We start from the raw sequence: 72,089 nt of genomic DNA, 5'->3' as shown, positions 1-72,089 counted from the left end.
ATCTTTACACCCAAACGAGGAAGAACAAGAGCCAAGTACCAAGAAAAGTGGTCTTGACCGAGCAAGTAAGCTCCATTTTGTAACACAACACTCTTTCAAAGTTTAAGGACCCCGGTTTACCTACTACATCTTGCATCATTGGTGACCATGTCATTAATCGGGCTCTCTTAGACTTAGGAGCAAGTGTTAACCTTCTTCTATATTCAGTGTATGTCAAATTGGGCTTAGGAGACTTGAAACCGACGTCGGTGGTTTTACAACTTGCCGACCAATCCATCAAAAAGCCCCGAGATATCATTGAGGATGTTTTGATTAAGATTGATAAGTTCTTCTTCCCCGTTAATTTCATTGTCATTGATACGAAACCGGTTCCAAATCCCAAAAGCCAAATTCCCGTTATCCTTGGCCGTCATTTCTTGGCAACCGCAAATGCCAACGTCAATTGTAGGACGGGGATAATGAAAATCTCATTTGGCCACATGAAGGTAAAGTTGAACATCTTTAATTCAACCCCAAATTCAATGGACAAACATGAAGAGGTATATGTTGTAGAAAAGTGCATTGACAATGAACTTGAAAAACATGAGTTTTTGCTTGAGAATAGAATTTCTAAAAGTTCACCTTCCAATTTGATTTCCAAGAAAGTGGTTTTCAAACCAAGTGTTCCAAGGGCATGGAAGCCCAAGAGTTGTATAGACCAAGGACTATCAATGTCATTTGAATCAAATCCAACAAGTTCTCTAAAGAACTATTTGTTGAGTGGGATTCAAAAATCCATTCACCCCATCAAGGAGGGGATGCACAATAAGATATTTGATCCGGGCTAAAAGAGCCCAACATTTTGCTAGAGACGTTAAAGACTAGCGATGCTTCGTACGGTTTACAACCCTATTCCTCCCTTATTTCTATATTACCTTTCATTTCTTGCGTTGTCTAGATAAATTCTGGGTTTGTACACATGGCTAGGAACTGTGATTGAGAATGCATGCACTTTCATTCTGAAAATAGGCATTTTACACTTCTTCAATCGATCTTAAAAGAGGTTCGGCTGATCGAACATTCATCCTTGCAGCCAATTATCTCTCAGTCCCATCGATCGAGAATTTCCTGCATATTTCAGCTCTTTGTGTATCCAGCGAACTTCAGTTCAGATCGATCTGAGTGCTCCAAGATCGATCGAGATTTTCCTCAAATCGATCTTCATTCCATACTTAGAAATTTTTTTGAAACCAATGAAAATCACCTCTCTGTGTATCGATCGAACTTGTCTGTAGATTTTCACCTATTTGATCGATCGAAGTACCTTCCAAATCGATCTTGGAATGATCGATCTGGGTCCCTTAGTTAACTTTGACTTTGACTTTAACTGCTCTTTTTGAATTTTGAATTTATTTTAAATATATATATATAACAAAAACAAAAATATTTTCAATTTTCATTTTATTTTATCCTCAAAAGTACAAAAATATTTTTCTTTTATTTTATTTTATTTTTATTTTTATTAAAAAATGTACATTTTTTCAAAAACTCTTAAAAGATTTTTATTTGATTTTCATTTTTATCTTTATTTTTATTTTACTTTATTTCTCTAAAAAACAAATCCAAAAACATTTTATTTTTATTTTTATTTTTATTTTCAAAAATCCAAAAAAATATATTTTTTAAAATTCAAAAATTTTCAAAAACATAAATAATAATAATACTGTGTCGTTCTGAAGCTTAGATCGATCTACATTTCATTAAGATCGATCTATGTTCGATCGATCTAAGATTTTTCCAGATCGATCGAACATGTCGAAAATAGTTTTTAAAAATAGAAGCCAAGGTCATTTTGATCGATTTACACATCGATCTCAACCCTAACTCCCTTTCACCGCAGCACACTTCTTCTCAACCTCCGGCGAACCTCCTACGAGATTTCTAAGCTTCGACACTTCATCTCTCATCTCATATCTCATCTCTCTCCTTCGTCTTGACTTCTCTCACCCGATTTGGTAAGTTTTGCATTTTATTGTTGAATCCGAAGCTTCATTTCTATATTCGAGACTTGCCATGATAGATCTGAGATTCTATGTTAGATTTCTTGCTATTTTTGATGTTTTTGAGCATGTATATATATATATGTATATATTTGTATATAGTTTTGTATATATTTTCATTCTGAATCTGATTTTGGGGGTCACGTGCCTATTCAAGTGACCATTTTTGTGTTGTTGAGGTGCAGAAGGACCCACAAGCTTACTTGGGTGCCCCCCGTGTCATTCACGTCACGGATCTGTGACTTTTCAAATTTCTCGCAGCAGTTCAATCAATCAAAGTTTTCTCTGATCGATCAGAGAAGAATTGATTGAACTTAGTCCTGATCAATCTGAGAAAGATCCATCTCCTAATTTCCTGATTGATCGAACACACTTCACACACCATCCATAGTGTTCATGCTAGTTTCTTGATGCCCAATACCTGTGTTTTCCACATTGGATGCATTCCATACTTACACTATATAGCATGCTTCACTTAGTCACTGTTTACTTGTCTGCATCATCACTTACATAGATTCATGTCAATTACACTGAGTTGTCTATCTTACGTGACATACAAGTTTCTATATACTGTGCTTCAATTCTCTATTATCTGTTACTGACTTTTATTGCAAGTGTTTATTTTCGGTTTTACAGACCATGGCACGGGTTAAAATAGTCGCCCATCGACAGTATGAGAGGAGAGTCCGACAGAGAGTATAGGAGCCTACAGAGCCTCTTATACCCAAGATCCAAAGCAAGCTGAGCAGCATGAGCAATTACAGGAGTATAAGGAGCCAGCTCCGGCTCAGTCTGACCGCTCTGCCTCTACTGCTTCTGCATCTTCATCCCATTCTGATGAGGATGAGCATATAACTTCTCCTTCTCCACCACCAGCACAGCCTGGCCAGGTCTGTAATACCCCTAATTTTAAAGGGTAGTCTCGGTAGTTTATTTTGGAGGTTCTATTGTAATTTTGCATTCTTATGTGGTTATTTGGCTATTTGTTTGGGTGTTTTATTTGTTTTTAATTAATTATTTAAACGCAGTGTTTTGTGTTATTTAATTAATTGGATTACTTGTTTAATTGTTTTAATTATTAGTATTTTGTTTTATTTAATTAATTGGCTTACTTGTTTATTTGTTTTAATTTATTTCACTATTGTAATTTAATTCACTATTTTAATAGGATTCCTGTAAGGTTAAAATTAAGGTAGTATATTTAAGTACAGTTATAGCTTTGGAAAACTATTCACGTATAGGCAGCCATGTATATTATAACCTAGGTTATTATATGGGCCGACTAAGGTTTATGTTAGGGCTGTGGCTCTAATTAAATAAGGATTAGGGTTTAGTGTGTTATGTTTATAAATAAGAGCCGGCTCCCCCCCCCCCCCCATTGTAGAACTGGCTCTAGGAGAGGTATAGCCGGCTCTACCCTTCTAATAGGTGGCTCCATGGTTTTTGTGAGCTTGCTCTCCAATTTTGAGAGCAGGCTCTCTTGTTTCTAGGGGTTTTTGCGTACTGTTGGGACAAATGAGGTTCCAGAATTTGTTGTGGATGTTATCAGGGTTCTAAACATTAAGTCATGATGTATTAAAACCATTAGGATGCATAATTTGAACTTTATGCTTAGGATCTTGAATAGTATAGAAGACTAAGAATAAGTCGTATACTATTAACGAACGGAGAGAATTTAATTGCTTAAGTTGATGTAGCAATGTAAATGACTGATTTATGATTTAAAAATCTATTTTGGATGTGTAATAGGGTCATGTAATTGGTAGACCTTATTTGTACATAGGTTGGATCTTAATTAAGGAACTAGTAAATTAGGTTTCATTAATTAAATGGAGGTTGTTATTTTAATTGTAGAACTGTTCAGTCTGTTCCTTCAATTATTGGTTAAAGCTGTGGATTTCCTGAGTTATATTTTATCATTTGCAAATTTAAAATTTACACTTTACTATTGATAATGTTGTCAACTGCTGGACTGTATTAGGGTTTAGTTGAACTTTAAGTTAAATGAATTAAAGTATCAATGACATGGATGGATTCTGGATTTTAACTTGATGAAATATTAAACTTTGTCTCATTAATTGCATCGATGGATTCTGGGTGTTTAGTTGATGAATTGTTTAAATTATGTATTTATCAACTATATAGATTATGTGGATTTGTTTGATGTACTGCTAAAAATGTTGCATCATTTACAGATCATATGCATGATATGTACCGGTATGGGATGGTGACATACGGAGGGACGGATTAGATTAAAACGCTAATTCCAACCCATTCATACATACGGAATGGATTAACTAAAATAGTTAAATCCTACATGGTTTCATTTCCTGTCAACTAAAACAGTTGAACGACATATTGGATGGTTATTTATGTTTCTGTATTAGTAAGGATAGGGATTTAACTAAAACAATTAAATCCTAATTTTATGTCGTGTCAAGGCAACGAATAGTTGAGCGACACTATATTGGTTTGGATGGGAATTTATATATGTAAATTATAGAACCGCAATCTAAGCTTGAGTCTCATAGTCGATGGTTAGGGAGCGTATATGCAGTAGAATGCATAGCTAGCTATGTTGGTTGAGATATACCCTATTAGGCTTAGGTAGTCATGCCCACTCAGGTGCGTTTTGCATGTTGCCTTCTATTCAGGTTGAGACCCTCAGCATAGTTTAGTGAGAGTCCTGTAGTGTGGTTATATATGTATATCTATTTACGGACTATATAGATATGGTTGAGACATCTAGGATGTATCTGCATATTGGGTCTCTGTTTGGATTGTAGTTAGGATAGAACTTGTTCGTGGGCCTGACCCACTATTATTTTTCAGGTAACGGATGGTATCAGGTCTTAGAGCTTGTTCGTGCCGAGCAGAGACGACTACTCACTCTACCGACGGCATAGGTGGTTCCTGCATGGTTTAGCATTGGATTCCTTTCCGATGATTCGTTTCTCAGTGTTGGTTTTATTAGGGGTCCCCCAGATGGATTCCCGAGTTGTATTAGAATTGGAAATTTTGATGTATCAGATTAATACTTTATTTATAAAATTTTATTCTGAGGTTTTCAATTTTGGATTATTATTCTAGTTTCTTTTCAGCAGTTGTATTTATTCCTATTTCCTTAATTGTATTCTGTGTTCGTTTATTGCTGATTGGTCTGATATCCTCGGGTATTCGGGCGTGGGCCTGGCCAACCCGCATCCAGAAATCCAAGGGTATCACAAGGTCCGAGACCAACGTATTTGGAAGTTTAGACGCCTTTCGGCGTCCCATGAGTCCGTATTTGACATAGCTTTCTTCTCCCGGTCAGTTTTGACCCGGGCAGCTTTTGACGACATTGAGTGGTGCGGTATTTTAGCCATTCTGGCGCCAGTTACTTATCCTATTTTCCTACGGCTTGTTTGGATGTTCTACCAGAACCTCCGGTCGGCCCCGGGTAATCTGTCAGAGCTGCGAACTACTATTGATGGCCACCTTATCATCATCACAGTTGATACATTGGCCACTTTTTCTCAGTGCTCGCATGTCTGCCCTCTAGGGCTTGATTATCCTATTCTGAGGAGGCCTTCTGATGCAGACATGGCCGTTGCCTTGACTAGCCATTACGCAGCTGGCGAGACTTTCACCACCCGAACTTATCTGCCTGATGACCTATGGTTTTTTGATTCGGTCTCATACCGAAATGTGTTTATGGCAGGGCATAAAATCCAGAGGCATTCTGATTTTCTGCCAGCCCTTTATGCTTTTTACACCGGGCACTGGTTCTCCATTCCTGCATTTTATTGGAGTGTTATGATGAAGTTGTACACAGATTATATTAGCAAGGCCAAGCCCAAGCGGGCTAAATATCTCCCCTTCCCTCATCTTATTACTCAGATCCTGCAGGACCAGCACTACCCTTTCTATCCACAAGAGCGTTTTGAGTTAGGGGCTTGCCACTACGGCAAGAAGGACTGGAATAAGAGCCACAATGCTCTTATCAAGAGCTTGGAGAAGGACGCTATTTTAGTAGCAGAGGAGGTTGCAGAGGCTGAGGAGGCAGAGATAGTAGCAGCAGCAGTGGACGATCCAGCAGTCGCACGGACGGCTGCAGCACATATGGATATAGACTTGGAGCAGCAGCCTCCAGAGGAGTTACAGCATCACTCTCCAGCTGGATCGCTAGTTCATATCTAGGAGCAGGATAAGGATGTACCATAGTTTCATGATCCAGTCATAACTGAGGCTCCAGTTCTGACACCCGGCCTAGGAGAGCGTGTCCAGTCATTAGAGGATGCAGTAGTCTCTCTCAGAGCAGACATTTCTATTTTCCGTGTAAATGTCTTAGCTGCGCTGTGTGACATATCCAGAGATATCCAAGGAACACACCCCGCTCACCCTACCTCCTTTTCCCAATTTCTCTATCTCTTTACTCTCCTCATTTGATATATCTGTGATACATTACTGTTACTTTGCTACTGTTATGATATTTTTGCTGCCAGTATGTTGGCCTTGATACTGTGATGTGCTGTACATTATTTCTCTTTTTCTATGCATGATATTTTTGGATGTCTGGATTTTATATTGATACATTTATTTGTGATTGACTCCATTTATCAGGTATATCCTAGTGACTTCAGTAAGAGAGAGTGCTGCCCAATTTTTTTTTCAAGACCATCCTTTTTCCTCTCTCTTTACTTCATTTATTATCCCATTTACACTTGTATGTCCACTGTGCACTGTTATTATCCCTTTGTTATTTGATGAGTTTTATCCAAGTGCCATCTTTTCAGGACCGCAGTCAATTCCAAGTTTAGGGGGGTTATACCACCCACTTTGGATATTTGTGTCACGGCTATTCTTTGCCTTAGTTGCACTAGTATACTCTTTTCTTTTGTTCTCTCTGGACATAGAGGACACTGTGCTATTTAAGTTTGGGGGTAATGGGTATTAATTACAGTGTTTGTTTTCAATTCAAAATTTTAAGCATGACTTGTGTATTTGAGGGATTTTCTATGATTGGTCCATAACTAGCTGTGATTTTGATCTTTTGAGGACTATATTGCTTAAAATTTAAAAATTACTTGACTTGAGAGTTTAATACTCCTTGTATGCCTTGTGGATGCCATTTAGGACTAAATTTTTCGAAAGATTGATATCATACTTGCACTTTTGGTCAACATCATCCTGATTTTGTGATTGTTTTGAGATTCACTCTGGGATTCTACACTAGCATAGGCACACACTAACATTCATTTGTGGGGTATATGCTTTGTTAATTATTGAATTAGTTATATCCCAATTGGGCTAGTAGTGCATTGAAAGCTTTCGTTCTTGATAAAGGTGGATAACAAACCCTTCTCATTGAGTAGCCGGGATTCTAGCCTTATCAAGCATTGAATTTCTCATGCCGAAAGGTGGAGGGCCCAAACTCTAGGTTAATAACTTGAAAAAAAAAAAAAAAAAAAAAAAAAAAAGAAGTTGCAAAAGCAAAAAAAAAAAAAAAAAAAAAAGTGAGGACTTCTCCCAAAAGGTGAGAAGTGAAAAATGATTAGATAGAGGTTGTTTTGATTTGTAACCTAGTTGATTTGAGCTTGTAAGTCCTTAGGGGTGTTTGAACACCTAGTGCCCTAAAGTCGTCTGACTTGGGAGTCATTGATCTAACGCTTGACCTCATGGATCACTAGAAAGCTTAATAGATCAACATATTGCACTATGCTTCCATCTTTGATCCTCTAGGTTAGTAAAAAAATAAAAAATGAAAATAAAAATATCGAGTGAAAAGAATAAGCGCACCTAGAACAATAAAGCTTTAATAAAAGGTCCACTTTTTGTCTTGATGATCGGTACTAGATTTGTGTGCTAGTTTGAGAGTAAGGATGTGATCATTTCTTAAGTTGGCTTAGATAGCAACATACTTGACGGCGGTTTACTCAAAAAGGATTCTAGAGTTGTTTTGATTTGCATGATCATTTTCTTGATGTGTGGAGGGCCATACTTATTTATTTGATATTGAAATTTTGGGAGATTGCTTAGAAATGGTTGAAAAATTGCATACTTGAGGTAGTTTTCTCCCAATGCTTGTTTGCAATATTGGTGCCTCTTTTGTGATAATGAGCTTAATGTTTGTGGGTATCATTTCTGGAAACCCTCAAAAGACTTCACTAGTCCACTAGGGGTAACCAAGGGGTTTAAAAGGCTTGTTGCATGCGCTAAATGCAATCGTGTTCCCTACAAAAGTGGCGTTATCCATTTATTACTTTCTAGTTCATAGTTGTATAGTATTTCATTTCATTCCTTTACTTTATAGTTCATTGCTAGGGACTAGCAATATTTAAGTTTAGGGGTATGATGAGCGCTGAAAAGTGCGCAATTAAATCCCTTAAGCTTAGGTATTCTAAGACATTTATCTATCTTATTTTCCCATCTTGGACTAATTTTATGTTATCGCCCTTTTTTGTTGCTTATCCCAAAAATAAGTTAATTCAGCCAAATAAGAGCTTAAAAGAAGCAATCTCAAGCTGAATGGAAGAAAGGAGCAAAGTGGAAGCAAAGTGTGGAAAATCTGCAAGTTCGATCGATCTCAACATTCCTTCGATCGATCTCAACATTCCTTCGATCGATCAGAGCAACATCAATCTAGAAATATCAAGATGGATCCAAGTAATTGTCCTTATCCAAAAGATCTCACCATCTTCGATCGATCCAACCTTTCTCAGATCGATTGAAATTATTCGATCTTATCCCCACCTACCACTCTTGTCTCTTTCCCAAAATATCCCAAAATATCTCAGAGATTTGTCTTTATTCAAAAAGGCGCCGCCAAGGATGATCGATCTCTGCAGCATTTGATGGATCTCACCAATGTTCGATTGATCTCAACACAGTTCGATCAATCAAACCTCTTCAAGTCTGAATTAAAACAAAGTCCAGCTCATTAAAAGTTGGCTCATAGTGCAATCATTGCAAAGACCCTAGTGCACGAATCCAGACCTTTGGGTGTGACGCTTGAGCCTCCTATATAAGGATTTTGAGCCATTCACATCAAGTGATTAAAACAAAAGATTGAACATATCTTCAAGACACATATCATATCTCATATCTTGGAGAGGAGGCTAGAGACTAAAGAGCTTTTTACACATCTTTAGGAGTTCTTCCATTCTTCTAGGGTTTCCATCAAGAAGGAGGTCATTCCTACCATGGAGATAGCCCTTGAGGGTTGAATGACTATTTCAATGAGTGGCTAGACATCTACTTAAGGCTAGAGTAACTCCTAAGTTTGCTTCCTAGACTTAGTGCTTTCTATATTTTTGGGGATTTGCTTGTAATAAATGTTTTAATCTTGGATTTATATATATATCTTGTGGTTTCTACTTGATGTGTATAGATTTTAATGCTTTCAATTGATTCTCTATCTCTAACCATATGTCTATGTATGCTAGAATGGATGATTCATGTGCTTTTCTCTAGATTTAGTGGAGTTTATGCATGTCTATGTGTATGGATGAAGTTAACCTAGAGATGGTCAAAATATAGTGCTTAATTGAACACTCTTGTAATTATTTGATGGTTCACACTTGTTTCTTGATGGATTGTGCCACACCTTTAGCTTACTTAGTTTAATTTCCATGTCTTTAGTGTAGTTAAAGTGTAGTTGTCTTAGATTCATAGATAGGTGGACAATCTATTCTTGTTCCTCGATGTTCCATACTTATGAATGCAAATGGTGTATGCTTCTAGATAATTGTGTGTGCATAAACTGTGGCTTGATTGAATGGATTTTTGTCTTATTTGATAAGTTGTGTTTTCCATTTGAATTGGCTAGACAATCTATACTTATTTGTCATCCATGCCTAGTTTCAATTAATGACACACACACACACAAGTTACAATTCAATTTCCCCATTGATATACAATTGTTAGTGTCTAGTGAAGTCAAGCTTAGTGGTGAGCTATAGTACCCCAAGCCCTCTCCTCTATATCTTTTTCCCTACATTCTAAATTGTTACCTTTTACTTGCTTTAATTTCAATTGCATTATAGTTTAATCAACCAAACAAACCATCTTTTGATCACTTGACCTACTAACCCTATACATTATTTCCATTGCAAGCATGTCTACAATCCCTTGGGATGATCCCTACTCACCCTAGCTATATTTTTAGTTAGAGATAGTAGTGGTTTTTATAAATTTAAAACTTGGCCATATTGCACACTCACACTCTTAGTGCATCTTTAAACATTGGTGCCCGCGATAACCACCATTTAGCCTTGGAGCAAGTGTGGTTGAGGATAGTATGGGTTTAGGTGTGATTCCTTGTAAAAGAGTTTAGTTTTGTAACCGTTGATGGTTTCTTTAGAGAATTTTGGCTTTTGAGCTATTTTGGGAGACTTATTGACACTTAATTTTTATGATTCGTTCAGGGGTTTGTCACATTGGTGATAAGTGACTGTTTTGTGGTGACTTATCTCTTTGATTCTCTTGTAAAGAGATTTTGTTTAAAGGATAGCTTCGAGGTGTGATACTCGATTTAGAGACTCGTTTTATTAAGGAGACTTTGTGTGGAGAATTTTTGGTGTATTGTCCTGTGGTAAGAATCATCATGACTTGGGAGATATTGTTGTTTTTATGATTTATGGAGTTCAATCCATTGTCGCTTGAGGGCACAGACTTATTAGGCTTTGGATTCGTGCTTGGGAGTTGTTTAATAGAGGTGTTTTGAAGGATCCTTGATTTGATTAAAGTGACTTGATTTAAAGGTTCTATGATTTATGAGTTTTTAGTTTTCTTTGTATTGAGGATTTAAGGCCTTAAGTGTAATAGTGCCTGTGACATTGTTGTCAGAGTTTTGGGATTGGACGAGATGGTCTAGCCGGACGTCTTTGGACCATACCCCAACTCTCACAAGATGCCTGGTTATCACTATGCTTTTGGCAATAATTGTTTGGTGACATTGATGTCATTTGTATCGAGAGATTTCACGGGTAAACTTAATGGGGGAATGTTATGAACTGGGGCTATATAATGTCAGGCTACCGTATGAAATTATGTGTTATGGACGGGTGTTAGTTGTCGTCAATGTTACCTTACTAATGAGTATGTGTGGGCGGGCTCTAGACACTGTCATGCTACCATACATTTTAGTATGTTGTGGGCAAGTTCTAGTCGCTATTCACTCTGTCATGTTACCTTTTTGAGGTACCTTGATTCGATGTGTTGTGAGTTAGAGTTCTTTTGGTGATTGTCATTGGATTACGTATTGATGCAGTTGGAGATGTGTTTCACGGTTTTGTAGTTTCATATTCCTTCATTTGATTTTAAAGTTTTGGGAGTTGTCCTTTAGAACTTGATAATGTGTTTTTGAATATTACCTTGTTTTCGTCTTTGTTTTGTTCTCTATAGGATGTGTCTAATTTCAAGTACGAAATCTCTTTAAGGAGGGTAGGTTGTGATGACCGTGTCATCTTTTCCTTTTTCCGACATTCATTTTTTATTTATTTAATTATTTATTTATTTATTCATTTCCTTTCTTATTGCCTTGGGATTTTGTTTTCAGAAGTGTTTTCTGACATCGCACGCATTTACTTCAATTTAATTTATTGTTAATGCCTAAATTAATTGTGTAGAAAAGCATGCTAGCTTGTTTTATATTAGAGGGGTATGATTGCATATTTTCTTCGAAAACATTTTCGTTTTTAGAGGGTCTTTGTGAAATTAACTTTTTGAGATATTTTGTCTTATAAACCTTTTTGCAATTATTTTGTTAAATATTTAGAAGAGGGACTATTTTGCAATTTTTTAAAAGTGTGACAAGTGTCACCTTTTCTTGACCCACTTGTTGACTTTTGGTTTAAACACTTGGCAGCTTAGGATTGTGACAAGTGTAGGGTGTAGATTAAACCATGTGAGGAGGCCTAGGATGGTGACAAGTGGAGGGGTGTGATGTGTGTGTGAGAGAGATAGGTAGTGTTAGTATAGTATATATACCTAACAACACCTTTACTTAGTGGAAAATCTAGAGATTTAAGTTATTTTCCTCACACTTCTCACCTAAGCCACCATTGGAGACTTGAAACTCTAGCCTTCGTACCTTGATTTCAAGCACCTTTCTCTCACCTTTGGTCTTGCACTTGGAAGACAAAAGCTTCCTCAGTCCATTGCCCACCACACCTTGTCTTGGATTTCCATTTTGTACACTTTTTCCTTGGTTTCTAGAGATACAATTCTCTAGTGAGGTAGAGGGTGTCTTATGTTTATACCCTTAGTGTTTAATGTGTTATTTGAGGTTAATATACGTTGTATCCATGTTATTTAAATTCTAGGGTTGCATATAGAGGAATCTTGTAAGTAACTAACCTAGGGTTTCATATTGTTTAAGGTTTATATGTGATCTACCTTATATATATATATATATATATATAATTTCATTTGGTGAAGAATTAAAATCTAGTGATTTATTTATTGTGTAACTAAAGGATTTTTATATTATTCTTGCCAATGATTTATTTGTGAATTTGATACTATGTTGTTGTGTAACCAAGGATTTGAGACTCACTATATATTAGCATGAATGGATTTCCTATGTTGACAATATTGTAGTAGCTTAGTTTCATTCACATTGTGAACTTGTAATTGCAAATGCCATTGTAGTTTTGAAGATTTATCATAATTAAATCCTTTGTGTGAATAATATAATGTTAGGATAAGTATGTACAAATTAGGGACTTGATTGAATGACTATTGAGCAGTCTACATTGTTTTAGTATTATGAACTTATTGACATATTTTCCATATGAGTGAATCATGGTGTGTGTGTGTGTGTGCCACTTTAGCCTTAGGAGCATAGTGGTTATCATTTTGTTCATGAAGTTCATGAGGTTATAAGTTGTGTGTGTACGACATGCATAACATGATTAAAGGATAGAAGATATCCGAACTTGAGAAGTGGACATCGAGTCCAAGGGCTGAAATTCCCTATTCACACTAGCCAGTGGAGTGCAGAAGTGCACCAATCATTTTAATCGGATGTGATTTCTGGCATAACATCACATTGCATCATAGAGTCACATGCGTGAGTTACATCATAACAGAGTCTATGTATGGGTTGAGTTATAGTTCTTAGAGTGGTGTAAACTTTGTTATCTTACTAACATTATGGTAGTTGTTCTTGCAAGTATATTCCTATTGTTTAACTTTGCATTTTATTTCACGTTGACAATCCTGAGTAGTTATAACTTGTTGCTGGCATTGGTGGTTCTAATATTGTTTAATTGTGTTGCTTGTTATGGATTACTTGCAAAATGTTTCAAAGATAGCTTTAGGATGATCCCTTTTCTTCCCCTTGAAACTAAACGTTAGGGAGTATGATCCACATGTGTTGTTTATATTACACTTGCAAAAACCATTTGAACCTATAGGTTATACGCATATGCATCATCCTACGGAGTAACTCGATTACTCACCTTAGTTGATATTTGTTTTTCAGGTAAGGAGACACTCTTTTTGGATGCACAACATCCCTAGCTTGGCTTATATTTCAATTGGACATCTTTTGTATATTTTGACATGCAAATGTTAGCATGATATAGTTATCTTTTAAGATAAACAATGTGTAATGTATTTAGAAGCATTCCTTACTTTCTTTTGGATGTGTAATATGTACTTAAGTACTCAATTTTGATGCTACTTTAACTTGTATGTAATGAGGCCAAGGACCAACCACTTTTTATGTATGGAATGTGTGTCATTTTACAACATGTTGTTATCTCTAACCAGTTTGTGCCACACTACCGTCAAGCTTGAAGAGTGTGGATTTTAAGGCGAGGGCCAAGAGTTTTACATTTATAGAAGCCACTACTACCTTTCACTATAAATATAGCTAGGGCGAGTAGGGATCATCCCAAGGGATTGTAAGGATCGAACAAGGTCGTGGAATCACTCTTAGGGCTAGTAAGTCGAGTGATCAAACAATTGGTTGGTTGGTTGATTAAAGAGCAACTAAATTGAATTAAGTAATAACAAAATAATGTAACTAAGAGTAAGTAAGAGAGAGAGATCTCGGGGTTTAGAGATCACCACCAAGCAATGCATTTTTACACCATTGACAAGTAACTAAAGAGGGCAAATGGCGTCTTGCAATATTGGTGTGTGTGTGTGTGTGTTTGGTTGATTCAACAAGCAAAGATGACTAGTTAAGCATGTATTATCTAAACATCATATGAAAGGCAGAAAATATCTAAGCAATGAAGTATATATTGTCTAAATAACATGTGAAAGGCACAATAGATCAAAACAAGTCATTAATCCTTTCATTAAGCGCACAATCCAAATACAACACAAGGTTAAAGACGTATGCTACTTGCATTCAAAAGCTTGGATCATCAAATAACAAGCATGGATTGTCCTCCCATTTAACACTACACTACAATTACACTACATCTACACTACTAGTATAAAAATAAACTAGGGTAGAGGCACAATCCATTAAGGAATAAGTATGAACCATCAAGAGAATCACAAGAGCATTCCTTTAAGCACTATGTTTTGACAATCTCCAAATCTATAGCATCAATACACATAGAGATGCATCAATAATACAAAATCTAGAGACGAACACATGAACATCTATTCTAGCATACATAGAAATATGGATAGAATGAAATGATCAATTGGAAGCATTAAACCATATAAATCATTGAATAAACAAGATCTATATATATCAAAGTGTCAAAACATCAATTACAACACTAATCCCTTTATAATACATAAGATTAAGATATAGAAAGCATGTTTGGGGCTAACTCTAGCCCCAAGAGGATGTCTAGCCACTCATGGTGATGTTGCTCTAACCCTCAAGGGCTAACTCCATGGTTGAAATCTGCTCCTTGTTGATGAAGAACTCCAATGGTGTCTCTAGCCTCCTCCTCCTCTAAGCTTGCTCTCCAAGAAATGATATGAAAATGATATTGGCTCCCTTTGTAAAAAGCAATCCTTATCTTTATATAGGTAGGTCAAAATGACACCCAAAATGAGCTGGGGTCATGCACACAATATTCCCAAATGATTAGATAAAGGAGTACTTTCAATGAGATGGAAATTTAACTTTTTCACACTGGAGGAAGTTCGATCGATCGAACCTTAGACTTGGATCGATCGAACTGGCTAAGATCCATCAAACTTAGGCTGGATCGATCCAACTGGTTGAGCTTTTTGGGAAAAGACAAATCCGAGATATTTTGGGGAGATATTTTTGGGAAAAGGACAAAAGTGGTTAGTATGTGGTACAGCTGTGGATAGGATTAATCATTTGAATAAGGACAAAAGTGTTTGATCGATCGAAGGGTGGTGTTGGATCGATCGAACTTTTGGACTTTATGCTTTTGGGCCAAGGCTTGGATCTATCTTGAAGTGCTGAGATCGATCATTGTTCGATCGATCGAAACTTGAAGTTGGATCGATCGAACTTTGCTGCTTCCCACCTTTGGCTTCATTTGCTTTTTTCTTTTTCCACTTTGCTCCTTTCTTTGTTTAATCCCAAAATTGCTTCAATTAAGCTCTTATTTGGCTGAGTTAGCTTATTTTGGGATAAATGCCTGAAAATGAAAATAATACGAAATCAATCTAAAATGGTAAAGTAAGATAGATAAAGGTGCTAGAATGCCTAAGCTTAAGGGGTCTAAATACGCACTTTCAGCGCTCATCACACCCCCAAACTTAAATATTGCTAGTCCTTAGCAATGAACTAGAAAGTAAATGAATGAAATGAACAACTATACAAGTATGAACTTCAAAACAATAAATGGATAATGCCACTTTCGTAGGGAACATGATTGCACTTAGCATATGCAACAAGCCTTTTAAACCCCTAGGTTACCCCTAGTGGACGAGTGAAGTCTCGTGAGGGTTTCCAGAAATGATATCCACAAACATTAAGCTCATTCTTTCTAAAGAGGCACCAATATTGCAAACAAGCATTGGGAGAAAACTACCTCAAGTATGCAATGTTTCAAACATTTCCGAGCAATTTCCCAAAATTTCAACATCAAGCAAGCAAGTATGGTCATCCACACATCAAGAAAATGATCATGCAAATCAAAATAACTCTAGAATTCTTTTGAGTGGACCAACATCAAATGTGTTGCTATGTAAGCCAACTAAAGAATTAATTACATCCTTACCCTCAAACTAGCACACAAATCTAGTACCGATCATCAAGACAAAAAGTGGACCTTTTATTAAAGCTTATTGTTCTAGGTGCGTTTATTCTTTTCACTCGATTTTTTTTTTTTTTTTATAGGATCAAAGATGGAAGCATGGTGTAATGTGTTGATCTATTAAGCTTTCTAGCGATTCATGAGATCGAGCATTAGGTCAATGACTCCCAAACCAGACGGCTTTAGCGCATTAAGCGTTCAAACACCCCTACGGACTTACAAGCTCAAATCAACTAGGCTACAAATCAAGACAACTTCCATCTAATCATTTCCCACTTCTCACCTTTTGGGAGAAGTCCTCACTTTTTTTTATTGCTTTTGCTTTTTTTTTTTTTTTTTTTTAATCAATTATTAACCTAGAGTTTGGGCCCTCCACCTTTCGGCACGAGAAGTTCAGTGCTTGATGAGGCTAGAATCCCAGCTACTTAGTGAAAAGGGGTTGTTATCCACCTTTATCAAGAATGAAAGTTTTCAATGCATTACTAGCCCAATTGGGATATAACCAATTCAATAATCAACAAAGCATGTACCCCACAAATGAATGCTAGTGTGTGCCTATGCTAGTGTAGAAGACTAGAGTGAATCTCAAAACAATCACAAAATCAAGATGATGTGGATCACAAGTGCAAGCAAGATATCAATCTTTCAAAAAATTTACTCCTAAATGGCTTCTACAAGGCATACAAGGAGTATTGGACTCTTAAGTCAAGCAATTTTAAAATTTTAAGCAATATAGTCCTCAAAAGATCAAAATCATAACTAGATATGGACCAATCATAAAAATATCCCTTAAATACACAAGTCATGCTCAAAATTTTGAATTTAAAACTAACACTGTAATGCACCATTCCCCCAAACTTAAATAGCACAATGTCCTTAATGTGCAAGAGAACAAAGGAAAGAGTATACCAGTGCAACTAAGGCATAGAATGATCGGGACTGAAGTTTCCAAAGTGGGTGGCTTGGCCCCCCAAACTTGGGATGAACTATGGTCCTGAAAATTGGCACTTGGATAAACTTATCAGATAACAAAATGGGATAATTAGTGTACAGTGGACATGCAAGTGTAAATGGGATAAACAGATAAAGAAATGAGAGAGGTATAAGGGTGATCCTGAAAATTGGGTAGCACTCTCTCACTGAAGTCACTGTGATGCACCTGATGGAGTCAAACATATAGATATGAGAATATAATCATATGACATCCATAGCAAAAATAGATATATCAAATAGATAAAATGCAGGTACAACAAAAATATCAAAGCCGACAGGCCGGCTGCAAAAATAATAGTACTATACAGTGACAAAAATAAAGTATCAATAGGAGAGAGGGATCATGAGATAGAAGAACTGGGAACTCAGAAGGATAAGGTAAGACGGGCAGGTCGGGCTCCGCAGATATCTCTAGATAGATCTAGGAACATAGTCATGACATCCGCGCGGAAGGCAGCAAAATCAGCTCTGTGGACTGTGAGATCAGCTCGTATGGCAACAACAGCATCCTCAAGCATCTGCAGACGTACTCCAAAGCCGGGGGTCAGATCTGGAGCCTCAGGTATAAATGAATCAGAAGAAAAAACCTGAGTCTGCTCCTGGTCATGAATGGGCAACCCAGCTGGAGAGTACTGCTCGGCGGCGTCTGCAGGGCGCTTTAAGTCAATATCTATATGATCAGCAGCTGGATCGACTGGTGCGTCGTCCGCTGCGGGATCTGCTGCTGCTGCCTGTGCCTGTGCCTCCTCCTTCTGTAACTCCTCTGTAGCCACTACCGCGTGGTCCTGTAGTCTGGTAATAATGGCGTTGTAGCTCTTGGTCTAGTCTTTCTTCAGAAAATGACATGAACCTCTCTCGGGGTGCTCCCGAGGGTGAATAGGGTAGCGCTGATCGATCAAAATCTGGGTGATAAGGTGGTTGAATGGAAGAGACTTAGCCCATCCGAGCGTCTCCTTGCTGATGTACTCATCATAAAGTTTCCTCATCACGTTCTAGATGAGCGCGGGAATGGACACCCAGTGCCCGGTGTAGAAGGCGTAGAGGGCTGTCAGATAATCCCCCTCCTCTGAATCTTGTGCCCGGCCATGTAAATATTCCGAAAGAGCACGGAATCGGTGAACCACAGGTCATCTGGAAGGAATGTCCGGGTGGCGAAGGTCTCGCCAGCGGCATGGTGACCTGTAAGAAAAACTGTCATGTTGGCATATGAAGGCCTGTATAGCCTCGGATATGTCTTCTGAAGCTCTGGAGGACAACGGTGTGGGCAGTGGCAAGAGCGGGCTAGTGAGTCCACTGTGATGGTGATCTGATGGCCATCTACAGAAGTGACCAGCTCTGCTATGGTATGCAGGGATGGTCAGAGGTTTTGGTAGAATAACCGTACCAGCCGCGGGTAGACTGGCTCTGCAACTGGGGCAAGAATAGCTGTCAGGCCCCTCTGAATGATGTCATGGTAAGCGGATCAGGTCAGCACCGATCTAGAGAAAAAGGCCGTATCGAACACTGACTCATGGTCGACCGCCATATACGCATATCTAGGCGCGGGTCTATCACACTTCAGATGAGCTAGCTGAGGTGGTACAGATGAATGCTCAGCTCCAGTATGCGGTGGAGATGGTGATGGTGTAAATACAAGATGAGCCGTAGAGGTGGATGGCATATGGTCATCCTCAGCCTCATGAGATGGTGACTGAGGTGGGGTAGCCTGTGCTGGCTCCTCTGTCCGTGGTCTGATGTGTCAGTGAGGCCCGTGTTACCTGTTAGCAACGGTCTTCCTTTTAACCATGGCCTGCAAAAAGAAAAAGAAAAACTTGCAATAGGAGTTAGTGCCAAAATAAGAAATTTTAAGCACAATATAGAAACATGTATGTCAAGTAAAAATAGACAAAACAGATATGACATGAATCTATGCAAGTGAAAACATGCTAAACAATGTAAGTATGAAATGCATCCAATATAGAATATCACAGGCATTGGGCATATATAAGATAGCATGAACATAAGATATGATGAATGAAGTGTGTGTGTGAGATCTGAGAAGTTCGATCGATCATAAAAAGAAGTGAGATCGATCACAAAAGTTGGATCGATCAAAAATAAGTGAGATCGATCTCACAACTTCGATCGATCGGAGACATGAGTTCATGTCTTTGATCAATCTCTCAAGATCGATCTGAGGTACAAGTTCGATTGATCGAACTGTGCGATGAATATAAACAGTCACAAATTTGTGACTTTGGAAGCATGGGGCCCACATGAACGTGTTCGTGGGCCCATCAACACAACACATCAATCAATTCCATCACCCAATCATGACCCATCCTCCCAAAATAGATCAAACACGTACATATATATACGAAGCATATACACATATATATATACATGGAAACTCAATGCTTCGAAGCTTCAAAAATGGAGATTCAATCATGTATAAAGCAAGAATGCAACATATAAAGCATCTAATGATCATATTGAAGCTTAAATCATAAGGGAGATCTCGGATCTTACCCAAATCGATGAGAGAAGTGGAGATATGAACGAGTGAAGATGAATCCAAGAAAGGAGAGAGAGATTGGCGTTTGGATCTCGCCGGAGATGAGGGAGATGAGATTGCACAGTGGCGACGAAAAGGGGTTGGGGTTTTAGAGGGTTGGATCGATCTAAATGATCGATCTTGAGACCCTCCAAGTCTATTTTAAAAATATTCCCGACAAAGTTCGATCGATCGAACTTCAACTGAGATCGATCGAACTTTGATGAACTCTCTTCAAAGTATTTTTGGATTTTTGAAATTTTTGAAAAATGCAAAACTAAAATTAAAAATTAAAAATAAAATAAAATAAACTAGAATAAAATATTTTTTGGTTTTTTTTTTAATTATTGAATAAACAATAATAATTAAAAACTTATTAAAATATTTTTGAATTTTTGAAAACTTTTTGAAAAATAAAATAAAATGAAAATAAAATAAAATAAAATAAAAATGAAAATATTTTGGATTTTTAAAATTTGAAAAGTCAAAACAAAGTCAAAATAATGAAATTGAGAACTGAGATCGATCGAAACAAGAGTTCGATCGATCAGACAGAGAGCAAAAATATGCAGGTTTTTGGGCTCAGAAAATTGGCTAAGTGTTGGAACTTGAAGATCGATCAAACTTGGAAGTTGGATCAATCGAAGAACTTTCAGATCGATCTTGGAATGTTTCGATCGATGAGACAAAGAGGTGAAATATACAGGTTTATGCAGGCTCAAAATTTTCTAAGTGTTGAATCATGAGATCTATCGAACTTGGAAGTTGGATAGATCGAAGGTCTCCTGATCGATCTAAGAGTTAGTTCGAACGATGGGACAGAGAGGTGATTTGGATGCAAGTTTCTGCAGGTCGAAAAATTTTCTAAGTGTTGGATGCAGGATGGAGTTCGATCAATCGAAGTCAGGTTTGAGATCGATTAAACTATGCAGAATGCTCAATAATGACATGAAAGCTCATGCAATCCTCACCAAAGTTCCTTTCAATGCATATGATAACCAAAAACAAGTATCTAGACTTCGCAAGAAATGAAATGAAAGATAGAAATGGGGGAGGAATAGGGTTTTGACACCCTGCGAAATGCCGTTGCTAGTCTTTAACGTCTTTAGCAAGACATTGGGCTCTTTTAGCCCGGATCAAAGATCTTATAATGCATCCCTTCCTTGTTGGAGTGATAGATGCTTTGAACTCCACCCAACAAATGGTTCTTTGAAGAACTGGTTGGATTAAGCTCAAAAGAAACTTTTGATCCTTTGTCTATGCAAGCTCAAAAGAAACTTTTGATCCTTTGTCTATGCAATTACAACCTTTGAGAGTCAAGAAGCGCCTAATTAATAATATGATCACCAAAAATGCATGATGTAGTGGGTGAACCGGGGTCCTTAAACTTTGGAAGAGTGTTATGTTGCAAAATTGATCTTACTTGCTCGGTCAAAACCACTTTTCTTGGTGCTTGGCTCTTGTTCTTTCATTTTTTGGTACACAAGTCTTTCAAGAATTTGGCATAAGCTGGAATTTGCTTGATTGCATCCAATAATGGAAGATTAACTTTCACTTGCCTAAACATTTCCATAATTTCATTGGTTTTTGCCTTTTGCTTGTCTTTTGAAATGAATCATTTTAAGGCATCCGGAAATGGAACTTTTGGTTCAAACACTTTTTGAGAATTTTCTTTTGAACTCTCTTCAACACAAGAATTTTTTAAATCATTTTGCTCCAAATCATTTTTCAACAAAACCTTTTCAACATAATTTTTCAAAACTTCTTTTTCAAACACATTTTTCAAAACTTTCTCATTCACGAGATCATATACATGCAATGAAGGAGGAATGGGATGTGAAACGGGATGGGTGACAACTTGAGGTTGCACCGGTTCACTCTCTTCATTGGACATTTCAACTTGATTGTCCACAATCCTACCACTCCGCAAGGTAATCACCGCATTATCATGTTCAATGGTGTGGCCTTCCGATGAGGAATGGGTTTCCACAACACATTATTCCTTAGGTGGGGCATTAATAGGCATCTTTCCCTTCTCTCTTGCATTGAAAGTGCTTGTTATTTGCCCTACTTAGGTTTCTAGCTTCGCAATAGATTGAGAGTGAGAATGAAGCAATTGTGTATTAGCCTTTAAAGTGCCCAAAGCATTAAAAAAAATTTCCTCAAAGGCGGGACTTCTAGTATTACCTTGGGAATAAGATTGGTTAGAAAAATGAGAATTAGCAAATTGATTCCCTTGTGATTGATAAGGTCTATAACCTTAGGATCCTTGGTTTTGAAGTGGAGGTGGAATGTACTTCCCTTGAAAACCGCCTTGGGAAGGGTTTGAGCCCTCTCCTTGGTTTTTCCAAGAGAAATTCGGATGATTCCTCCAACTTGGATTATAGTGAGTACCATAAGGATTGTTCCCTTGGTTCAAAAAAGCTGCATTGACTTGTTCATTAGGTTCATTTTGCACTTGTCCGTGAGGACAATGAGAAGTAGAATGAAGAACACTAGAACAAGTCATACATGTTTCATTTGATGCACGATGAGAATGGTTAGGGAAGGAAGATACTTGGTTCGCCGAGTTTTGGTTGGTCAAAAATTGATCAAACCTTTGAGATAAAGACTTCATTTCGGCGGCTATTTCATTTGAATGGTCGACTTGATGTAAGCCAACACTCTTTCTACCTTGTGAATTTCTACCATTCTTGGATGATAGTGTTCTATGCAAATAATTTTCACTTATGCTCTCATAAAGACGCCACACGTCATCCTCATGCCTGTCAATGTATGAGCCACCCATGGAAGCATCAACCATACCCTTATAGTTGTCCGATAAGCTCTCAAAGAAATATTGAACTAATTGCCATTTGGGCATATCATGATGTGGACACTTCCTAAGAATTCATTGAAGCGTTCCCATGCCTCATGAAACATTTCTCTATCCCCATGTGAAAATTCTCTAATTGAGGTTCTCATGGTCTTGGTCTTTGAAACCGGATAGTACTTCTTCAAGAACTCTTGTTGCATTTCTGCTCAAAAGTGATTGAAAAATGCCTAAGATTGTTAAACCAATACTTTGCCTTGTCTTTTAAGGTGAATGGAAAAAGTTTGAGTCTTAAAACCTCTTCCGGCATGTCCGTATATTTTACGATGGAACATACTTCAAGAAACTCATCCAAATGCTTGTAAGGTTCTTCACTTGGAAGTCCATGATAATTAGGAAGCATTTGAATGGTTTGTGGCTTAATTTCATAATGATGTGCTCTGAATGGAGGCAATTGGATGTATGTAGGTGCATTATACTCGTTAGGCACATAATGGTCTCTTAAAGCAAGAGGTGGATTAGCTACTTGAGGTGCAACATGAATACCTTGGTTTTGAATTCCTTGATTGATGATGGGAGGTTGTGGAGCATACATTGGCCTTGGCATTCCATATGGAACTTGGCCTTGTTGTTGTGGTGGTTGGTGAATGAATGGCCTAGGCATGCCTAATGGTACTTGTATGTTCTCATTGTGCACAATGGGATAAAGGATACCTTGTTGGTCTATGTGACCAAGGTCCTCAACATGATCATCATTACGGTCATCCATTGATAAATTGGTTCTATTTGAACTTCCTCTTCCCCTAGGATTTCTAACGATGGATTCAAGATACAAATCAAGAGGGATAAGAGTTTGTCTTGATAAACGGCGTTCAAGCATGCACAATGCAAAACACAACAAACACAAAGAATGACAAACACTATGCCTTCATAACAATGCAATTAGACTTCTTCCACAAACACTTAATTCATACTCCCATGCTTTAACAACAATGATGCATGAACAAATAAAAACAAGCCTCCACGCGGGCCGACGATTTAACTAAGGGATTGAGTAAAGAAAGTCTCACAAAGGTCCTTTAGCACTTCAACTCCAAATTTAAAGCTTAGCTTAGCAAATTTTTAGAATTTTTAGCTTTTTTTTTCTTGCTTGCTTAGCTTGAATGCTCCTTTGCTTACTTCCTCTCCAACAATGCACCTAGTCAAGTAAGAACAACACAATAAGTAACCAAAAAGAAAAATAAAAATAAAGTAAAGATACGATCAAAAGAGTACTAATCCTAATCGATTCCACAAATCCGACGTTGCCTAATCTAATCAATCAATCCCCGGCAACGGTGCCAAAAACTGACCAGTTTGTGCCGCACTACCGTCAAGCTTAAAGAGTATGGATTTTAAGGCGAGGGCCAAGAGTTTTATATTTACAGAAGCCACTATTACCTTTCACTATAAATATAGTTAGGGCGAGTAGGGATCGTCCCAAGGGATTATGAGGATCGAACAAGGTCGTGGAATCGCTATTAGGGCTAATAGGTCGAGTGATTAAACAATTGGTTGGTTGGTTGGTTGATTAGAGAACAACTAAATTAAATTAAGTAATAACAAAAGAATGCAACTAAGAGTAAGTAAGAGAGAGAGATCTTGGGGTTTAGAGATTACCACCAAGCAATGCATTTTTATACCATTGACAAGTAACTAATGAGGGCAAATGGTGTCTTGCAATATTGGTGTGTGTGTGTGTGTGTTTAGTTGATTCAACAAGTAAGGATGACTAGTTAAGCATGTATTGTCTAAACATCATGTGAAAGGCACAATATATCTAAGCAATGAAGTATATATTGTCTAAACAACATGTGAAAAACACAATAGATCAAAACTAGTCATTAATCCTTGCATTAAGCTCACAATCCAAATACAACACAAGGTTAAAGACATATGCTACTTGCATTCAAAAACTTGGATCATCAAATAACAAGCATGGATTGTCCTCCCATTTAACACTACACTACAACTATACTACATCTACACTACTAGCATGAAAATAAACTAGGGGAGAGGCACAATCCATCAAGGAATAAGTATGAACCATCAAGAGAATCACAAGAGCATTCCTTTAAGCACTATGTTTTGACAATCTCCAAATCTATAGCATCAATACATATAGACATGCATCAATAACACAAAATCTAGAGACAAACACATGAACATCTATTCTAGCATACATAGACATATGGATAGAAAGAAATGATGAATTGGAAGCATTAAACCATATAAATCATTGAATAAACAAGATCTATATATATCAAAGTGTCAAAACATCAATTACAACACTAATCCCTCAATAATACACAAGATTAAGATATAGAAAGCATGCTTAGGGCTAACTCTAGCCCAAGAGGATGTCTAGCCACTCATGGTGATGTTACTCCAACCCTCAAGGGCTAACTCCATGGTTAAAATCTACTCCTTGTTGATGAAGAACTCCAATGATGTTTCTAGCCTCCTCCTCCTCTAAGCTTGCTCTCCAAGAGAAGATATGAAAATGATATTGGCTCCCTTTATAAAAAGCAATCCTTATCTTTATATAGGTAGGTCAAAATGACACCCAAAATGAGCTGGGGTCGTGCACACAATATTCCCTAATGATTGGATAAAGGACAACTTTCAATGAGATGAAAATTTAACTTTTTCGCATTAGAGGAAGTTCGATCGATCGAACCTTGGACTTGGATCAATCGAACTTAGGCTGGATCGATCCAACTGGTTGAGCTTTTTGGGAAAGACAAATCCGAGATATTTGGGTAGATATTTTTAGGAAAATAACAAAAGTGGTTAGTGGGTGGTACAGCTGTGGATAGGATCAATCATTTGAATAAAGACAAAAGTGTTCGATCGATCGAAGGGTGGTGTTCGATCGATCGAACTTTTGGACTTTATGCTTTTAGGCCAAGGCTTGGATCTATCTTGAAGTGCTGAGATCGATCATTGTTCGATCGATCGAACCTTGAAGTTGGATCGATCGAACTTTGTTGCTTCCCACCTTTGGCTTCATTTGCTTCTTTCTTTCTCCACTTTGTTCCTTTCTTTGTTTAATCCCAGAATTGCTTCAATTAAGCTCTTATTTGGCTGAGTTAGCTTATTTTCGGGATAAGTGCCTGAAAATGGAAATAATACAAAATCAATCTAAAACGGTAAAGTAAGATAGATAAAGGTGCTAGAATGCTTAAGCTTAAGGGGTCTAAATACGCACTTTTCAGCGCTCATCAATCTCTTTGACATAGCATAATCTTAGGGGCAATTAGGTCATTTTATGTTGCTTTTTATTCTTGGTTTAGACCATGGTTGATTAAAGGACTCATTTTTAGGGGGGATTTCTTCACAAACTTTTTCCAAAAAGTCCCGTTTTAGCGTTGAAAATCACGCGTTTTCAAAAAATGACAGCTCGCAGCCAATCCAATTGGATCAATCGTAAATGGTTTGGATCAATTGTACCTGCACAACTTGAGATTTTAGATCATTCATAAAATTCACGATTGGTCGTAAAATGGTTTGGATCGATCGTACCTGGGCACATTTTGACAACTTTTTTTGTAAAACTTCATAAATTCATATCTTCTTCGTTCTAACTCCAAATCAAGTGATTATTAAGTCTAAATTTATTATTTTTTTGTTGTCTATCCAATGGTATGCACGATAGCTTCCATTTCTATTTGAAATGACCATTTTATTCCTAGTTCAATACCTTATCCATTTTAAACCTTAACTTCTGCATTTGTTTCTTTTTGAATTTCGTAACTTCTTAGAAGTCACTTTGAAGTCTTAGAGGTGGTGTACATCTCTATAGACCCCTCCTCTTTTTCTTTCTTTCGCATTTGAGATTCATTATCGGATTAATTTTCGAATTATTCGCTGACGCAATGGGTTCTTTGAAATTCAGGCCGTCACATGCATCTCTGGATGCAAGGCGTTGAGACCCACGAGTCTATTTCCTTGCAATCAAGGGTGGAGCGATGCATGGCTAGGCTTGGGCTTTTCTACCCAAGTAGCAGGATCCTTTTACTTATTATCATTATCACTCAAGAAATTTAAAACTTTGCAATGTCCGAAGTGTCTCACAGATGAAACTTCTTCTTTGATTATTCAAGTTATTTTGACATATTCCTCTCTAGGTAGAGGTTCCCTGGGTTCTCAGGGGTGGAGAGCGCACGGTTTTCTTCGTGCTGTTTCTTATTTTAGGCATTTTTTCTCCTGTCTTTCTCTTTTGTTCTAGCCTATGCTTTCTTCCCTTTATCTTTCTTTGTTTTTCTGATCTTCTTTTATCTCTGTGTTAGGTCTCGATTGGTTATCCTCTATGTGCTATTAGGGTTCATTTATCAATCAATTTGATAATCTCATCGACCTCTGTTGGATCTTGTGTCTTTTTCTGTGGTTTGTTAGTGGAGGAGATCGGCTTTTCACACGGGTTTTTTCCTCTTGGCTCATTTTACGACAGGGGGTGCCTTAGGCTTTTCCTGTCCAGCTTTACAGATTCTCCGAGATGAATCCTACAGACAGAGGTACGTTTTATGTGGGTAGTGAGGCAGATCTTAAGCAGTCGCTATGCTCGACGACGGCTAATCAGTGGGTGTTGGTTCAGGAGCATCAATCCCAAGGTCTAGGGAAACGTCTGCAATACACGACCCTTCCCTTGTGGGTCGGGCCCAAAATCATAGTGGACTCAGTCGGGTCTTATCTTCCAGCCTAACTAATGTGTTGATGGGCCATAACAATGCAGCCCATCGTTATGTGGATAAAAGGCAACCGAGTGGCCCAGAATTGATTATGGGGCCTTGTGAAGTCGGTGCAACAAAGGGTTTTTTATTCAATGCCTCGATGGACATCTTCTGTGTATAGACCGCGGCTACATGTGTCTTCTTCTTTTGTTAATTTCCAGTCTCCTCCTCTTATGTCTCTTCCTTCTTCTTCTAATTATGTGAGGGAAGAATTACGATCGGATGCTGTTAGGAATACTATTCAAACTACTCCATCCAGGGGCAACCAAAAATTATGGTTTAGGATCTTCAACGACTATCTAGCAACTTAAACGTCTCAAGGCTCAGTTTTCTCCTAATATTTTTGGTTTGCTCGAAACAAAAAATGGTTGGAGCCATATTCAATCTTTACAAAATATGCTTGGTTTTACACATAGCTGTTTGGTAGAACCTGTGGGTCTTGCTGGGGGTCTGGCTCTTTGGTGGATGGATATTGTTTAATTGCGGGTGGTGGAAAAGACGAGGTTTTTTATTACAGCCGTAATTATCCAGCATAATCAGCCACCGTGGAACTTATCTACTGTCTATGCTAGTATAGTGGATCGTTTGCGAGCGATGCAATGGAAGTATTTAGAACAACGGCTCGATTGTGAACTGGTCGTTGGGTGCTTCTTGGCGATTTTAATAATATTCTTTATGTATCCGAAAAGTGTGGAGGGAGGGTAAAACAGGGTTGGTAGCTTAGATCTTTTCGGTCTCTGATTGAAATGTGTGCCTTACTAGACCTAGGATATGTGGGTTTTCATTATACTTGGTCTAATCAGAGAGATAGGCAGGATAATATTCAAGAGAGACTCGATAGAGCTCTTGCTACAAAGGATTGGTATACTTTTTTTCCTAAAGCTAAATTATCACATATCCCAGTTGTGGGCTCTGATCATTTTGCCTTGCGTCATTGTAAAGATGATCTCATACGTTGGGCTAAAATAAAAACCATTAATTCCAGAGTTCATATTGACAGAGCGAAACGCCGACATCGGGAACTAAAAACAAGCACTTCTGCTATCATCATTCAGAGGTTGAACAGGTTGAAAATATTTTAAGCTCTTGCTTGCTGGCGGAGGAGATTTTTCGGAAACAAAAATCTTGAGTTCAATGGTTGCAATCTGGGGATCAAAATACTAGTCTTTTCCATGCCACCACTAAACGGAGAAGAGCACGGAATATGATTTCGGGTGTTCATGATGCTCGGAATTATTGGGTGGATGAGGAAGAAGCTGTTAATTCTGTGTTTTTGAGTTATTTTCAGAATTTATTTTGATCTCAAAATCCTACAAATATTGAGCAATTTCTGCATTATGTTCCTGCTCGGATTTCTAAGGAGATGAATTCTTCACTTCTTGAAGCCCTGTCGGAATCAAAAGTGAAGCAAGCTGTGTTTTCTATGGCCCCGATGAAAGCCCCAGGACCTGATGGGATGACGCCGCTATTTTATCAGAGGTAATTAAATCCAATGTGGTTTGTGCTATATCTAGTTTTTTTGAAACTGGGCATCTATTATCAAGTTTTAATTATACAAACATAGTGCTGATTCCTAAAAATCAGTCTCCTACTCTTGTTTCTCACTACCGGCCTATATCATTATGCAATATTTCATATAGAATTATTGCTAAGATTATGACTAACCGATTGAAAGGGATTATTGGATCCCTTATCAGTGAGTCCCAAAGTGGTTTTGTTGCAGGTTGCTATATCACGGATAATATTCTCATTAAGCGTGAAATCCTACATTATTTAAAAAATAAGCGGAAAGGGCGGAAAGCTTTTATGGCGCTGAAGCTTGACATGAGCAAAGCTTATGACAGGGTTGAATAGGTATTCTTGTTTCAAATGCTGCATAGGTTGGGGTTGAATGATCACTGGATTAAGATGATTTCTGTTTGCGTATCTACGGTACCGTACTCTCTTAAAATTAATGGGAACTTACTTAGTTTTTTTTCATCCTACTCAGGGGTCAGGGGTTACGCCAGGGCGATCCGCTTTCCCCGTATCTTTTTATCATATGTGCCGAAGCTCTTTCTCTAACTATTAGTCGGGCTCAACAAGCACAGTTGTTGACAGGAATCAAAATTTGTAGGGTGGCTCCTTCCATTTCTCATCTCTTCTTTACGGATGATTCTATTATTTTTTGTGCGGCAGTGGAATTTGAGGTCCGTTTATTGAAAAGAATTTTGGCCAATTATGAAAGGGCGTCTGGCTAACAGGTGAATTTTGAGAAATCTTCTATCTTTTTTCTCAAAGAATACTCCTCACCGACTCCTCGGCCTAGGATTGCGAGTGGAAGGAATGCATGCCCGATATTTAGGTGTGTCGGCTATTATTGGTCGGTCTAAACGTGATGTTTTTCAATTTTTGCTGTCTAAATTGCAAGAGCGGTTAACTTCATGGAAGGCAAAATTGTTGTCTGCTAGTAGAAAAGAGGTGTTGATTAAGGCCGTGTTGAGTGCCTTACCTATGTATGCGATGTCTTCTTTCAAGCTTCCACGCACGTTGTGTATTGAGTTGATGCAACATATTCGATCTTTCTGGTAGTGTAATAAAGAGAAAGCTTGCTCCATTCATTGGATTCACTGGGATACTCTTTGTTTGAGTAAGAAGAGGGGAGAGCTTGGTTTTCGGGATCTTGAGACTTTCAATTTGGCCCTTTTAGCGAAACATGCTTGGAATTTCCAGGTGCGCTAGAAAGGGACGGCTTTTCAATTGCTTAAGGCCAAATATTTTTCTTCGTATTCGTTCTTAGAAGCTTCATTGGGATCAAATCCCTCCTGGGGATGGCGTAGTATTTGGTTAACACAGACCTTTTTAAATCGAGGATTGAGGTGGATGGTTGGAGATGGAAAATCTATTCATATCTGGAAGGACCATTGGGTTTTTGCTCTTCCTCATAAACTTCTACCTCCACCAGTTGTTGCCCCATTTTGTTATGTTGTGGATTTGATTAATCCGATTACTAAGACATGGAAGTTGGATGTTTTACACCAGCTGTTTTCTAATCCTGAAGTTCAAGAAATTTCGAGGATGTATATTGGTCATTGGGATAAGCCGGATGTTCAAATTTGGGCGCCTGAGGTGTCCTGTAATTTCTCTGTGCGCTCTGCTTATTTTCTTGCTGTAACCTCTACTTCATTTGCAGGCCGTTCAGATAATATCTCTTGGAATTCAGTCTGAAGGTGCAAAACATTATCAAAGGTGCAACACTTTTTGTGGCATTGTTGTCATAATGCTTTTGCCTACTGGAGTGTCTTTTTTGTCACGGGGATGCGTGGAGTCTTCTATGTGTGCACGGTGTGGGTTAGAGGAGGAATCGATTGTGCATCTCTTGTTCACCTGTACACATTATTTACAGATTTGGAAGTTGTCCCCGCAAAGACTTGATTTTTCGTGTTTCATTTCAATCTTTCTTGGATGGTTGGAGTTTTTTGGTTAACTGGGTTGTTTCCTCGCCTGATAAATTAGTTGTTCTCGGATTGATATCATTTTGTACTTGGTGTATTTGGAAGGCTAGGAATCGAATGGTGTTTAAGGGAGTTTTATGGAGCCCGGGAAGGTGGTGGAAAAAGGCTATAGCAAGCTTTTGGGAATTCCGGGTGGCTAACTTTCAATGCAAAAATTTGGAAAATACTATTTCTCCGTCTTCTTCCGATTGTTGGGTGCCTCCTGCCCAGGAGATGATTAAATGTAATTTTGATGTGAGCTTTTTTCAGGGATCTTCCTTTGGAAGTGGTGGCGCTGTGTTTCGAGACTCTCAAGGAATTATTCTTCATGCAGTGTTTTTTCAACCTTTCTTTGCTGCGTCGGCAATGGTTACTGAGCTCGTGCATTTCAACGAGCTATTTTCTGGGCTTCATCTTTCGAATTTAATTGTTTGTGTTTTGAATCGGATGCTAAGGTTGTTGTTGACACTGTGGTGGATGGCTCAACTTGTCCTTCTGAGATTGCGTCTCTTTGATATAAAGAAGGATCTTCAAGCATTTTCTTTAGTCTCTCTCAATCATGTTCGCCGATGGGGTGGCTCATGCCCTCGCGGTTTTTTCTCGTGCCTCTATGGATGATGATCGGGTGTTAGATCCTCTTCCTACTCGGATTGTGGCTATTGCTAGGGACGATGCTTTGGGTCTTGTTTCTTAGTTTTGGTTGGTTGGGGTTCGGGTGTTGGGTTGTTCCTTCTGTTTTGCCAAAAAAAAAAAAATGCCATATGCATCTTACTCGTACAATACAAAGTCCAACAAGGTGAGCATTGTATTAAGAAATTTATCAACAAGTTCCATAGTGTATCGATAACCCAAAGATTTTGTATCAACTTTTCAGACTGCGTTTTATTTAGTCCCAAAAAAACCTCGATTAGTAGTGGTTTTCTTGCTTCATGGAACATTGACTAATCTGTTCCGTTGTCTTTCTGTTTGTTCCCCCCTGTTTTTTTCCTTCCTATTAATATATATTTCTCCACTCAAAAAAAAAAAAAAAAAAAAAAAAAAAAGGGGTTTTCTGGATTATATTCGTCACTAATCTTAATTAAACAACTCACTAACTTTGATTGCTAGAAACAGTCATTCAAATGCAATTTTAAGCAAAATGAACTCCTACTGTTACAACGACAAATTGTGTGGATGTTGAGACAACGTAGAGGAAGGTGAGCATTGCATTTAGAAATTTATTAGCAGCAAGTTACCATAATTTCAATTTCAATGCTCGATCGACAACCCAAAAATTTTATATATTCAGAATCATCACACGTAAAATATTGTCTTTTAATCAACATCTGAAATTTCACTAATAAAGAAAATTTCAGATTAGCAGCTGAAGTTTAATTAAATTATTGCCATAAATTATATTCATTATTAGTACAATAATACATGCAACAACTACTACAACATAAGGACTCTTACATCATTAGGAAGCCTTAACCTTTACCAGTACGAATCTCTTGATTTGAAATCAAAATTTAGATAAAATTCTAGCTTCAAAAGCTTTCACAATGAAATTAGGCAAGAGTATAGGGGCAAATGTTAGGACATGTCACTCATGCATTCAATTTTTCCGAGTTTATGAAATGCCTGGGTTATTATGATGATTAGTTTTTTTTTTTTTACAATAATAAGTTAATTACGATAGCATTATGCATACAAACCAAAAAATACAATCCAATGTATCTAAGGAAACTAGATACACCCATCCCTATCCTCTACCTACTTTTTATCTCCATTCCTTGAATGCTTACGATTTCTTTCATTTTATTACATTTCCTAATTAAATTTCTTCAGAGTTTGCATTTCATACTGCTCTACGCATGCACACAATGAGATCGAACTAGACTTTCTCTTCGAGTAAGTGTATATGTAACTTCTGATGTTAAGCTGTCATTCTAGTAAGTTTTTTATGTTTGAGTGTTTCTTCCGCTTCCCAATATGTTTGAAGTACAAGATATCTTAAGTTCAAGGAAGAGAAAGAAACCTCAAGTAGAAAAACAAAGAAAAAGAAAAACATATATATATGAGCAGTTAACAAATTAAGCTGGAAGACTAAAGAAAAGAAACACACTTAAAATGGAACAACGGTACTTGTCAAAAAATAATTATGGAAAAAATGGAAGAAAACAAGATTTGATCATAGATGATCCAAGTTTGGGCAATACTTATAATTATATTTAAACGGTCCACAATCATTTTTTCTTTTTGCGTTAAGTTAACAAGGTCAATTTTTAAATACTATTATAATAATTATTGTTCACAAGACAGTATCACAAGCTGCAAGAGTATACCTCACTAATCTTAGTCTCCTATGCAAGAATAGGTGATCACATTGTTTGGCCTGAAAAAGGCTGGTGTCGATTCCGATGAAACCGGATGGGCGTGCCAGGAACTACAGTAGTTCCAACGAGAGATCCAAACAATATTCCAGAAGGAAGACTATGAGACCAGGCGATTGTGAAGAGGTCTGGAATGAACACCTCTGGATTCTTTTTGCCTTTGATAAAGGATTTCGGGATTGTTAACTGGTTAGGATGAACTGTAAAATTACCTATGAAAGTAAATGAATTATCTAATGAAAAGTAAAGAGCAGGACTAAGACTACTCATATTGAAAGTGCATTGCAATGTAAAGTAAAATTGTATTGAAATGTTGTGTTTGGCATTGAGCAAGCCTTCTAAGTTACAATATCATGCCCTATTTATAGAATTTAGTAATGGTAGCTTGCGTGTAACCGCTTGCTTCCTAAGCTTCCATGTGTCCCATGACTTTGCATGTAACTGCTTGCTTCCTTGGCTGCCATGTGTCCCAAGACTTTTCACTGGAACGTCGTAATACCTTTCCATTGGACCGACCAGCTTCTTAGGATGCCATGTGTCCCATGACTTTGCATGTAACCGCTTGTAACCGCTCACTTCCTAGGATGTGTCCCATGACTTTGCATGTAACCACTTGTAACCACTTACTTCCTAGGCTGTCATGTGTCCCATGACTTTGCATGTAACCGCTTGCTTCCTTAGCTGTCATGTGTCCCAAGACTTTCCACTGGAATGTCGTAGTAACTTTCCATTGGAATCGACCAACTTCCTAGGCTGCCATGTGTCCCATGACTTTACATGTAACCGCTTGTAACCACTCACTTACTAGGCTGCCATGTGTCCCATGACTTTGCATATAATCACTTGTAACCACTCACTTCCTAGGCTGCCATGTGTCCCATGACTTTGCATGTAACCACTTGTAACCGTTTGCTTCCTTGGCTGCCATGTGTCCCAACACTTTCCACTGGAATGTGGTAGTACCTTTCCATTGAAATCGACCAGGGTAATTTGCTACTGGAAAGTGGAAAATAAGGGTGTAAACATTGCCCCCTCAAATTTGATGTGCCTAATATTCTTTGAAGAATTGAAAGGCATATCAAATTTTAGATGTGAGTGAGAATTTGCCATGTGATATTCCTATTGTTAAGGAATTGAACAAGTAAAACTTTTCAGCCGGAATGTACCATTGCGCCGAAAACTTTTAAACAGCTTACTTAATTAACGCAACGAAGATTTGAAGCCTCACATCCAATTTCGTTGCCCCCGAGGGCTGGAGGTTTATGATAAGGATGAATTTGTACATCTTCAGGCCAAATATATAGTTGATTGGCCAAGTTTTGCCCCCTAAAAATCACAAGATGTAAATTTGGGACAAATAAAATAGTAACATTTTTTTTCAAAATTGGAAGAAAAATACTATGACCGTTATATTCTTCAAGTGGAAGAATATACAACGATTGAGAAGTATGTGCCGTTCCCGAAGGAAAATCTGACTATGGAAAATCTTCTTCCAATGGAAGAAGTGATAACGGCTTCCTATGGAAAGGTTTGTCAACCTTCCTCATGGCCAAGCCACAGTCTTGCTGGTAGAAGTCAGTAAGTTGGCTTGTATTTTTCGGTCAAGCTTTAGGTAGGTTGGTCATTGGATGCCCCCCAAACACCACTAGAATTGGGTTTGGGTCTACCAAAGGAATACTCCTTTGGCGAATTGGATTTACTCCTTGATCGGGAGGTTTCCTTGGAGGGCGTTCAATTTCGAATGCCATTGGAAAGGCCATAAGTGGCCTTGGTGGTGTGCTTATAGGCTAGTGAATGTTCAAAAGTGGAACATTCTGTTAAACCTAAAATTGAACTTTTTGAACTGCTACTAATGGAGGGTTCTGCACCTCAAGTGAAACCTACACCTGCGATGGAAGTGGTTGAGCTACTGTTGATGGAAGGTTCTACACCTCAGTTGGAACCTGCACCTGTGATGGAAGTAGTTCAGCTACTGCTGGTGGAATCGACTTCACTGTTGCTAAAGGGTTCTGCACCTTAGGTGGAACCTACATCTGCGATGGAAGTGGTGGTGGAATGGACTTCACTGGTGGCCACTACAACAAATTTGGTCTTTGGCGACAAAAACTATAGCGACAAAATGAATTTGTCGCAATAAAATGACCTTTTGTGACAAAAAGTAACTTTATCGCCTTAAACTAACTTTAATCGAGAAAAACCAAATTTGTCATAAAAAGTTATCGTAATATCTACCTCGGGCATTTCCTCACGTCCGGCCATATGGCGGGAAAAAGTATGACGACAAAATTGATTTTAGTGACAAATATATTGTCGCAACTAATTACAATATAGTGACAAATATAACTTTGTCGTGATTAACTAGATTTTAGTGACAAATATAGCTTTGTCACAATTGATGGCATTTTAACGACAAAAATTGTTGTCACTACAAACGACCTTCTAATGACAAATGATGCTTTGTCGCCAAAGATTGAGTTATTGTCACAAATATAGCTTTGTCACAATTAATGGCATTTTAACAACAAAAATTGTTGTCGCTACAAACAACCTTCTAGTGGCAAATTGTGACGGCCCTGGTTTTTCAAGCCAGTGCGTCCTGTGATGAATCGTAGTTTAACCCGATAACGGATCCGAAATGCGGAAGCGATAACAGAAAACAAGACTCTAAGAAGTTAAAGTGACCTTCCATGAGGTCGTGGAACTCAATGAGAACTAATGCGGAAGCAAAAGACCAAAATTATGACAAATAAGCCCCCAAGGGCAAAATAGTCATTTCTGAAAATTGTGGACTCAGGTACCACCGAGCACATCGCTGGAAGGACAATAAAAAACTAATCAAGACGGACTGAAGAATCACTTGATTCGGAGTGCGGATGAAGAAAATATGAAACTCCAAAGTTTCATAAAATCAAACTTTTAGGTTTGAAGTCAATGCGGCGAGGGTACTTTACAAGGGGTAAAATGGTCTTTTAAGATATAATTTGATGCAACCGTGTATACCGTTATATAGACCAGCAAAAACTAATAAACTTAGACTCAAAAATCACTTGATTTGGAGTCCGGATGATGAAAATTTGAAGCCTCAAAGTTTCAAAAAAATCAACTTATTTTCCGGGTAAGAAATCTGGGCAGGAATAGTGTTTTTATAGCAAGCAACATTTGATTTTTTTCTCAGAATTGAGGCTAAAAACAGACCCTAGAATGAGTTTTTCTGGAAAAACACGAATAAGAAACCCCCCTTAAAATCACGTTTTCTACCCGGCCTCGCAAAAGGAAACAAAAAAAACACACTGTAAAATCCCTAAAATGCCCCTTAGATCAGCATAGATCAAGAAAGTCCAAAAAGCTGCTACAAGATTTGTTTTCAGAATCTGCCCACAACTGAGAGCAAAAACGGGCTAGAAGATGAATTTTTCTGGAAAAACACGAAAAAAAAACCCCTCCCGAAATCAAATTTTCTACCCGGGCAAGTGAGAGAAAATGAAAAAAAAAAAACTCATTGTAAAATGTCCAAAATGCCCCTCCACGAAATCTGGTAGTGAGGGTGAAAAAGCTGCTACATTGCAAAACTGAAAACTGAACTTTGCGAGGGATTTCCGGTACCAAGACGACATTTTCTGGAAAAACATGAAGAAGAAACCCCCCCTAAAATCACCTTTTCTAAGCGACCATATCGAAAGAAGAAAATGAAACTGATGTGACAAGTCTAGAAAGCCCCCAGATCAGATTATGCAACAAAGTTTCAAAATGAGTCCATAGGAGACTCATTTCACCAAAGAAGAAGGTTTGCCCAGAAACGACCATGCACGCAAACGTAACTTACCTATTAGGACATGCTATAATGGTCCATGGCTTAAAAATACCAGCGATGCAAAATCCGACCCCCCAACGGGCAAAAAGGCAAAAATGAACAAGAAAAGGGAAATTTGAAAACCAAAATTAACAAATGATTTCAAATTACCGTTTAGCCCTTGGCCACACTTCAAACATGATTTATAAGACCCTATAAAAGAATAAAAATGGAATTCCCATACCCGATGCAAGCATAGTGAAGCAATGACTCGGCATTTTTCAATATTTTCATAATATTTTATGAAATTAAAAGTTACATAGGATACAAATTAGATGTCATTGGCCTATGGCCTCATCTCATATATGTCAAATACATTGTAAAGAGTGTACTTATGTACACATTTTGACATATAAAGCTATAAATGGCATTTCAAGCCAACATTTACAAAAAATGAGAACTTCAAGTCTACAAATCATCCAAGCTTGATGTGAATCCCAAATCTTGATCCCGGTATCTGAAAAATGTCTCCACTACGTGGGTGAGTAACATAAAGCTACTCGTAGGAGATGAGCATGCATCGACCTAGCATTTTACAATTCTATCACCTTAAGGTGAAACATGTTAAAAGGGCCCATGCCACCTAACGTCTATGTTAAAGTGAGACTCAGAGATCATCCTAAGCTGGTCATGCAATTGAAATGAACTACGGCATACAAGTATACATGCTCAAGTACACTAAATGGTATTAAAACATGATACACGACATTCAAGTACACGTGCTCACAAGTCTACTAAATCATGTTAAACGGGATAACCAATATCTAGCATACATATACAAGTATAAGATATATGTATAGAGTACTCATAAATCAAGTATATAAACACAAGTATACTAAGCTAAACACATACGCACAAGACAAGTATACATAGCACAAGTATACAAAAATGAAATCCGCACACACAAGACAAGCATACTAAGCGTAAATACACTAGATAGAGTTTAGATACACCACAAGGATACAAGTTCAAGTATACAATTTCAAGTATACTAAATGAGATCAAAATACATAGGCAAGCACCAATTCTCAAGTTACAAGTAATCCATGATTAACAACTTGAAATTGAATGCGAAATCAAAGTAGAAAGACTGGGACATGTGGTCACTAGACCAAGCAAGTGTTTCCGGGTAATTACAACCCACAAGGCACTACCTAGTGCGCATATACATAAGTTATTCCGGGCAATTACGACCCACAAGGTACTACCTAGTGCGCACTTATGCGTTAGAAGACTCTTGTCTCCGTACTAGAGCCAAACCCTAGCCATCACGTGAAATATGTCCTTACAAGTTTTCCAAAATCAATAAGTGCAAAACTTATACAAAAATCAATAAGTTAGACCAAACTTATACCAAATCCACTAATACATAAAACCATCTTCCATGCACAAAGAAGGTTGAATCCACACAAATCATGTCCTAGAATTCAAGTATAGATAGCATATGACATGTCAAGCCTCCAATATGCAATTTATACACCAAAACAAGAATATTTTACAACAATTGAACCGCATTACCACACTAAGCCACAAATACTAAATAAGTCCCAATTTAGTAACTAGCTTCCAAAATAAATAATTGTAATATTCTAACAAGCTATACACCTACACAAGATATATCTAAACAAGTTATGCAAGTCAATGATATTCTATATCATGCTAAACCCAATTACCATTTCAAGATGTCTCAAGTACTAATTCTACATCAAATTAGTAACATACTCACAATGTGATTAAACAGACTACATTTCAAGGGATTATCAACCTATTATCTCCAATATCAATTTAAGTGACCAACACACTTAAAATAAAATTAATTAACCTCATTAATTAATTTTTCTCTAGATTTTCAAACATATCCAAATGTCCTTAATTTAATATATGTTAAAGAACTCACCAAGGCCTACTTTAATATCACAATACAAGTTGATTTCATACTTGTTTCAATTATGTAATTTAATCTTTCACAAAAGATAAATATTAAATAAGTTTTACAATTCTTACTCAAATGCTCCAAATTTAATATATGTTACACAACTCACCAAGACCTAATTTACTAGCATGCCACAATTTAATTCTAAACTATATATCATCATTAGAATTAAATCCAAAATAAAGAAAATAAATAAATTAAATTCTAAAAACTTGAACAAGGCATGCTCACATGTTGTATATGCTTATAAAATAATTAATACAACAATAATATAAACCTAAGACATCCCCTACCTCAATTTGAGATGAAAATCTCAAAAACCCACCGAAAAAAAAAGTGCTCCGAATCCGACGATACCGAAGGGTTTTGTCGGGGACAACACGATCTACATGAACCCACAAGAAGCCCCATCAAAATCACAACTTGACTTCAAACCCGAACTCAAAATTTGGCCAAAAAGGGGTTCTAATAAGGGGGAAAGATGCACGTGGTCAAGACGAACACAAAACGTGAAGGTACTTTGACTTTTTGACAAAGGGAAGAAGGTTTAAATGAAACAAGAAGGGTGGCAGCCCAAAATAAGAAAATATGAATAACGGAAGAAACAACGTCAAAAACCGAGTTCCGAACAGAGAGATATGCCTCTAACAAGTTCGGCGGCAACTAGGGCCAGAAACTTTAAAACTGGAGAAAAATGACCAGAAGGAAATTCCATGAGTACAAGACTCGACAAAAAGTGAAGATGAATCCTGTATGAGGATCCAGGATCAATATGAGGCAATTTTGCAATAACTTTCATTAATTGCATAATAGCCCCTCCAAAAAGTGAAAACTGTACTAATAGCCCAGAATGAAAATATCTTCCAAAAATATTTTCTTAAAAACCCCTAAAATAAAATATCTTCAAAAGATATTTACGAAAGACACCCCAAGAAAAGAAAATAATTCCAAAGAACTTTGCATCCATGCCCCTATGGACACCGGGAGCAACCAGAGTACTTTCTTGCAAAAGTAAAGATACGTATTTCGTGGAAACCACTTAGAATGAAGATACGTGAAGTCAAAAACCAACTCCAAACACAAAGAGTGAGATTACGCCAACAAAGTGACAAACGGGGAAAAGACAAAATAGGGAAAAAAACAAAACAGGGAAAAGGACAAAAAGTGAATAGTGTCGAAAAACGAAAAATGTGAAAATGACTCGGTCCTCAAAGGAAATTGTCAATTCAAAGGAAAGAGTCTCAAAAACCATTTCCGAGCACTCGAGACGACGCTAAGCGACGAGAAACTGAACTCAAAAGGAAATTTCAACGAAAAAAATTTATCCGTAAAATTCTGAGGAAAAAGAAAAGGAAGGAAATGACTGGGTCATTACACAAATGATGCATTATCGCAAAAGATTGAGTTATTGTGACAAATATAGCTTTGTCACAATTGATGGTATTTTAATGACAAAAATTGTTGTCACTACAAACAACCTTCGAGTGACAAATAATGCATTGTCGCAACAGAGTGAGTTATTGTGACAAAACTCTTTGTCACAATTAATAGACTTTTAGTGACAACATATTGTCACTAATTATTATCATTTAGCGACGATGAATTTTTGTCCCAAAAAACTACACTCTAGTGAACAAAATTGTCTTTGTCGCCATTGATAGATTTTTAGTGACAAATTATTTATCGCCAAATTCTATCTTTTAGCGACAAAAGATATTTCGTAACAAAAGAGTAAATTCTTGTCACAAATTGACCTTTTGTCACTATATACTTGTTTGGGAAATAATAAGAAAAATTAAAACTTACCATAAGGTATGTTTTTAATATATAAAAATATGTGTATTTATATAAATATATGGTAAGGTGCAAAAAAACTCCCTGAATTATGTTTGAATTTACAAATAACCCCCTTAAATTATATTTTGTGCCTAATACCACAAATTACCAAAAATGCCCCAATGTTCTAATAATAAGTTAATCATTTTATAAAATGGTAGTTATAATTTTTTTTAATGATAAATTAATTCTAATAATAAAGTTAAGGGATAATTTGTATAATTCATATTTAAATTTAAATAAGAGAATATATATATATATATATATATATATATATATAATACAATTTGTTCAAGGTTTGAGGTCCTTTAAGATCAAACTCGACCAAATCAAACCGTTAAGTTATATATATGTATATGTATCAAATTATACATATAATATGGAGTAATATAATTCTATAGTGGCTAAATATTGTTGGTTAATTTTCTGAACGAAGATGTTAATATACCCATCTCAATTAGCAATATACGCCTACATCCTAACCACTGATCCTGAGATCTCAAGCTCATATCGTGGCTTATATCCATATATATATATAATCCATATCCTATCCATAACAATAAAATTAAACTATTTGCCATAATCTTTCAATGGTATGTCATCTACATAGTTCAATGACCTAACATGAAGAGATGAGACTAAGCTTATTAACCAGCGCATCCACATAATCCAAAATAAAACCATATCCTAGTAATGGAATACATGGAACCAAATCTTGGTAAATTTATGTTATTTTGGACAAATGGTGAGTTAAATGAATTGTGAATTGGATGACAATTTTTATTAGGAATTTCTTAATTAGGTGAATTTTTTTAAATGTTAGATTTAGAATTAAAAATAATTTATTTATTTTCTATAGTTATAATATAGATATACAAATTCATATAGTTATATCAAGTTATTTATATGTTAAAATTTTATTATGAATTAAATATTTGCAAAAAAAATTTAAAAAATTGTGAAGATATAATTAAAAGTTGAGACTTCATTCCGGCAATGACCCCCTCCCTCAATTTTTTTACAAATGACTTTTTTTTTTTTTTTTAATCTATTTATGGTTACCTTATGGCTGCAAATAAAATTAATTATTACTCTTCAAAGTTGAATAAACCTCTTACTGCAACATACTTTATACACATATATATATACACACACGCACATGCATATATAATTTTTTGTTATGAATTAGGGAGAAGAAAAAAATGCAATTTGAAACTTGTAACAAAAAGCCTTAAAAAAAATTTGCAATTTTTTTGTAAATCTTTTTATATTAATTAATAAATATTTTTTAACATTAATAAATAAATACTAAAATATTTTAAAATTGGTGGTAGAGTTTGAGTTTTGTAAAGTAAAAAATTCTTTCAGGTTTTATATTAATACTGAAATATTTACATTTTATTTTTTTATTTATTAAGAAATAGTTTTTTATTTTAGTACTGAAATTGGTGGTAGATTTTGAGTTTTGCAAAGTAATAGATTCTTTAAGGTAATTTGAATTTTATTAGGTAATATTTACACACACACACACACACACACATATATATATATAGAATAGTATAGATTTGAATTTTATTAGGTAATTTGTAATTTTAATTTTATTAGATAATTTGAAATTTATATAATTTTAAATTTACAATAGAAATTCCATTATATTAATTTTTAATTAAATTTTAAAATAGAAATTCAATTATACTAATCATGCATTAAATTGAAATTGATATAAAAATTTATTATATGGAGTTTGTGGTTTTTTGAAAAACCCTAGGTTATATTTTATTTTATTTAAATATATCATTGTCTAATGTGATAGAGTTTATAGAGAAAAAAAATATGTAATTCATGGTAGAGTTTTATAGAAATTATTTTATTTTATTTAAATATATCTTTGTCTAATTATATATTTTTATTTATTAAAATACTCATAATAAATAGATAAATCCAGAGGTTATATGTGATAGAGTTATCTTTTTGTATTAATTAATAATTTTTTATATTAAAAAATAAATACCGAAATGTAAAAACTCTTTACACTTTTATTATTGATTTATATGTATTATTATATTATTATATATTTTCTTTAAATATATCCTTGTCGACTGTGATTGACTTTTATAGAAAATAAAATAGGTAATTTGTGTTAGAGTTTATTGAAATTATTTTATTTTCTTTAAATATATCCTTGTCTAATTAATTTTTTTTTATTATTAAAAAACTCATAATAAATAGATAAATACAGGTTATATATGATAGAGTTTTAAATAAAATAAAATGGGTAATTTGTGTTAGGGTTTTATAGAAACTCTTTAAATATATCATTTTCTAATGTGATAGAGTTTTATTGAAAATAAAATAAGTAATTTGTGATAAAATTTTATAGAAATTATTTATTTTCTTTAAATATGTCCTTGTATAATTAGATTTTTATTTATTAAAAAAACTCATAGGTAATTTGTGGTAGAGTTTTAGAAATTTTATTTTATTTTTTATATCAATTAATAAATATTTTTTATATTAATAATTCTTGTTTAATTAGATTTTATTTTATTTAAAAACTCATAATAAATAGATAAATATGTAATGTGTGTTAGAGTTTTATATAAACTCTTTTAAAAAATTATTTTATTTTCTTTAAATATATTCTTACCTAATTAGATTTCCTTTTATTAAAAAAAACTCATAATAAAAGGTAATTTGTGTTGAGTTTAAGAAAAATTATTTTATTTGTTCTATCAAATATTTAAAAAAATTTATACTAATAATTCTTGTCTAATTACCAATTTAATTTTAATTGGTAATTTATTTAATGATTTGAAACATCTTAATTGAATTTCAATTAAACAATTACCTATTAAATTTTAATTGATAATTTATTTTATTGTTTGATAAATTATTTTATTAAATAATTACCTATTTTATTTTAATAGGTAACTTGTTTATTTTAATTGATAACTTATATGATTTATTTTAAATGTAACTTATTTTATTATTTGGTAAATTCTTTTATTATCTTGTCTATAAATCATTTGGTACACTTTTTTCCTCTTGTAGATTTTGTAGTTTGCAGTTACAGGGACAGAGAGAGAGAGCAACTTCAGAGTTAAGAACGAGAATAGAAATGGAGGCGATTGCAGAGGCTGAAGAGATGCCTAGGGTTTGTAATGTCGTATATGTTGGTAAAGTTAGAGAAACAAAAATTGTAAATTTTGTCGCCAAAGACTAAATTAAATATTAAGCCGTGGTGGTGGATTATTTCCTTTGAGATTTTTTCTATTATTTGATCACAAATTATTTAGTCTTATTTATTTATTTATTTATTTTTAGTTCATTATTCAAAAATCATCAAATTGTTTTGAATCTATGTTCGGAATCTAATTTGAGAGTAGTTCGACCTTACTTATCACTATATAATATTTAATTTAGTCTTTGTAGGTTTTTCTTTGTTTTGGCACAAAGTGTCTATAAATATATAAAATCTCTCATTTCTTCAAGCCAAGCAAACTCACCCTGGCAATCTTTTACAAAACACGATCCCATGGAGGAGGAAGGAGAAATCCCCGCATATAAACATGTCAGCAGTTTTTTCGTTGTCATAGATGCCTGCTGGCATTGTCCGAGGCATTTTATAGTCTGAACACCAGCCTATCCCTTTTTCCGATGGCTGATTCTCAAGCGATTGTGTGCATATCTCATGAATACTTGAAGTATTGAGACATAATCCATAAATCTACATTCGTCACTCTACCACAAATTAATTACTACCCTAACACAAATTACCTATTTATCAATTTATTAGACAAGAATATATTTAAAGAAAATAAAATAGTTTCTATAAAACTCTACAACAAGTTACCTATTTATATAAAACTTTACCACAAATTATCTATTTTATTTTCTATAAAACTCTATCACATATCATTAGTATTTATCTATTTATTATGAATTTTTTAATAAAAGAAAATTAATTAGACAAGGACATATTTAAAGAAAATAAAATAATTTCTATAAAATTTTATCTATTTATTAGATAAGGATATATTTAAAGAAAATAATATGATTTTTATACTAATTAGCATGGTATTTGCTAGCGTTTTCTAAAAGAGCACTGGTAAGTGTGAAATTTAGTGCAGTTTATTTCGTTAATTTTTCATTTTTTTTCTAACTTTATCTCATCCGAGCCCTAGGTTTCTCTTCAGCCTCCCCATTCACCTCCATCTCTATTCTCGATCTCAACTCTGAACTTGCCCCCATTCTCTCTCTGCAACTCCCCAATCGCCTCCATCTCTATTCTCATTCTCAACCCCCCCCCCCCCCCCCCCCTCTCTGTAACTGCTAACTAGAAAATCTACAAGAATCAGAAGTTCAAAACCCATATATTTCAATTTATCTATCTGTCTACAAGAATTAAAAGTTCAAAACCTATTACATAATCAACCCATATCTGATATGCCAGATTGTTCAAAAAATCAAAACCCATATCTTTTTGTTTCTATCGCCCGTTGTTCCAGTTCGGGTTCGCCGTTCACAAGCTTCAACCGCTGTCTCTCAACTCTCAAGCTTGCCCCCCTCTCTCTCTGTGCAACTACTAACTTGTATGTATGGTTTTTTTTTTTTTTTTTAAATCAATTAATCACTGGCTTGTTGTGATGGGAAAACACGAGGAGGACGACACTTCCAAGGACCAGATTATCGATAGTTACATCAAAACCTTAGCTATGGTTGTTGGAAGGTTTGGATTAACATTTTATTTTTTTTTTTGTAATTTTCTTATAATTTAATTAAGGCCGCTCCCCCCTTTGATTGATGAGAGATGTAAAGGAAGTTACAGAAAATTACCCAAGTCAGATTATGATGTTGATTTGTACTCCGCAGTATCGGATGTTGCCGACGCAGACAAATCTGAATATGCCTCCACTTCCTTCCAATATGACGAAAAAGGTTCTTTCAGTTGCAGCAACAAAATCAAAGACCAGTGGGGGTGAGAATTTTGAGTTCCTCAAACTATTTATGTGCTTTAAATTTTGTATTCTGAATTTGTAAAGGAAGTAAAACTTTGGATCATATATATGTGTATGTACATATATTGTTTTGATATGCACAGGAAATTTAGGAAAAATTTTGTTCTGATTTTGAATCTGTAAAACTTTGGATTTCTGCAAAACCCTCTCAAAGTCGAGTCAATAATTGTGTATATAATATTTTCTTTTTTAACATTTTGTGTTAATTTATCATGTTTATTCCTTCAATGTATTAAGGGTTTTTATTCAAAGCCATGCTCTACTATGGTGTTATAATTTCTAAATCAGAAGTTATCAAGTTCTTTTAATAGAAATTTTCTTAGTTTTTGTGCTTGGGAGTGGTTCTTGTATTACCTACAAAATGAGTAGTTCATTTAATTTTCAGGAAGAATTAAAGTCACTTTATTTTTCTATTTGTCAACAGAAAACTATAGCCATCTCAAATTGAACCAAATTCGACAATCTGTTGAAGAAAGCCACACTTCTGTAAATTAGCAGTTTGATGAAGAATTAATGGCCAACTGAGAGTTGATTGTGTATGTGGAAAATTAAAATGTTATGTTTCTTATGCATTGTAATAAAATGTTTTGTTTCTTATGCTGATATGCCTGAGACAGTTATAATGAAATTTTGATTCTTCCGTTGCCGATTGCTGTTATATGTAAAAGCATTTTCTTATCAAGTTTCAGATTTGTTGGTTGTAGTTTTATTTTTTTCCCTTTTCATGTTACAGTTTCTCTGGAGGTGGAGGTTTCAAATTGAGGTCATTACTTAGGAGGGTTTGAACACCAGATCAAGTCCATTAGTGATAAAAGGGATCTGCGTTTTTCTTATAGTGTTTAGAGGTTTCAAGTGTCTCGTGGCTTCTAGGGTACACTAGTACTTTATTCTGCTATCATTTGTTTGAAAGAAGGATGGACCATTAAATTGAATGCGACTAATTTTAAACCTTTGATTGATTTGCTGCACCTTTTTTGCTCTTTTAAGTGTGATCATTGATTACCCCACATATGATTTTTACTAAAATTTGTATGAATACATGAAATGGAACGTAGTTGTGTGAGATTTAATTAATTATTTTGCTTGATCTTTAGTTGATGGTTCATTCATTAGCAACTAGTCATGAACCATTTCTCTACTTCTAGTATCCTTATAAATATTTTAATACATGAAAGGGAACAATTACATCTAATATGATATTCATTTTTCATTATCTTTAGATGATTGTAGTATAATTGTTTGATGGCTTTGTAGTGAAAATGCAATCTAATTGTATATTTGTATTACATAGTTGGTATTCCTGTTAAAATTATATATATTTGTAGGGCAGTTTATAGGACTAGTTCTGAAAACTAGAGTAAATGGGGTACCAACTAGAAGGTATTTATGTGGTTCTGTTTTTGATGGTGTGCAGTGTAATGGAGGAAGTGTTTGTTTTTGGGGAATGAAATATTACCTGGATTTATTACTATTTTTCTTTTTCTGAAGCTATGTTTCCTTTGTCACACCACACCAATGGTGTTGAACAATTTATATTTGAATTTATGTCTTAGGTTTGTTCAAACTGCTTCCGAACTCGTAATCTTAGTTGGTTTATGTTGCTAATTTTTAGATTAGCTTTATTGAAGCTATCATTTTGGTGTTGTGATAGTTTTTGTAAATCAACTCTCTGAACTTTAATGTGCTTCCGTGGGTTGATTTGTTCAGGTGTTAATACACAGAATGGAGAGGAAGTTGCGATTAAGCTGGTATGTTAGCAAACTTATCATGCAATTCAGTATTCATGTTAGAGATGCTATCAATTTCAAATGTAGATTTTTTTTACTTTTTATTTTCTTTCAGGTAACTGATTTTTTTTTTTTTTTTTTTTTTGATAAGTAAAGGTAGAGGTAACTTTCAGGTAAGTAATTTCAAATGTAGATTCCATGGGTAAAAGTTTCCAATGTGGCAGTTATATACTAAACAATAACAAAAAGAACACAAGGCCAATATGATCATTTTAAATTACTTAACATTCATGATTTTTAGTAAATGGATTTGTTTATGCAATTTCCCGGTCAGTGCTCAAAGCAGGTATCCATAAAAGTAAAAAAATGGAAAAAGAAAGAAAAAAAGAAAAGAAAAAAGAAGTGGTTTAATAGGAGACCTTGCCTCAAACCCCAAATATAGTGATGTAACTTTGTTGCATTTTGAGGTAAATGTGTTGCAATAATGCATAGGATCCCTAAACAGAAGGGGATATAGGTTCCCTTAAAGAATAGGAATGTGGTTTCCCTTCACATTAAATTACACTAATCTTATAGGAAATGGATGTTGATTTGTTGATTTAACTGTAAAAAGAATTTTTGTTTCTTGTGACCATGCAATAGAAAAATAATAATAAAAATAAATAAATAAATAAATAAAATAAATAAAAATAAATATTGTAGAGCTTTGTCTTCTTAGGGCCCATTTCCATTTTCTTGTCATTTCCTTTAAAAGAAAAAGGTAAATATAGTGCAATTGGAGAAAAGTGAAGTGCGAATATCAGAGTCCCTTAAAATATACTACTACTTTATTATTACTCTACAATTACAAATAATATAAATATACAAATTTATTTTATTTAAAAATTTATTTAGCCATAAAAATGAATTTGAAACTAGCCAAATTTTTTGGCCCGCCAACTAGCACAGACACGTATCACTCTGTGTTCTCCCACACACACACACACTCTCTCTCTCTCATAGAGACTACCCAATCACTCTCTCAAAATTTATTTCTATTATAATTGATTGGAACTGATTTACCTTCTAACTTTGTGGATTATTTTTTCTCTTCACTCATGACACGTGATAGCCATATTAGATCACCCGTATATTAATTGATTATAAGTTAATAGCTTGTATTAAGGAAATATTGAATTGTCATATATCAATGTTCAATTAATTAGACAACAATGCATTTGTTGCATAATTCTGGAAAATTTGCATCTGTTTCTTCTTTGCTCAGTTCTCTCACCACCAATCCTCGAACTCTAGACCACACAAACCAACTTCTATGCCAAAGAGTCCATGAGTGAATCAGTAATTTGCATCTGTATCATTCTGGATTTCTTCGATTAATATATATTCATGACTTTATTGCTTCAAACTTGAATCCTCTTATGATGCATTGATTAATGTAGAAAAAGTTTACTAAAAATACCTTTGAATTTACTTTTTTTTTTCTAACACAAGATTTTATTGCCAATATATAGGATAAATATATGATAATTTTCGACAACAGGAAGCTGCAATACTTACTATTCCCTCTTCTTCTATAAAGATTCTAAATGCTTCATAATAACTCCAACACATATTATAATAACTCTAATTCTTGCATTATTGACTTGCATAGCAGTTAATTTGGCACAGAATACGTATTAGCAATAAATTTGGTAGCCAAAATTTCTTATATATACTATGCAGTCTCGTTGTTCAACTCTTCATTTGTCTATATGTTATCAAATTAAATACATTATACTAAGTTGTGTGTGTGTGTGTAAATTGCTTGATATAATAAGAAAAGTCAAGTCACTTAATTCTAAAGGAATATCTTGTTCTCATCCAGATATCAAGCTTTCTAAAATACTCTTTAAAAAATTTATTTCAGTCTTAAAATTCTAATCTCAATTTTTTTTCTTCTTATTTATTTTATTTTATTTTGCAGGTTTCACATTGATTGAAATTTTGATATGTGAATGTGATTAATTGTGTAATATTGGATTTGGATATTAGCATTTTAATATGTGCTGGAATTATTATTTTAGATTTTGGATGATTTGTACATTTTAATATCTAAATTCTTAATGGAATGTGTTTTATATTCTATGATTGATTATCAAATATATTAATTTTGAGCAAGATGCTTGGATCTTAGTTTAAATTTTTTAGTTTATTAATATTTTAATTTAAGTTACAGGTTCCAAATAGGTGAAAACAAAATTATATTATTGTATTTGTTGTAGGACATGTTATTTTGTCACAAGAAAATAGCTTATAGTAACAATAATTTTGTCGCAACATGGTAAATATATTATCACAAAAGATTTTGTCGCAATTTGGCACATTTATTGTGACAAAATACTTTGTTACAATAAAATAGCTTATAGTGACAATAATTTTGTCACAATATAGAACATTTATTGTGAGAAAAGATTTTGTCACAATAAAATAGCTTATAGGGACTATTTTTGTCGCAACATGGTATGTTTATTGTGACAAAACATTTTGTCACAATAAAACAGCTTATAACGACAATATTTTTGTCATAACATGGTATATTTATTGCGACCAAAAATTTTGCCACAATAAAACAGCTTATAGCGACAATATTTTTGTGGCAACATGAACTTTTATTGCAACCAAACATTTTGTCACAATAAAACAGCTTATAGCGACAATTTTTGTCACAAAAAAGTACACAAATAGTGACAAAAATTCTTTTCGTCACAAAATAGTGATGAAAAGCGACAAATTTCATAAGTCTTGGAGGGTATAAGGCGACAATTTTTGAATATTTTACGACAAATGTTTTGTCGCAATTTTTACTCATTTTGTGATGAAAAGTTATTTGTCACAATAAATCATACCTCTAGCGACAAATCAAAATTTGTCACGAAAAACATATTGTAACCGGCTTCTAGCGATGACCTGGTAACAAAATTTTTTGTCGCGATAGTTTTTTTGCGACAAAATATGGACTTTTAGCGATATACTCTTTTATCACCAAAGACCAAATTTGTTGTAGTGGGCGGAATCGACTTCACTGCTAGTGGAATCGACACCACGGGTGGTGGTTGTTTCTGAGCTCGTGGAAGGGTTTGTACTTGATATTTTGAGCCACTTCTTTCTACCAAGTAAGGCTTCCGTAATTGCTCTCGTAACTCTCTTTCAAGGCGCAACTATTCACAAAAGTCATCCCATTCAACCATGTTTACCTACAATGCATCTAGTTGAATTTCTAGAGCGGCCCGTGAAAGTTCAATAACCTGTTCCCTAAAAATTTAAGCAAGATCTTGAAAAGATTTGCCGTGTTGTGCAGGTGGCACCTGCACTGTCTGCACCTGTGGCATGGAATGCACAGGCTGATGAGAAGGACTACCCTCAACAAACGTACTTGGCCTATTCATCGGAACGGCTGATTGTTGAGTAGTATTGGGTAGAAAATACTGCTGATTACCTAATTGACCAGCCTGAGTCATACCCTGACAAAACCCAAAATGATGCCAATTGTTAGTAAAAACATCATGACAAACGTGTTGAGGAATTACGACAGGATTCTGCACATGTTGTTCCATTGGAATAGACATCGATTGTTCATATTGCATCTGCCCTGTATGCACCTGCGACATAGCTCGGAAATATTGTTCACATTCTTCGGCCACCCTTCGGTAGTACTCTTCATGTTCAAAGCTCAAATATGCCATAAGAAAAATCTTTTCCCAGTTGTCCCACTGGGCATGCCACTATGTTTGGCTTGAAAAAAGATGATGTCGGTTCTGATGGAATCGGATGGGCGTGCCAGGAACTGCAGTAGCTCCAAAGAGAGATCCAAACAATATTCCAGAAGGAAGACTGCTGGACCAGGCGATTGTGATAAGGTCCGGAATAAACACCTCAGGGTTCTTTTTGCCTTTGATAAAGGACTTTGGGATAGTTAACTGGCTAGGAAGAACTAAGAAAGTAATTGGAAAGACTGTAAAATTATCTAATGAAAAGTAAAGTGCAGGACTAAGACTAATTATATTGAAAATGCATTGCAATGTAAAGTAAAATTGTATTGAAATGTTGTATTTGGCGTTGAGCAGGCCTTCTAAGTTACAATATCATGCCCTATTTATAGAATTTAGTAATGGTAGCTTGCATATAACCGCTTGGTTCCTAAGCTTCCATGTGTCCCATGACTTTGTATGTAACCGCTTGCTTCCTTGGCTGCCATGTGCCCCAAAAATTTCCACTGGAACGTCGTAGTACCTTTTTATTAGACCGACCAGCTTCTTAGGCTGCCATGTGTCCCATGACTTTGTATGTAACCGCTTGCAATCGTTCACTTCCTAGGATGTGTCACATGACTTTGCATCTAACCACTTACTTGCTAGGCTGCCATGTGTCCCATGACTTTGCATGTAACCGCTTATAACCGCTTACTTCCTTAGCTGCCATGTGTCCTAAGACTTTCCACTGGAACGTCGTAGTACCTTTCCATTGGACTAACCAGCTTCTTAGGCTGCCATGTGTCCCAAGTGATACCCCCAGATTTCCGAATGCGGGTTGGCCAGGCCCACGCACGAATACCCGAGGATATCAAAACAAATTGATAATAAATGAACATAGAGTACAAAAGAATAAAGAAGAATAAATAAAATGCTGACAAGAAACTAAAATGATAATCTAATAATAAACTTCAGAATATATTTCCATTAATTAATAAACTCTTCTGATACAACTGATCCTCCAAAATACAACTCGGGAATCCATACTGTGTGGACCCCTAGAAAATTAAACTAAACAAATGACAATAATAACTGTCTAAATCAGGAAACTGAATCATAAAGGAACTCCTATGTAGCAACGGAAGAATGCAGTAGACTGATCTCCGCTCAGCACGAACAACCTCTATTCCTGACGAACACCTGAAAAATAATGGTGGGTCAGGCCCACAAACAAGTTCTCCACTACTACAGTCCAAACAGAAATCCGATACACGTATACATCTTAGTCAATCCAACAGTAACTAGTAGTCCGTATATATATATATATATATATATATATACACACTAAAGTAACCTCACTAAACTATAGGGTTGTCTTAACCTGAATAGTAGGCAACATGCAAAACGCACATATAGTGGGCATGGGTACCTAGACCTACCAGGGTACACAACTACACAATATCTAACTACACATCCCTGGCGATATACGCACCCTAACCACTGATCCTGAGACTTAAGCTCATATCATGGCACCATACTTATATATATATAATCTAGTAACCATCCTATTCAGTATAAGTTAATCCTCCATAAGTCATTCAACTTGTTCAGCTGACCTGACTTGAATATAAATAGGACTTAACATTTTAGTTAATCCATTCCCTTATATAATAAATTAATCCTCCATAAGTCATTCAACTTGTTCAGCTGACCTGACTTAAATATAAGTAGGACTTAACATTTTAGTTAATTCATTCCCTTATATAAAATAGGTAGGACTTAACTGATAAGTTAATCCATCTATAGAATGCCACCGTCCCATACCGGTGCATTAAACCACACAATCTAACAATTGATGTAACAATTAAGGAAATATATCAAGCATTCCATAAATAACTATGATAAATATGATATCAAGTTATCACATAATAAGAATGACTTATTATTTCTTTAAACTTCCTATATCATATGTCCTATACATGATGATATTTTATTATACCGTTAAATAAGGATTCTCCATATCCAATTCATCCTACACATTTAATCTCAATTGTTAAAATATTTTAAAAGATTAAATCCATTCGTTTATTTAAAACATTCAAATAGCAAGCATCATTATGATTGAGTCTATTTAAATTTATTAAAACCCAAACCTAGTCCCTATTTAATGTTCAGGAATCTTAGGCATGTTTCTACGTTCCATCATTCCACAGATATGAAAAATACATAATTTAAACATGTAAAAATTCACATAAGAAATCAAATTAAAATCATGCATTTTATCAATTCATAACACAAGAACAGATATGAACCAATTTCATAAAACCTATATTCTAACCCAATTAAACATGCATAATTATTTAATTTTATGTGTTTAATAAATTCGGAATTTCCTAGGCATGTACAGAAACACGAATCAAAGGGAAAGAGATAGAAGAAGAACTTGCCTTAAACTTTCGGATTGAAAGTTAAACTTCTTCTTCCTTGATCTTCTCTCTAAAGGGTTTTCTCCTCCTTCCTTCCTATTTCTCTTTCTCTCTCTAACTCTCTCTCTCTAGAATATATTACGTGATATATTTTCACTCATTTTTCAACCTATAGTTGTGTATTTATAGACTAAATAATAACCATATTCCTTTTCCCAATCCAAGTCAACTTAATAAAGAAAAATAAAAAAAAAAATATTAAAAAGGTAACTTAAAATATGTTACATATATAATCTATGTATATCCTTATTAATTAAATAAAATATATACATTAGATTATTTAGTAATACTAAAGTTACCATAATATTAAAAGGTAACTTAAAACATGTTACGTATATAATCTATTTATATCCTCATTAAATAAATAAAAAATATACATCAGATTATTTATTTATACTAAAGTTACCATAATATTAAAAAGTAACTTAAAACATGTTACGTATATAATCTATCTGTATCCTCATTAAATAAATAAAATATATACATCAGATTATTTATTTATACTAAAGTTACCATAATATTAAAAAGGTAACTTAAAACATGTTACGTATAAAATATATGTATATCCTTATTATATAAATATATAAAATATATACATCAGATTATTTATTAATACTAAAGTTACTATAATATTAATAAATTACTTTCCTTTTTATATATATGTATATACATATATATCTATATATACACATATACAACTATCCATGGGTAATTATCCATACCCATCCAACCTCCTATCCAAGTAGTCCATGGGACCCAATTAGTTAGCTCATTACCACTAACCATAACCATAAAATAAAATAAAATAAAATATTTAATCATTTAATTTACAATTAATTAATATTAATCAAATACATTATTTAAGCACACAATCTAATTAAACAAATAATACAAATAACACCTAGACAAAATACAAATAACACATAAATAAGTAGCCAATTAATCAAGTAACACTTAATTCAATTAAACACATAAACAATTAGTCAAATAATCAATTAAACAATTAAAAAAAATACAATAAAAATAAATAAATAAATACCGAGACTATCTTTTTAAAATTAGGGGTATTACATTCTTCCCCCCTAACAAAAGGAATTCCGTCCTCGGAATTCGCCCTTACTTCCTTCCATTTTTCTTCCATTATGCTTGGACACTGTGAGCGAAAAACATCCTCCTATTCCCAAGTAGACGCAACCTCACTATAAGGGCTCCACTTAACTCCAATATATCAAGTGGTAGACAGGGTTCCTATATTTTAAGAAACACAATAATCATACGATGCGTGGTTGTATCAAATAATAATGTAATCCTCCCATGTCGACAAAGGAATGATCTACATACCTCTAAGTGCCATAGAATATATGCACAAACTCCTATGCACCCAGCGCTAATAATTTGGTAATGCTAATTCAGAGGCGACTGCCTCAATTGCGAAACACAATCTTCTAAAAGTCAATGTAATAAGTAAAATTTACCTTTCTCCAAAAATCGCCTTCTTCCTACATAGAAAACAGAACGAGCAAATATACACCTCAAACATATCCTTTATGGTCTAATTTAATCTCTTGATTAATTCCTCCGTCTATAGATATGAAGTAAAGCTGCTGCTCCAAAATCTTCATAAAGCTCCTTCGAAATAGCACTTTGCATCTACTAATATGGACATCCACATGCTATAACACCACTATCACTGAACTATAGAACTACTATGAAGTTCTAAAGTAAGTATCACTCAAATTTATATCCTTAAGTGATCTTTCTCAATCCACCACTCAGATTCCATATGGAAAATTGAAATTCCAAATCAATGTCGATCCTTCCCATCGACCGTCATGATATTCGATGATCAACTTTCCACCTTTGTAGCAGGTTTTACACTTAGGGCAATTGTATATGCATCCTTATCTGTATCTGCTCACCAAAATTGACATTTGATGTCATGATGTACCTTCTAACCGTTTGATCACACCAAGAAAAATTATAAATTTTCTAGCTCAGTCGCCCGACCTTCATATCATTATTTACAGAAACTACGAAATCCTCCTCGAGTACCTTAAATTCCATCTAAGTAAGGTAACACGGTCTCCAAGGTTAGCTCCAATATTCAAAGTTGACCTTCTCAACTACCGTAATAATAACAAATGTTATTATTACACATGCTATAAATGCATCTAATAACTAAACAACTAACCGAAAGATTTAAATATTCTATCATTTGTTGAGAGCATCCATTTACATCATTGCTTCCACCAGACGGAACTTGATATAAAGTGTGAATCACCACTGTAATCCATCTAAACCGTCTCGTGATCCATTCTATTCGTATGAACTAAAGTCCTACCAGTTCGAAATAGACAAGAATCAAGTTGACCTAATGTATCAATCAACCAATATCCCATCCAGAATCCTGACCCTTGTGTAAAATCAGAAATCCCGCAACTAAATCCGTAAAATGCTCTCTCATTTCCACTTTAGTATAGGAAATGGCTGCAAAGAATCTAGTGATCTTTGATGATCCATTTCTACTATCTAATAAATATTAGACTTGGAGATAAATCACTATGTCCATTCTCCTGCCTATCGTGAAACATCATGTTTCCACCAGAATGAAGAACTAAAAGTTATGAAACTCAGTCCGTGCATCCTCCATCCAATTTGTCTATAGAAAGTACCGTTAGTCTGGTACTACCAGCTTTCGTATGTACCCAACTTTTAAATTGGAGTATCTTCAAAAGTGAATTTTGTAACTAAATCTATCCACCACTGATTCGTGATAAACTTGCCGATATTGAAAATCAATCGGTAATTCCATTTATCAATAGTCAACTATGACTTTAACTCAACAAAAGTCAACAAGCTACGACCTTTCCATACATACCATGCACCTCATCTTTATATAAGTATTTGGTCTCACCATCTTGTCTTTGACACACCTTGCTTCTTTAAGGCAAGTTAATGACAATCCGACTTCTTTGTCTAACTTCAAAAGAATATGAAATCTTTCCATCCTCTACATAAGTCATCAATTTCCTTACAACAGCTAATTGTTGCAAATTGTGACTAAAAAAATAATTCCATATTATTTATGGAAATGTAGAGACTTAGTTTCCTCCTCTATGTGCAACACCGGCAAATTCCTCCTATTGACACACCCTCTTGAATAAATTCTTGATTAAGAATTTACTGATGAATATTTATTCAGTCTCCTATCCTCACTCGGTGTCATTCCAATAAGTACTTAATCCAGTACTAAATCTTCCTTCCGATTTGGTAACAACTTCTAAAATTTTTAAGAAGATGTTCAGCAAATCCAGCACCTCTGATAAATCATCATGGCGTTACAGTGATCTTTATTTACCATTACCTCACGCATACTGAAACATTAACAACCACCAATATCATGGCGTTGTAATATGATATGAATCCATACCTAACATAAAGTATATCAACCAAATCGTTCTAGATTGTTTGACTCGTAGTGATGGTTTAATTATCCCATCCCAAAACATACCATAATGACACATGTCCAGGTCCAATAGATTGGCTAGATTTATGTGTGTCTACCAAATCCTACGACCGTATGCTCACAAATCTAGCGTAAATAGTGCTATTAGTCCATGTTATTAAAACAATAGTTAGCTGATCACACACTTGTGTCCCCAACTAAACCACATACCAAATCTTGAGTAATTAACAAAAAAATAAAACACGTATGATAAACACAATAAAACAAAATATACTTTTGCTTAGGACATCGTTATTTCTAGAAAAGAAAGTCTCCTTTGAAATCAACCTTACTATATTGTTTCAAAATTTTCTTTTATAGTTTCGTAAATAATCATCCAACCTTGAAACATATCCTTTAAAATATCGTTTAAAAACACAAATGTTTGCCTAAGCAAATACCAAGTGCTTAACCCTCATCCTTCTTATATGCGGAATGTAAACTGTCTAACTTAGCTTTATAAAGCGAATTAGAACGTCACAACATAATACCAATGCCCTCTTGTATGTGATTTAAAAATTATGTATTTCGTTCTGATAAGAACACATCCGATCCCCAAACTCCTGAACAATACTTCTTATATACCTCTTTTAGAGATGATAAGAAAGATTTAATTATTTGTAGATTGATCAACCCCAATTCTACTAATAACATTCACTATACTACTAGCAATTCAGATCACCTCGCGCAATCATCCCTCTTCAAGATTTAGTACCCTCTCTATTAGATACACATAAATCTCCTCCATTAGGATCCTCTTCGGCTCCTACTCCTTGCTTGTCTCCTTTTTGAGATCAACTGAAGTCGTATTGGTCCCGATATGCAGTGACCTATCACGCACACCTAAATCCTTCCTTGGCTTATACTTTTAAAGTAACGCCAAACGAACCTAAACCGTCAATCCTTAACTCTGCCTTCTGGCAACGAAATCGGTAACATACTCCTCTACACCTTTGAGTCTTTATCGCTTTCGCCTTGAACCCATCCTTTTCCTAGTGCCAACCATTCTATGACTATAGAATATAATTGACATTAGCTCCCCCTAACAAACCGTAAATAGAGTACAATGAATCCTAATACGGGCTCTAAATTTTAAGAGATGCAACGCGGAAGTCACATAATGAAAGACACTCCTAAGGACACTTGAACCTGGAGTGCTCTAATACCAACAGTGATACCCCCGGATTTCCGAATGCGGGTTGGCTAGGCACACCCCCGAAAACCTGAGGATATCAAAACAAATTGATAATAAATGAACACAGAGTACAAAAGAATAAAGAAGAATAAATAAAATGCTGACAAGAAACTAAAATGATAATCTAATAATAAACCTCAGAATATATTTCCATTAATTAATAAACTCTTCTGATACAACTGATCCTCCAAAATACAACTCGGGAATCCATACTGTGTGGACCCCTCGAAAATCAAACTAAACAAATGACAGCAATAACTGTCTAAATCAGGAAACTGAATCATAAAGGAACTCCTATGTAGCATTGGAAGAATGAAGTAGACTGATCTCCGCTCAGCACGAACAACCTCTACTACTGACGAACACCTGAAAAATAATGGTGGGTCAGGCCCACAAACAAGTTCTACTCTACTACAGTCCAAACAGAGATCCGATACACGTATACATCTTAGTCAATCCAACAGTAACTAGTAGTCCGTATATATATATATATACACACTAAAGGAACCTCACTAAACTATAGGGCTGTCTCAACCTGAATAATAGGCAACATGCAAAACGCACATATAGTGGGCATGAGTACCTAGACCTACCAGGGTACACAACTACACCATATCTAGCTACACATCCCTGGCGATATACGCACCCTAACCACTGATCCTGAGACTTAAGCTCATATCATGGCACCATACTTATATATATAAAATCTAGTAACCATCCTATTCAGTATAAATTAATCCTTCATAAGTCATTCAACTTGTCCAGCTGACCTAACTTGAATATAAATAGGACTTAACATTTTAGTTAATCCATTCCTTATATAATAAATTAATCATCCATAAGTCATTCAACTTGTTCAGCTGACCTGACTTAAATATAAGTAGGACTTAACATTTTAGTTAATCCATTCCCTTATATAAAATAGGTAGGACTTAACTGATAAGTTAATCCATCCATAGAATGCCACCGTCCCATACCGGTGCATTAAACCACACAATCTAACAATTGATGTAACAATTAAGGAAATATATCAAACATTCCATAAATAACTATGATAAATATGATATCAAGTTATCACATAATAAGAATGACTTATTATTTCTTTAAACTTCCTATATCATATGTCCTACACAAACTGAATCTTATACATGATGATATTTTATTATACCGTTAAATAAGGATTCTCTATATCCAATTCATCCTACACATTTAATCTCAATTGTTAAAATATTTTAAAAGATTAAATCCATTCGTTTGTTTAAAACATTCAAATAGCAAGCATCATTATGATTGAGTCTATTTAAATTTATTAAAACCCAAACCTAGTCCCTATTTAATGTTCAGGAATTTTAGGCATGTTTCTACGTTCCATCATTCCACAGATATGAAAAATACATAATTTAAACGTGTAAAAATTCACATAAGAAATCAAATCAAAATCATGCATTTTATCAATTCATAACACAAGAACAGATATGAACCAATTTCATAAAACTTATGTTCTAACCCAATTAAACATGCATAATTATTTAATTTTATGTGTTTAATAAATTCTGGAATTTCCTATGCATATACAGAAACACGAATCAAAGGGAAAGAGATAGAAGAAGAATTTGCCTTAACCTTTCGGATTGAAAGTTAAACTTCTTCTTCCTTGATCTTCTCTCTAAAGGGTTTTCTCCTCCTTCCTTCCTATTTCTCTTTCTCTCTCTAACTCTCTCTCTCTAAAATATATTACGTGATATATTTTCACTCCTTTTTCAACCTATAGTTGTGTATTTATAGGCTAAATAATAACCATATTCCTTTTCCCAATACAAGTCAACTTAATAAAGAAAAATAAAAAAATATATATTAAAAAGGTAACTTAAAATATGTTACGTATATAATCTATGTATATCCTTATTAATTAAATAAAATATATACATTAGATTATTTAGTAATACTAAAGTTACCATAATATTAAAAGGTAACTTAAAACATGTTACATATATAATTTATCTATATCCTCATTAAATAAATAAAATATATACATCAGATTATTTATTTATACTAAAGTTACCATAATATTAAAAAGTAACTTAAAACATGTTACGTATATAATCTATCTGTATCCTCATTAAATAAATAAAATATATACATCAGATTATTTATTTATACTAAAGTTATCATAATATTAAAAAGGTAACTTAAAATATGTTACGTATAAAATATATGTATATCCTTATTATATAAATATATAAAATATATACATCAGATTATTTATTAATACTAAAGTTACTATAATATTAATAAATTACTTTCCTTTTTATATATATGTATATATATATATATATTTATATATATACATATACAACTATCCATGGATAATTATCCATACCCATCCAACCTCCTATCCAAGTAGTCCATGGGACCCAATTAGTTAGCCCATTACCACTAACCATAACCATAAAATAAAATAAAATAAAATATTTAATCATTTAATTTATAATTAATTAACATTAATCAAATACATCATTTAAGCACATAATCTAATTAAACAAATAATACAAATAACACCTAGACAAAATACAAATAACACATAGATAAGTAGCCAATTAATCAAGTAACACTTAATTCAATTAAACACATAAACAATTAGTCAAATAATCAATTAAATAATTAAAAAAAATACAATAAAAATAAATAAATAAATACTGAGACTAACCTTTTAAAATTAGGGGTATTACATCCCATGACTTTGCATGTAACCACTTGTAATCACTCACTTCCTAGGATGTGTCACATGACTTTGCATGTAACCACTTGTAACCACTTACTTCCTAGGCTGCCATGTGTCCCATGACTTTGTATGTAACCGCTTATAACTACTTGCTTCCTTGGCTGCCATGTGTCCCAATACTTTTCACTGGAATGTCGTAGTAACTTTCCATTGGAATTGACCAGCTTCCTAGGTTGCCATATATCACATGACTTTGCATGTAACTACTTGTAACCGCTCACTTTCTAGGCTGCCATGTGTCCCATGACTTTGTATATAACCACTTGTAACTACTCACTTCTTAGGTTGCCATGTGTCCCATGACTTTGCATGTAACCACTTATAATCGCTTGCTTCCTTGGCTGCCATGTGTCCCAAGACTTTCCACTAGAATGTGGTAGTACCTTTCTATTGAAATCAACTAGGGTAATCTCCTACTGAAAAGTGGAAAATAAGGGTGTAAACACACATAAAGACAGATATGCTATTACTAAAATTGATGCTAAAGTAATGATTAGCCTTCATTGAAGTAAACCTCGATCACGGACTCACTGTACCTCTATCCTCATTTTAGACTTAAAGGCTCTTGCGTCCATTGTTAATGTTTCTTAAAGCACTATATAGCAGAAGCGTAATAGATGAGAACATTTTTGTATTCCCTAAATGAATTCCATGGGCTTTCAACTCAGTTTTCAGGCTATAACAAATTAAGCAAATTCTGAAATATTACTGACATTGGAGAAAAGGGAACCATAACCACTCAATACATCTATTTGGAGAGGAACTTCTTTAAAATTATGCTACTCCATTAGTTCAATTCAAGTATGAGAAACCAATCTTTAACCAGGCTTGGTCTATAGACACATGAATATATGTAATGACCTAGTCATTTTCTTTCCTTTTCTTTTCTCAGATTTTCACGGATATTTTTTTTCCGTTGATCTTTCCTTTCTGAGTTCGGTTTCTCGCCACTTAATGTCATCTTGAGTGCTCGGGGATGGTTTCTGAGACTCTTTTCCTTGGATTGATGACTTCCTTTGAGGATCGAGTCATTTTCATGTTTTCACCTTTGTGACACTATTCACTTTTCGTCTTTTTCTCGGTTATCACTTTGTTGGAATAACCTCATTTTTCGTGTTCGGATTTGATTCCGGTTTTACATGCATCCACGATATTTAAATTCCATGATATGTGTATTTTTACTTTTGTAGAAAAGCATGCTAGCTGTGGTCTTTCTTCCTTATGGGTGTGGATGCACACGTCTTTGTAATTTCTCTTTCTTTTGGGGTCATTTGTGTAATTACTATAAAGTAATTATTTTTCGTCTTAGGGACCATTTTGTAATTTAATTTGGAAGATATTTTCAAAAAGGACCTTTTTGCAATTTTCAAAAAGTGTGACAAGTGTTACACTCTCAATGGTCCACTTATTGACATTAGTGTGGAAACACTTTGATGCCTTAGATGATGACATGTGGAGGGTGGAGATTCAACCATTTGTTGGCATAGGATTGGTGCACTTGTTGGCTTGGATGGTTGACAAGTGTGGGCTTGAGATTAAGCCTAGTATGGAGCCTTGAATGAGTGACAAGTGTATGCTCCAAATTAAGTCTTGCAATTAATTTTTGGGCCACTTTGGAATTATGTTGTTAAAGAAGGGTTTTTGTGCAATTGACCATAGATGTGTGTGTTGACCATGGTGTGGGATCACATAGTGAGTGGAGGACTTCTATTTCCTCCACTCACATGAGAAGTCCTCCACTCACACTTTTTTCACATTATGTCATTTCTTTTCCACCACAAACCCTAGCCTCCATGGATGGAGCTTGAAACCTTAGGCTTTGACCTTGATTTTTGATGGCCTTCCACTCACCTTAGACCTTGAAACTTGGAACACTTGTTGTTCCCCTCATCCTCCTCTATATAACCCTAAAAGGGTTTGACATTTTGTGTTGATTTGCCTTGGATTCTAGAGAGACTCTTCTCTAATGAGGTAGGAGATGTTATAGGGTTATATTTTTGTTTCTTGCATACTATTGATGCTTTTATAAGTTGTACGCATGTCTTTTGTTAATTTGAGAAATTAGTGATTTATCATATCTTCCATATAACTCATTTTAGACTTGGTGAATGGTATGGCCATAAGTTGATCTTTGATATATATTAATTTGGGATAATTTAGATGAATTTTCAAATCTAGAGATTAAATGAATTTAATTTGATTTAAATTCTAGTAAATTATATTTTACTTGTATTCCATTTTAGACTTGAGATATGGTATGACCATGATTTGGTGCTTAATATATATTAATTTGGGATCATTTGAATAACTTTTGAAATTTAGAGATTTGATTAATTTAAATTAATTAAATTCTATATGATGCTATCTTGCTCATTTGACACTTTTGATTTGATATATGAAATGAGCATGCTATATTGTTTAACATATATTAATTTGAGGTTATTCGAATTTGATTTGAAATCTAGAGAATTTGATTATCTTGTTTAATTAAATTCTATCTAATGGCTCCATGGATCTATTAGTATTTTGGAAGTTGTTTCTATATTCAAATCATGGACTTGAACTTGTTATGTATTCACTTTATTGTGTTTTGAGCATTGGACAACTTTGTTGTTATATTTATATTCATGAGAACTTGTTTTCTTTATGGAATATATTGATGCCATGTATAATGAATTAAACACTTTGTAATTGACATTATATATGCCATTTTAGAATTGAAACTCTAAGGCATGGATTGTGTAGTTTCAACCTACTTGTGCATGGAAGGTGGTTTTCGTGCATTATATAAATTACGTATAAGTTGTGAACTTATTTGATTATTTTGGAGTCTTGGGACATTGTTATAAGTGACATGGCTAGAGTTTGGCTCTAATGCAGGAGGTATGAGTTTTCCCCAGTTGAGATAGTGCGCATTAGGGTGGTCTTCCCAGCGGGTTAATGCCTGAAATAACCATTTAGTTCTCGGCGAAAATCCGAGACGTGATGTCCAAGTCTTCTACTATTTGATTTCGCATTCAACTCCAAGTTGACAATCATGTTTAAATGTGACTTACGGTTTTGGCTATTGGCGATTGATGTTGTTAAGTACATCCATACTAAATTGTTATATTTAGTTATTTTCATACTTTTAGATTTCAAGTTGTTAACTTAGAGAATCTATGTCTTGATGTGTGGTATTTGAAATTCTAATTGTGCTAAATTGTTATATTTAGTTGTTATTGCATTTTAGATTTCAAGATGGTAACCTTGAGAATTTATATCTTGATACTTGTGTAGCATGCTTCTATGTTGGTTAATTGCGTAGATATTGTGATTTGTGCTTTGTTGTTCAAATGTGACTTTGGAATGATCCTATGGATTCATTTGGAACATAGACTTTAGGTGGCATGATCCACTATAATTGTTTTAGCATTTTAGATTTCAAGTTAGTGACCTTAAGAATCTATATCTTGTTGCTTTGTATAGCATGCTCCCATGTTACTTGAATTGCACGAATGATGTGATTTATGCTAGAAATGATCTTAGGTAGCTTAGGATGCTCCCTGGGTCACATTTTGACATAGACGTTAGGTGGCATGAGCCCCTTTAACATGTTTTACCTTAAGGTGATAAAATTGTAAAAAGTTAGGTCGATGCATGCTCATCTCCTACGAGTAGCTTTATGTTACTCACCCACGTTGTGGGGATATTTTTCAGGTACAGGAATTAAAGTTGAGACTCTTATTATGCTTGGATAGTTTGTGGACTTGGAGGTTTCCATCTTTGTAAAGGTTGGCTTGGAATGCCTTTTGTAACCTTATTTGTCAAAATGTGTATATTTGATTCCATATATGTAGTGTGTACATGAGTGCACTCCTTACAATGTATTCAACATGTATAAGATGAGACCGAAGGCCAATGTCATGTATTTTGTATCCTATGAGACTTATGATTTCATGTAATATTATGAAAATATTAAAAAATGTCAAGTAATAGTTTCACCGTGTTTGCATTGGGTGTGGGAATTCTATTTTTATTCTTTCATAGGGTCTCATTAATCATGTACGAAGTGTGGCCAAGGGCCAAATGGTCATTTGAAGTCATTTGTTGATTTTGGTTTTCAAAGTTTCCATTTTAAGTTTATTTTCGCCTTTTTGGCCGTCGGGGGGTCGGATTTTGACTCGACCATTTTCGGGAGCCACGGACCATTCCCACGAGCTCAAAATCACTATTTACGTTTACGTGAATGATCGTTTTCATGAAAACCCCTTTCGTTTGTGTTTTGAGCCTCCTATCGACTCATTTTACATTTTTGTTGAAAAATTCAGCTTAAGGGTATTTTGAGAATTTCCTTTGAGAAATAAATTCCGGTCTTGACTCCATCAAATAGAAAATGTGATTTTAGGGGGAGTTTCTTCACGACATTTTTCTAAAAAATGTCATCTTGACCTCGAAAATCGTGTCAAAAACTCATTTTTCTACTAAAACACTATTTCTGTTGGATTTTGAGTGTTCTGTTCAAGTTGAACCGGTTCAAGAATAGTTGAACTAGTTCAAGGTGTCATTTTGGTTCAGCTTAGGCGTGCTGCCAATGTTGAACCGGTTCAAGAATGTTGAACCGGTTCAAGTCTTCCAGAGTTTTCAGTTTTGGACTTCCAATTTCAAACTGATGTAACTTCTTCATTTTAACTCCAAATTGGTCCGTTCTTAAGTCTAAATTGACCGTGTTGAAATAAGATTTCCAATGGTATAAATTTTAGTTTTAGATTCTTTTCCTAACTCATGATATCCTCATTTTAGTGAGAGGGTGTCGGATTTGGTTCGAACTGGATGTTCTTCTGGGATTTCATTTCCTTTGGCCTTGAGACTTCATGTGAAGTTACCAAAGGATGTTTTTGCATGTTTTTGATCTCATTTGACTTGTTGGGATTCAAATTCCTTCCTCTTAGGGTAAAATGACCATTTTACCCTTGGTCCTTCTTTTGGTAGGGTTTTGATACCCTTGTCTTCAGGTTGCTTCCGCTGAGTCTCGAAATTTCTTGAAGGGCCATTCTTGTGTCTTAGGGATGATGTGCATCTCTAAGGACTTGGTTTCGTTTTGCTTCTGCATTTTGGATCCGCTTCGGGTCATCACAGGACACACTGGGCTGAAAAATCCAGAGTCGTCACAATATATGTAGCATAGCCAGTGATGATATTCACTATTGGTTAGGGTTAGCATTGTGGCACTCCTAATTATGTAGTCAATGCAAATATGGTGATCACCAAAAACTTTCGTGGATGGCACTACATATAGCAACGCAGATATAGTCATCTGAAATGCCTAAATGGTGTCCTTGGATATGGAACTCTATAAGATTAAGTCTGTTTTAGACTTCGCAACATCCCAAAAGCATGCAACACTTGCTTCTTTTTAGATACATTTTTAACCATAAAGCTTAAAATCGATAAAATTAATTCATGCATTCAAGCTAAAATAGCTTTTCACATTATATTTATACAAGAGGTCATTTTTCATTCTTCTCCAATCCTTTTGCCAGAAAACCAAATTTGTACTTAAAATTTAGTCTCCAAAAAAAATCTTCTATACTTGCAACATACAATATATTTGACCAGCCAAAGCCAATAATGAACACTAAGACATGAGTTCTGGTTTCTTTTGATCAATATTACCAACTTGTTAATGCATGGGTTGAACACAACAATGTTGCGTTTGTAGAAGAGAATTCAAATAAAGTGCACTGCCAATACAATTCCAATGGAAAGATGGGATTAATAAAGAGCACTAAAGGATGAGCTTTATCTTCAATACGGTTAGAAAAGCATTTGATTGATAAAATGCTTCATTTAAATACCAATGGTTTAAAAAGAATACAACTGATTCACACTCCGAGAGTGATAAACTGGTATATTACTTAAGGTTTACTAGATCATAGTTGGTCAGGCACTTTGTAGCAGCCCTGGCAGACAACATACTGTCTGCGAATGGCAATTTAACACATAGTATTGCAGACATAAACGAATCAAGTTTAAAATTAATGTTGGCCACATAGCAATGTCGAATATCATCGTTCAAAATGAGAGTGATGCAGATTTATTTTAATATTTAAATCTGGCTTTGAGTTAATGTATTCACTAAAAAAGAAAAAGAAAAAGTAGCAGCAGTAAACACAAGTCTAATAAATAATATGACAAAAAATGGTAAATAATGTATCTTACCTCTCTTCCTACCCTTTCTTGGTTCCTTTAATTTTTAGCTTAAAGCCGCTCCTTAAAATCTATGCTTCTTGAGATGTTCCTTATAACGAGCTGCATCACAAACATCTGCTAGCTAATTTCTTTTTCTTTTTCTGCTAGCTAATTCACAAGATCGATTTCCATTATCAAGTGGAAAAAGACTCTCTGCACCATCAAGTTGAATGAAACTCTCCACATATGAATTTGCAAATAAATTAAAAAAAGATTCATGGATTCCTTAGCAGCCTCTTAGGTGTGTCATGGAAATTAACAGTAAATCGCTTCGTCCAAGAACCCAACTTGCCACACTCCATTGCCCATACGTCACAACATTCTTTCCCAAAACAATAGGATCGGAAAAAACAAAGTGATTCCCCCAGAACTGGTCCAGATGGATGACAGTGTCGACCACTATCCGGCAACATTACCACTTCAAAAACATCACTCCCCAACACTAAGCCATATGGATAAAATATGTCTATCACCGTCGGGCAGCATTACCTCTTCAAAAACTTCATCCACCATTTCAAAATGCAAGAGTAAAGAACAAAAACCATCATCAACTCTCTTATATGCAACCCAATACGCAGCTCCATTCACGACTGCAGGTCTCTGACCAACAAAATAACACAGAGGGGCAACATCAATTTTTCTCCAAGAGTCCGTGCTTAGACTATAAACCTCGGTTAGGAATTGTTTTTCGCAAGGTTCGTAAAACTGACACCCGAGCACAAAATCATCACTACCTTGTAGTCATTAACTCTAGGGTGGAACCCAAATGCTAGATAGGTAGTACTATCATTTTCTAAATTGGAATCATGGCAGCGCGCGCGCGCATGTGGCTATGCCCTGGTGCCCCACGGCCGCGGCGATGCCCGATTTTGTTTTTGCCCATTCTCCTCCGTCGATCTCCGAATCAAGTGATTTTTGAATCTAACTTCGTTAATTTTTCCGTTGTCTATCCAATGGTGTGCTCGGTAGCACTCATAACTTTCTAAAAATTACAATTTTGCCCCTAAGGCTAAATTTTTCTTTTTTTTAAAAAAACTTCGTTTCCGCATTTTATTCTCTTTTATTCTCCATGGCTTCATGGGAAGCTATGTTTATGTCTTAGGGATGATGTACATCTCTTGAGACTTTGTTTGCATGTGAAATGATCATTTTGCCCTTGGGGGCATACTTGGTCTATTTTTACCATTTTGCTTCCACATTTGTTTTCTTTATATGATCACAGGTGTCGATGATTAGAGAATTAGGGAGGGTCTTTAGTTTTCCAAGTGCTGGTTCCATAAGCACACAGTGCGTTTATCGGACAAGCATATGAGGCCATTACAGGACCCATGCATCTCTAAAGATTGTTTAAGGATGTGTGAGGGAAGCTGCGGTTCAAAATACTCGCGAAAAGATTGATCATCATAATGTATTGAGTAATGGTCAATTCTGCCAAACTCGGATTCGTAGTAGCAGAGGATGATGTAAGTGTTTTAGGGTTGAGGTTTTGAGATGTGCTAGAATGAAAGTAGGGTTAGAGATTAGAGAGTACCAATGTCTGCAGACTGGCCTGAATCGGAGTAGTGATTCACGGGCAATCTAGCGAGGATCTGAATCAAAATTTCTTCAGGGAGATGTTTAAGATTGGGATTTGACTCTGCTCTACTCATCCTTGACATCCTTGTTTTGCCAATTGGGGATATAATCAGAAACCTTAGGTTTTAAATTCAAATCAAGATACATAAACTGATAATCAAAAACCCTAGATTTGTAGTCTCAATGTTTAACCATGATCCATATAAAAGAAAACATAGAACAGAAGGCCTCTGATGAAAACTGTAAACTTTGAGAGAGAGGTACCTTTTAGTTTGTTGAATCTACGCTACAAAGCAAATCAAATTCACGGTAGGATTTTTCTAGACAGTTCAATCCGAGAATAATTTTTTTTCCAGTGCTATTTTCTAAAGCTCCAAACCAAGCCCTATTTGGATTGCTTTTCAGTTTCAACCATTTAATTTTTTTTTTTAAAAAAAAACAATTGTATTTACATGTGTTTGGCAAAAATAAAAATTAGGTATGTTTATTGATTTAGAATTAAGTTAAAATTTATAACTTTTAAAAGTGTGTTTTGCATAAAAAAAATTGTATTTACATGTGTTCGGCAAAAATAAAAATTGGGTATGTTTATCGATTTAGAATTAAGTTAAAATTTATAACTTTCAGAATTGTGTTTTGTGCAGAGGTTTCATATTTTAGATAATTTTTTTAATTATATAATTTTATTCCTTTAATTTCTTTTTTTTATAAAAGAAATTGATATAAAAGACAATTTTATCAATTTCTTTTATAAAGTCATGTTAGGAAATTATTGTAAAATTAATAATAGAAGTCTTTTAAACAATATTGATACCAAATAAATTAAAAAATACTTTAACTATGAAAAATACTTTATGTAATGTAATGTGTCATTTAGGGACATATAACCGCCATGACTCGCATTAGTAGTTTATTTACCATGGTATTTATGATGACAAACTTAATAAGTCAATCTGATTTACGGTGCACATTAATGACTATTTTACTAAATCACTACAGAAGTTATCATATGGGCCAAGTGGGAGACTGTAAGATATTTTCTTATATTTGTAACATGATTTGGACGCGTGATTTACTTCTATTACCACCAATTCCTTACCATATTTTCTACTAACAACAATTTTATAACAATTCTATTGCGACTTGTGAACTGCTAGTGACATCCACGGAGTCATTGAAAATTTGAAACAAACACTTTTGACATTTTTTTTAAACATAATCTAGTACCAAGAAAAAAATAAAAATCCATAGCTCACCAAAAAAATAATCTAGTATTACTTAAACATAGCTCACCAAATAATAATAATAATAATAATAATAATAATAATAAATTAAATATATAAAAATAAAAGGTGGCATACTCCCCCGAGTGCAGTGGTGGAGAAAGCAAAATCGCAAGTCCAGCAACAAGGGAAATTTACAGTCCGAGAAGATTGCAATTTTGAGATATCTTTGGACTTTAGTATCTAATGAAACAAATGGAATGTGGAAGAACTAGACAAAGGGTGGAAAATCACCTCCAATGAAATAGTGCAATCATTTGCTCCATTTTTGTGAATGAATAGGACTTACCATGGTGGGTAAAAAATTGTATTTGCTTTATACATAATTTTTGTATATATATATATATATATATATATATATATATATATATATATGTATACACTGTACAAATATAATCTTCTTCCCTCCCTCCTTCATTTCAGCAACCCATTTGAAATAAAATTGAAATCCCGCCACCCCGCTACCCTTCTTCTCTCCCAAAATATCAATCAACCTAGTTTAGAATTTGATTTCTTTCCAAATAGATTTTGATTGAAATCCTGCCACCTAGCTACCCTTTTTCTCTCTAAAATATCAATCAACCCAGTTTAGAATTTGATTTCTTTCCAAATAGAAGTAGAAAGCAGACTTTATTTCAAAATAGAATAAGCGATTATATTTCCAAATTGAAGGTCAGATCAAATTTCTCCAAATCGAAGCAAGAGGTACGATTTCTTTGTTTATGCCATTCTTATGGAAATAAGAGGATTTCCTTGAAAATAAAATCTGAAAATTATACCTGTATCCCAAATTATCCTCATTTACTACATCACAACAATTTCTCAACTGCATCACAACAATTTCTCAATATTTTCGTAACATATATCCCAACGTATTTGCAAAGTGGTACATTACAACATTTTCCTAAGGTACATCCCAACATTTTCGTACAAACATCCTAACTTATTTGTAAATTGTAAAGTGCATTCCAATATTTTCCTAAGGTGAATCCTAACATTTTCCTAAGGTGCATCCCAACATTTTAATTGCTGGTGTACCATTTAAAATGGTACTATTTCCTTCTTCTTCTTCACCTCATCGCTGTTTTGGTGCACCCCAACATTTTCGTACGGTGAATCCCAACATTTTCCTAAGGTGCATCCCAACTTATCCCAACTTTTCCCTTCTTCATTTTCCTTTCCCTTCTTCTTCATCTTCGTTTATTTGAAATTCAAACCCTAACCCTCAAACCTTCATTCTTCCCTTCTTTTTTGCCTCAGACCTTCCTTATTCCCTTCTTCTTCTTCACCTCAGACCTTTGATCTTCACTTCTTTTTCTTCACCTCAGACTGCCGTTCTTCACTCCTTCTTCTTCGCCTCAGACCACCGTTGATACTATTTCCTTCTTCCCTTTTAAAGAGAGAAAGGAAGACAGCCGTGCGTAGCTTTTAGAGAGCTTTTAGAGAGAGAAAGGGAGACAGCCGTGCGTATCATATTTTAGAAATAATATTTAAATTATATATATATATGAAATACAATATTGAAAGGGTGGTAAAAAATTAGTTATTCAATTTTTTTAATTGATGTGGAACATTCTCAGCCACTTATTTCAAATGGAGCAAATGATTGCACTATGCAACTGGAGGTGATCCTGGGCAGAAACCTAGTTGATTAGGCAGAGAAGTATATAGGATCTAAACATTCTATATGATTGTTCCTAGTTTTGGAGGAAACTTTTACAGGACAGATGCTTAGCACAACCTCTTGTCAA

At 34.9% G+C, this 72,089-nt stretch overlaps 1 long non-coding RNA gene and 1 pseudogene across 1 annotated transcript; both read left to right on the top strand.

Annotated features, from left to right (window-relative positions):
• Nucleotides 1–22,621: 22,621 nt before the first annotated feature.
• Nucleotides 22,622–22,719, top strand: LOC132310876 (small nucleolar RNA R71; annotated as a pseudogene).
• Nucleotides 22,720–44,977: 22,258 nt separating this feature from the next.
• LOC132306158 (uncharacterized) lies at nt 44,978–49,677 on the top strand. The gene is made up of 4 exons (XR_009481840.1): nt 44,978–45,537; nt 45,681–45,786; nt 47,534–47,574; nt 49,517–49,677. It is a non-coding gene; the product is annotated as an uncharacterized LOC132306158 (long non-coding RNA).
• The last annotated feature ends 22,412 nt before the right edge of the window (nt 49,678–72,089 follow it).

This window comes from Cornus florida, unplaced genomic scaffold, assembly GCF_030987335.1.
Source record: "Cornus florida cultivar Cherokee Brave unplaced genomic scaffold, ASM3098733v1 CherokeeBrave_3.0.0_Hap2_Chr05, whole genome shotgun sequence".
NCBI lineage: Eukaryota > Viridiplantae > Streptophyta > Magnoliopsida > Cornales > Cornaceae > Cornus > Cornus florida.
This window is presented reverse-complemented; position numbering and strand designations above follow the sequence as displayed.